General features: G+C 41.5%; 6 protein-coding genes across 7 annotated transcripts in view; 2 read left to right on the top strand and 4 right to left on the bottom strand.

Annotated features, from left to right (window-relative positions):
• The window catches only part of mtg1 (mitochondrial ribosome-associated GTPase 1), a 3,572-nt gene extending 1,316 nt beyond the window's left edge, over positions 1-2,256 (bottom strand). Inside the window, exons 1-8 of one of the 2 annotated variants that reach the window (XM_070977062.1) lie at positions 2,013-2,256; positions 1,792-1,856; positions 1,401-1,505; positions 1,235-1,321; positions 1,061-1,117; positions 464-554; positions 284-345; positions 86-182 (exon numbers count right to left, since the gene is read on the bottom strand). In XM_070977062.1, the coding sequence (XP_070833163.1) occupies positions 86-182; positions 284-345; positions 464-554; positions 1,061-1,117; positions 1,235-1,321; positions 1,401-1,505; positions 1,792-1,856; positions 2,013-2,115 (667 nt within the window). In that variant the 5' untranslated portion in view covers positions 2,116-2,256. Of the gene's footprint in view, positions 1-85; positions 183-283; positions 346-463; positions 555-1,060; positions 1,118-1,234; positions 1,322-1,400; positions 1,506-1,791; positions 1,857-1,971 lie in introns of both variants that reach the window. The other variant, XM_070977063.1, reaches the window with a different exon arrangement.
• Positions 2,257-5,584: 3,328 nt separating this feature from the next.
• paox (polyamine oxidase) lies at positions 5,585-10,437 on the bottom strand. Its single transcript, XM_070977643.1, has 10 exons — positions 10,168-10,437; positions 9,523-9,699; positions 9,012-9,142; positions 8,709-8,896; positions 8,209-8,390; positions 7,901-8,070; positions 7,062-7,147; positions 6,826-6,938; positions 6,572-6,726; positions 5,585-6,468 (listed from the first exon to the last, which is right to left on the bottom strand). The coding sequence occupies exons 1-10, from the start codon at positions 10,319-10,321 to the stop codon at positions 6,316-6,318; spliced, it is 1,509 nt and encodes a 502-aa protein (XP_070833744.1). The 5' UTR covers positions 10,322-10,437; the 3' UTR covers positions 5,585-6,315.
• Positions 10,438-15,268: 4,831 nt separating this feature from the next.
• rassf4a (Ras association domain family member 4a) lies at positions 15,269-34,241 on the bottom strand. The gene is given in 12 exon segments (XM_070977600.1): positions 15,269-15,422; positions 16,177-16,274; positions 16,873-16,994; positions 17,089-17,140; positions 17,221-17,322; positions 17,790-17,959; positions 19,148-19,224; positions 20,205-20,311; positions 27,759-27,834; positions 27,986-28,054; positions 34,154-34,191; positions 34,194-34,241. Coding segments are annotated over 12 exon segments (1,029 nt in total). The 3' UTR covers positions 15,269-15,352.
• On the top strand, positions 28,876-30,321 carry LOC139341405 (C-X-C motif chemokine 11-like). Its single transcript, XM_070977924.1, has 4 exons — positions 28,876-28,947; positions 29,179-29,308; positions 29,426-29,509; positions 30,092-30,321. Exons 1-4 carry the CDS (start codon positions 28,887-28,889, stop codon positions 30,222-30,224), a joined length of 408 nt encoding a protein of 135 aa, XP_070834025.1. The 5' UTR covers positions 28,876-28,886; the 3' UTR covers positions 30,225-30,321.
• Positions 34,242-36,528: 2,287 nt separating the features above from the next.
• tmem72 (transmembrane protein 72) lies at positions 36,529-41,944 on the bottom strand. The gene is made up of 5 exons (XM_070978055.1): positions 41,682-41,944; positions 38,647-38,713; positions 37,732-37,803; positions 37,329-37,468; positions 36,529-37,200 (listed from the first exon to the last, which is right to left on the bottom strand). Exons 1-5 carry the CDS (start codon positions 41,755-41,757, stop codon positions 36,761-36,763), a joined length of 795 nt encoding a protein of 264 aa, XP_070834156.1. The 5' UTR covers positions 41,758-41,944; the 3' UTR covers positions 36,529-36,760.
• Positions 41,945-66,444: 24,500 nt separating this feature from the next.
• The window catches only part of cxcl12a (chemokine (C-X-C motif) ligand 12a (stromal cell-derived factor 1)), a 7,233-nt gene continuing 2,082 nt past the window's right edge, over positions 66,445-71,595 (top strand). The window contains exons 1-4 of the mRNA XM_070978213.1: positions 66,445-66,606; positions 68,132-68,249; positions 69,256-69,339; positions 71,277-71,595. The exon at positions 71,277-71,595 is cut by the window's right edge and continues 2,082 nt beyond it. Coding sequence (XP_070834314.1) covers positions 66,540-66,606; positions 68,132-68,249; positions 69,256-69,339; positions 71,277-71,304 — 297 coding nt within the window. The 5' untranslated portion in view covers positions 66,445-66,539 and the 3' untranslated portion in view covers positions 71,305-71,595. The remainder of the gene's footprint in view (positions 66,607-68,131; positions 68,250-69,255; positions 69,340-71,276) is intronic.

Below are 71,595 nucleotides of genomic sequence, written 5' to 3' on the forward strand. Positions count from 1 at the left end.
CAGAAAAACTTCACATGGAGACAAATGTAGCAGCAATTCCTCAGAATACAGCAAGACAAAGTTTCCACATGGTGTTTCTGCTCACCACATAATGCCAGCTTCATGCCTGTTTCAACACTCTCAATCTTAGGAGGCAAGACGCCTGGTGTGTCCAACAGGTGGATTACGGGTCGTTCACACACCTGAGGACAAAGACAGCTACAAATATACTGGACAGATGCACACACACAATGAACCCATGAAAACACACATACACAGAGACCAATATGTCCTCTAAACCCACCTGAATTTTAGTCAGGACCGCTCTAGTTATTCCAGGCTCCCCACCTACTCGAGACGCACGACCTGACATCGGTGTGAAATGACAATATTTATGACTGGGTGGGGTGGGGGTGGGGGGGTGATCTTGAACTATGACAGTGAATCAATGTCCAACAGCTATCAGCCACTTCATTACACGTACCCTTTTTCAAGTTTGTTCTTCTCAGTGAGTTAATAAGTGATGACTTCCCCACATTGGGCACTCCAATAACCATCAGGCAATAATTTGTGCTCTGAAAGATTTACATGACAAGGTTACAGCATAGCCAGTGTATTAGCATTACATTAAAAGTCTGAATAGTGGGAAAATATGATAAATATAACAGAGGAAATAAATGAATCCATGCAGATTCAGCTGCAATGAGGCTATAAAAAAGAAGCTTTAGAGTCAGACTCATTCTGTGGGAGGGTCAACGTTTAAATAAATATCAGTTAAGGAGAAAATGTTAGTCTTATTTAAGCATTGATACATTGACAATAAACCAAACCTCTGTGAGGGCATTTTTGTTATACTTCTGCTGGTAAGTCTTATATGTTATAGAGCTTATTGCAGATATCTTGGTATTGGTGTATGTTGGGTGATAAATAACAAGAAATTATGTTTGAGGATGTTTAGAAACAGTGAGGACAAAGCTTCTCCAGCACAGCTTAAAAATGTCTACTGGACTGTAATTTTTAGCATTTATTTCTCCAACTAGAAATGATCTAAAATATATGAAACTGCCTGGGGTTAGCCTACCTCATCTCTGTTGAAGCGTGGCTGGCTCTCAATAATTTTCACCACCATTGGCACCAACTGCAGAAAAAAATCAACAACAAAACAAGAATAATTTGCACATTCATACTCATCGTTTCTATTTCATACCAGCTGACGACAAACTTATGTTTAGTACACAGTGAACACGACCTCTACCTTTTTGATGTTGTCGTCTCTCTGCTTCAAGCTGTCAGTGAACAGAACGTTCCTCATGCCGCTCTTTTTCAGCGTCTTCAGGATCCTCTGCAGGGGGAATGAAAAGACATCAGTTTGTGCTGCTGATGACACGTGACTCCGCTACAATAGCAGCAAGACGTCTGACCTCCTTGTTGGACAGATCAGCAAGGTCCATCTTGTTGAGAATTAGCAGATGTGGTCTGACATCTAGGGTCTTCTGAAACAAGGGGTTTCTTCCAGAGAAGGGGATGTGCTTAATGTTAAAGAAAAAATTCAGTCCAGCTCCAGAGGGCATATATGCTACGATGCTGCCTGGCCACAGAGGGTGGTGTAGTGTGCAAGGTGGCAAATGCTTGTTTTGAAAAGTACTATAAAGATATTATTACTATTAACCAGGCATCTTCTGGCACTTTCAGAAGATAATACAATACTATGGTGACATAACCTGGATTAACTGCAATGTTAAATATGTAATTAAATGTGTTAAAATGTACTCTGCTGTCCACTGACATGAATGCAGTAAACACAAAGGATATTCTGGCATCATGGATCTCTACGATACAGTCCACATTCTTCAGGCTGGCTCTCATCTGCCTGAGTCCTGCCAACACACAGTTTAAACCATTGTAATGTCATTTATGTGAACGGTAAGTTACATTACACACGGGACTTCTTGCTTTACACAACGTGTAAACATTAATGTACCACGCACGTACATTTTACACATTCTGGAGAGCACTTTAAGCCTAGCTGTCACCTTTAGCCATGTGTCCGGGGAACCAATGAGCCACTTCCCGTTCACCGAAGTCGAAAACGGTTCTGAACTTGTTGACATTACGGAGAGCCTGGAGCAGTTTCATAGCTACTAAATAAAAACTACATACAATTACGGCTGGCTTTTCTTTGTGTCAGTTAAAGACTTAGTTTGAGCGACTAGCTAAAAAGACATCTCGCTACACTGGATATTTTAATTGTGTGCTACACTGTTTACATGCCGAGTCGAAATTGCAGGTCCAGCATCTTTGTTCCGCTCCAGGACATGAGCGTATAAAACATATTACGTGTTTTTCTGATTCAATAATTTTGGGGATGTTTGTGTCAAGGGGGTCTGACTGGACAACGTTACCTGTCAATTTTAACAACACATTACTCCAAACAATAATTATTTTATGTCCAGTCCAAAGACTCTTTCTATAATCAAGTATGTATCATTATACCATTCAAAGTTCATCATAATGCGAAAACCAATTTTGTGCAAGTGTAAAAGTTAAGGCAGCAAATTGTTGCAAACAGGGGCGGACTGGGACAAAAAAATCGGCTCTGGCATTTTGGACCATACCAGCCCACCACATTTGATAACGCACACCTTTTCAGTCTATTCGGTCTCTTGAATGTGTATACCAACTGTGCAACTCTTTAAAGCCACGTACCTTAAGCCATGCAATGATGAGTTAACAGGAATCAGTCAGAGTGGACACATTAAATACTTCCAAAAAGTCTAATTTATTAACACTACAAAAAAGTAGACTCCACCACTCCATCACAGTAATGGATCATTAAGCAGAATTCATCGTATTGGGTGTACCTATTTGTTTCAGGGAGGAAGAAAAGAGAAAGAGAAAGAATAGAGATGAGAAATGATGGATCAGTTGCTAACTCTTCTAAGAGTAGTACTCAATAAACTGTGAATTAACCCAGTCCAAAAGGTTGAATGTAGCTGAACTCCTGAATGAACTTTGAACTCTGTGTATGTATGTTTGAGAGAGAAAGCAAGAGAGATTTAATTATTGGTCAGTCTTCAAGATAAAAATAGCAGTGTAGAAACTGAAAACTTAAGAGGGATAATGACACATGAATGAGGGAGAGGGAAAGAGAAATAATAGACATGGTTGATTGATCTGATTATCACTGTTTTCCAGACAGTGCTGAATAAAGAAGGCCTGTGAACTTGGGCAAATCCTTAAAAAAAAAAGACATCATCCTTCATGTGTGTGACAGACAGAAAGAGGATGAGAGGATCATCTGTGTCTTTTCCATTACATTAACTGAGAACTTACCAAGGAAAAGGATGCAAGTGAAGGCGTGTGTGTGTGTGTGTGTGTGTGTGTGTGTGTGTGTGTGTGTGTGTGTGTGTGTGTCAGAGAGAGAGAGAGAGAGAGAGAGAGAGAGAGAGAGAGAGAGAGAGAGGTGTTTCATGATATGATTGGGCGAGATGAGTTCCGTCAAGTGTCAATGAATGGGCCACAGACGTGTGGGCCAAGTTGTGTCGAGGGCTGGCGGGTGGTTATAAACAAACTCTTGCGCTTGACTTTTTTTTTTTTTTTTTTTTTTTTTTCCCGAATGCATTATGCCGGCTAGACCAAAGCGAAAGGGGTTGGTGTGATGGGGCCGCTGATCGACGGTCTGGTATTATGGGCTGATCAGACGAATATTTAAAATAAAAAGTGGCAATAAAAATAACACGTCGGCCCACCGGGAAAATGCCCGCTATGCCAGATGGTCAGTCCGTCCCTGGCCTCCACAGCCGGTAACATCTGAAAGGCCCAATCCCGGAATTCCCACAGACCCCTAAGCGCTTCAGCAGACCACCACACAGACACGGTAAAGTTACCAGCAGGAGAATATATAGAGATATTATCTTATCGTGGTTGAATTTTGCGCACGAGGCTACGCGCTGTTGCTTTGTTTGACCTTTGTTTTTTATGTCAGCCGCACAATATGAAAACTACAGTTTCTGAAATTTCCTCAAGGAGGAGCTCATGCCCCTCACGGCTACGTATGGATTGGCTTTGGACTATAACGCAGCAGAGAGGTGGGCGGAATCGATCCATCATTTGGAATTGAGTCTGCGCTTGCACCGGCTTCTTAGGGACAGCGTGAGATACTGCATGCTGCACTGTAGCAGCAGCAGCACACATGAAGAACCGTCCTTTGCAGGAAACCGGGATCTCCGCGTCTACTGGTAAGTTATGATGAGGGCGTCCTGTCAGAAGAAGTGCAGGACGCACTTCCCCGCGCTGCAGTTCCCTGTCCCCAGCAGACAGATCCTGGAGGACTTCAGAAGAAGGTCCCCCTACAGGTATCTGCACTTTGCGCACTTCAGGGTGAGACACTCTGTTTAAGGACACCTTATATCAATACATCATACCCGTATCTTCATCATCACCCCTGACAAATGTTTTTAAAACTAAAATTATTGAAATTCTACACAGAACATACTGTACAGCACTGGTACCGGTCCGTGGGCCATTTGGTACCGGGCCGCACAGAGAGACACACACTTATGATGATAACAGTAATGATAATAACAACAACAACCCGGGCCGGGATCCGACCCGGGATCTGACCCGGGACACAGACACACTAATAATGAGAATATCAACAACCCGGCTGGGATCCGACCCGGGACACACACTGATGATAATAATAATGATGATAACAGCTGGGCCGGGTCAGGTTGAATTAAAGGCATGATCTGGGATCGGGATCTGACCCGACACACACACACACACACACACACACACACACACACACACACACACACACACACACACACACACACACACACACACAAATAATGTTAATAATAATAATAATAATAATAATAATAATAATAATAATAATAATAAGAAGAAGAAGAAGAAGAAGAAGAAGAAGAAGAATATCAACAACCCGGCTGGGATCCGACCTGGGACACACACTGATAATAACAATGATGGTAACAGCTGGGTCCAGTCAGCTTGAATTAAAGGTATGGATCAGTTTTTCAGCATCTGACCCGGGATCCGACCCGGTACCTACCCGGGTCCGAGCCGGAACTTTCCCGGATCGGTCTAGAACTTACCCGGGTCAGTCCCGGCAATGTCCCGGGAAATTTGCGGGTCGGTCCCGGAAAAGTTCCGGGTCGGTCCCGGAAATTTCCCGGGACTTTACCGGGACCGACCCGGAAATTTCCCGGGACATTGCCAGGACCGACCCGGAATTTACCCGGGACCGACCCAGAACTTTTTTTTTTTTTTTTTTGCCTAATGCATCATGCCGGCTAGACCAAAGCGAAAGGGGTTGATGTTTAAGGATGGGATTGGGCCAGCCATATGGCAATCGGGCCGCTGATTGACTGTCTGGTATTATGGGCTGGTCAGACCAATATTTAAAATTAAAAAAAAGTGGCCGACTATCGGCCCGAGTAGGGAAAACGCTCGCTAGGCCAGATGGTCAGTCCGTCCCTGGTTACAAACAATAAAATGATCAGTCAGTTGAATGTTTAAAGAAGTTAAATGGAACATCAAATAGTTTGCCATCAAATCATTCACCAACTGACTTCAAACAGAGCATTTATACAAATGTATTATTTATTAACAATATCTGACAGTTAATCACAATCATTCATGATAAATGATTACATTATCAAAAGGGAACATTGAAAAATATATGCAATTCAATCAGTCTTAAAAAAATGAGACAATGATATTACAAAATAATGATTCATTCTTGTAAGTGATTTGCTATCATGCTGATCTGCACACAGGATTACTACATGTGTTATTTCATCTCAAGGTCACTTCTTAAAGGCAGAATGAGGAGGAACTGTCTGTTGCGGTAAATCCTTACAAAAACATACAGAGAATTTTCATCAGTTAATATTCAAAGATGTATCCTGAATGTACTTCATGAAAGTAAAATAACTGTATCGATCACTTGCATGGATTACCTGTTCCAGTTGACATTACCTGCAAAGTTTATTCACTAACCCTGAAATCAGCAGTCACACTGCACTGAAATTTAAAAGCGGCAGATTAAAATAAACAGCAGGCTTACAAACATCCATCCATCCATCCATCCATCCATCCATCCATCCATCCATCCATTTTCTATGCCGCTTATCCCTTTCGGGGTCACGGGGGGGGGGGGGGGGGGGGGGGGGGCTGGAGCCTATCGCAGCTGTCAATGGGCGGGAGGCGGGGTACACCCTGGACCGGTCACCAGTCGATCGCAGGGCAGGCTCACAAACAGCAGCAAAATTTAGCAGTGCGTCTCATGAATCTATTTTTGTTGTGCTTTTAAAGCTTTGAATTGGGTGGCTCGGATGGACTGACGGAAGAGTAGTGAGAGATGAGTCGGTCAGCTTCCCTCCACCCAGTGAGGAGAGCTCCATGCACAGTGGAGTAGTAGCAGGGGTGAGTAGCCTCTCCAGCAAACAAAACCTGCAGCGGCTGAAACAGACCAAACAGTTTGAACAAAGAGTATTAAACCTGGTTTATTTATGTGCTGGTTAGAGTGTGCACACATTTGTGGTTCATATGAACATGTAGGTACCTGTGCTTGTGATCCCTTTGTGGGCAGGGGCTCCATCATGTTCTCCAGGTCCTGCAATGAACAGCCTTTTCCAGCGTAACTATAGGAGCCACATGTCCAGGGGTCATGAAACCACTGGGAGCGCAGGATTCTCCTCGGTGTGATGGTGGGATTCCCTAAATGCACACAGTTAGTCTACAAATGCTGACAGAGATCATTCTAAGACCATCACGACTGGAGTGGCGGTCCCATGCTTATGAATTATTTAGACTCACCTGTAAACCTGCGGATGAGCTGCGTGACGCTCTGTGTGACCTCCTGTTCAGACAGTGTCTCCATGTACTCCGACTCATGCCCAGCAATCCAGCCACAGAGAAGGTGGCCATACCTGAAGGTCAAACCGCAAACAGGACCGCATTTCAATCATTAAATTTTCCAGTTCATTTCTGATAATACATTATGAACAAACTAGGAGTGCATCAGCATTTGTTTGCCTAATGCAGGAGTCGACCTTTCAGTGGGTTTGACCACAGTGAATCCAAACAACTTCTTTATCCAGGATCTCTGAACATCTGGCACCTGGTCCAACATGGCGTCCTGAATCGTGGCAGAGATGAAAAAGGCGCGTCAATGTTCACACGCATTAGATTCTTTGCTAACTTGTGGCATAAACATCAAACATCTTTGGGATGGATGTGAGAGAGTGGAGAATTAGACTCTGCTGTGGTTAAGGCTAAGACTTCTTAGTGCTTTCAAAGGCAACTGGACTTGCTTGTGGTTCTAGAAGCTCCCCAGGCAGCTTAACAGCCATTCACACCAGAACTCCCATGACTCCCCATTGAGTCACATAATGGGCGGGCGTGTCAACGACCCACCCATCAACACCTATTGTGCCATCTACACCATGACTCATGTGACTCTAATGACTCGCATGATTTTTGTCAGAGCTATGATCCTGCAAGAGGACAAAGAGAAGAACTGAAGAATCCTTTTGGAAGCACTTAGAAATGGTCATGACTTGTGGCCCACCATCATGACAGAGGCTCCTAAGTCCTGCTAAAGGATCCAGCTGTCCCTCAGAGCCTGCAGTCACTGTTAATTGTGTTAATTGTTGATTATATTGATTTTAATGCAGCAGTTTAGCAACCTAGTTACTGAATAATTTATTTGGTATAATAAAGGTTCATCTCTTTTCACAAGCCTTGCTGATTCCTCTTCCTCTGAATGTTTTAATAATTCAAATATTCTTTGCATAGGCTGTATCTACATCTAAACTTCGGTTTATCACAGTGTTTCTGTGTAGCTGAGTGGGTATGCATGTATTTTACAGTAAATGACTGTATGTCTCACCTCATCTTCCCACAGCAGATGGATGACCTCACAGACAGCATCCCACCACGGTGAATCAAACTCCAGAAAGATTTTATTATTTGTCCCAAATCCTAGTCTCTGGACAGAGTGCAGCTTGTGTAGAGGGAGAGGAGGATGGAACAGGGTTGAATGGTGCTTCTTTAGGTATCCTGATGAAGTAGAACAAACCAGAGTAAGTGAGGCTAAGCTCTGCAGTGGATAGCCTGCTTAAGAATGATGACTTCTGGCAAAATACAGATCACATAATATATGAAACTGTGTATGTGATTGAACGCATCTGATTGTACCTAAAGGCACTGTGACGATGACGTGATCAGCAGAGATCTTCTCCCCGGCGTCACACTCGATCATCACAGGGTTTCCTCTCTTCTCTCTGTTGTTCCAGTGGACACAGCGAACGGGCCGACTGTAGGTCACTAAACCACTGGGGAGCTCTGACATCAAGCTTTTGATTAGACCGTCATAGCCGCTGCACGAGGAAGAAAGCATACACATATGTGCTGTCATAATCAGTTAATTCACACACTGAGTAACGGGCTCAAGTACTGCATGTATCTGGTAAACACCAACACTTGCCAACACTTAAGATTTCTTTCTTTTTCTTTATTTTATGTCACTATAAAATAATGCAGTATCCTTTGTTTGCCAGTCCAACACATAACTCCAAGAAACCACATTCACTTATGAAATTAATAATATGTAAATGTAGGAAATAATAATTGAATCAAATGACGATTGAAATAATTGTTAGTTGCTGTATGTATATATGCAGTGTTGGAGTACAAACCCTGGGAATGTACAATCCAATCCAGGTAGACTCTCATAGAGGCCAAAGGCCCCCAGGCCAAGCTCATCCATGCTGTGAGTCCCATTATAACAGCACTCCAACTTCAGCATGTTGCTGATCACACACTGTCGCAGAGATTTAGTGGCTGCGTCGACATCTTTCCACTTCTCTGCTGCTCTTTGTTGCACCTGCACAAGACAACAAGCAACAAATCGAGAACATCTGAGGCATCCCAGCTGGCAGCTGATCTCAGATATTCTGAGCTAAGAGTCAACACACTGCCAGTCAGTGAAAGAAGTGTACCTCTGAGCGGATGAATTCTCCCACACTGGCCCAAGGTTCTCCTCCTTGACTGTGAAAGTCTGCGCCTTCATTCAGCAGCTCATAAAACATCTCCACAGCAGGATAGATGTCCTCAGTGTTCAGCTTCTGACCTGCACACGCCACATAACCACAGAATAGTTGTACTTTGCCATTCCCGGTTTAGATTGAATCTGCATTTGCATTACTGTAGAGCATTGCTACAAAGTACACACCTAAAACATCCCATAGATATTCCAGCTCATTAATATCAAATAGCTTTATGTGTGACTTATGCAGCAGACTGCAGAAAAACCACGGTGGCATAAGACGACAAAGAACACCTGCTTTCCTCTGTGTTACATTAATGCATTTCAGTTCTCGTCTGATTTTGCAGGTGACTGCAAGAGATGAATAATACTAAATAAATATTGCATTTTATTTTACCTGAAAATCCAATAAAAATCACCAATTTATTTTGGAGATATATTAATCTATGCATACAAATACATACCTGAACTTGTTAAGATGCTGGGAACCCAGGGGGGATGTCCTCCGATGTCCATGGTCTGGTTCTCTGGGGTGAGGGCCTCTGGATCCAGGAGGCCATACTGACGGGCCAGGCGAAACACAGGGTTCCCCTCGGACGGTCCATGGATCCAGTTTGCCCCGATCTCGATGATATTATCACCTGCACGTGAAAGAGATTGTGCAGTTGAAGAATAAACAAGGATTATTATATAGTTTCGTTCTTTTATTTTTGCTCCTTCAATTGTGCCATAACCCTTGCATAACCATGTCCTATCAGTCAGTCACATGATTTACAGCAGACATAAGTAGGTCTAGGCTTAGTTAAGAAAAGAAACATTAAGTGAGACAATACTTGGATCTTTAAGACTTGTTTTAATGTGGAACCCCATTTCCCACAGATAATTAAATAATAAGAGATAATAAAAGGCTGTAACTATGACATAGTAGTAAAACATCTTTAAGCTGCTGTCAGAGCTCAGTCTAGCATTGAGACACAAGTAAAACTTCCTGTGCCTGAATGGAAAACGGTCACCTTTGAGACTGTCAAAGAAAATGTTTTACTATGATCTGCTGAAGTCTGAAAAGAGTAGGTGACAGAGAGGAGGTGTTAGTACACAGAGCAGCTCACCAAGTCTGCCTGTTTTTATCCGTCCTCCGCTTCTTGCAGTCGCCTCCAGTATCCGCACATCATGAAATCCAGCGATGACCAGCCTGTGTGCCGCTGCTACACCGGATATCCCGCATCCGACAATCACGATTTTCGCGTCCACACGCAGAGCCATGGCTGCTTCCTCACCGCTGCCCACGCTTTACGACACCTACAGCGGACAACACCGCTAACTCTACTTAACTGTCCTGATCTCCCTCCGGACACATCCGCAGGAGGTCTGGAGCGAGTGACAAATTGCTTTCCGGTGAAGAGTTTCAAAATAAAAGTCATTTAGAGGATCGGATCGGGTGACGGTTAATGGTCGCAGGATGTGATGTTCAGCTCTTTACCTCATGTGGCCTTGGTTATAATAACTTTGCAAGTTCAGGCATGAAACAGTAAATGTCAATCTTAGGTCATTGTTGTGATTGAAAACCACCTCATCAGTGCCCTCATGGATGACAAAGTGCCCTCTGGTGGCCTAATCTGCAGGAAAATCGCTCCAGGCTGCTGTCCCAGTGCAGAAAATGCTCTGTAGTGCCACACTGGCTGCCCTACATGCAAGAAATATGCTCCCTCTATCAGCCTCTTAATGGTTAAATAGTTAATGTGTGTTTGAAGTTATACTTTAAACTTGAGCCATAAAACAATCTCAGTGTTGACTAGGTTTGGAACAGTGTCACCACTGACTTTCTGCTTGCTGCTGGTGGTGCCCTCCTGCCTGACTGCAACATTATATGACCTTGATCTGAACATCCCTCCCAAGACCTCCTATAAGGTTCAAAAATGGTCAGTCATACTGACATCTGTTATGTTGCCTGGGTGTTATCTGGACATCAATGGTACTGCTTTGGAACACCATGTAGTACCCACAGTGTCTATGACGGTACCCTCTAAAGTACTAGTCCCATGGTATCCACCATGGTACTACTATGATACAGAGTTTCCCATACTTTCCAAGCACTTGTTGGCCTTCAGCAACAGATAATGTTTGTTGCTCCACTGGAACCACCAGCAGGGCCGAGGCCATCCGCCATAACAACTGCAGACACACCTGAGAGAGACAAGATTCCCACTGTGAAACAGTAATAAACAGTCGCAGCCACATTCTGCCCTGAGCTAAGTCTAAAAACAGAGCAAAAAAAAAAAAAAAAAAGACACAAAACACCCCCCAAAACATATAAACACATCGACTGAAAGCTTCGTCCTTTTATCTGGTCACAGAGGCAATTCAATTTATTTTGTGCAGCTTCCTCTTGAACCTCAAAAGAATTTATACTCCTCAAAACATGTGAAAATGGTGGACTTGCCCGTTAAAATATATTGGATGAGAGGTATCAACCTGATACATTTAGTTTGAAAAACATGAAATGTTTTTAAGCATCCTAACATATTTCTATACCAAATTTTGAACATACATGTGTGTACATGTGGCATATACTGTGTCGCGGCTTCAAGAGTCCCTAAAACCACCATTTTCCTTATGTGTGGCCCTCAAATCTGTCATACTAACTGCATATACTGCTACAAATGGAGAGAAAGCTCTAATTAGCACAATTATTGAGTAGAAAATAAACAGTTTGGCCAGAAGGTGGCGCCACAGAAAGGGACACCATTGGTGTCCTGGTGGTAATTTCAGCTGGGAATCTTGTATTGTTCTGAAACATCTGAGTTTGAAAGATGTTAATATAATAATTATACACAAATTTAATGTGAATGTATTAAAGACCTCCTATTTTAAATATGACAACGTCAATGTTACAACTGGAGCTGAATGTTAATGATGAACTCAGTGTATAAATGACACTATTGTTTATTATCAGTATCAGTATTGATATTAATAACAATTCTTACTAATATTTTTCTAATCTTATAGTACAATAGTGTGATATTTTAAGGACATCTTAAGAAAAAATACGTCTCACCCCACCTATACACCCATGGATGGATGGATGGTATGTGTGTGTTTTCTCAGCATGTTCCATTTTCCAGTTCAGCTCATTTTTGATTGGATAATTTACCTAGCATTTATGTACATATATGTAATTGTTGTGATGTTTGTCCATACGCCTGCTGAAGGCATATTCAGGTGTGCAGGGATTTTTTTTTTTAACATTAAAATTTTATTTCCATTCCTATTTCTTTCACATCCGTAATGTGATATGAGGTGCTGCATTATGCTGTTCATTCTAACTTTCCAAAGCAGTCTATAATTCTACTTTGAGGAAAAAGGAAAACAATAAATTATTACTTTCAGAGACGGACTGGCCATCTAGCACAGCGAAAAAGAAAAGAAAAAAAAAAAAAGTCAGCGCAAGAGTTTGTTTATAACCACCCACCAGCCCTCGCACACACACACACACACACACACACACACACACACACACACACACACACACACACACACACACACACACACACACACACACACACACACACACACACACACACACAGAGGATGCCTTCACTTGTTTGTTATAGTCCTTTAGGGGATGCCTTCACTTGCATCCTTTTCCTTGGTAAGTTCTCAGTTAATGTAATGGAAAAGACACAGATGATCCTCTCATCCTCTTTCTGTCTGTCACACACATAAAGGATGTCTTTTTTTTTAAGGATTTGCCCAAGTTCACAGGCCTTCTTTATTCAGCACTGTCTGGAAAACAGTGATAATCAGATCAGTCAACCATGTCTATTATTTCTCTTTCCTTCTCCCTCATTCATGTGTCATCATCCCTCTTAAGTTTTCAGTTTCTACACTGCTATTTTTATCTTGAAGACTGACCAATAATTAAATCTCTCTTGCTCTCTCTCTCAAACACAGAGTTCAAAGTTCATTCAGGAGTTCAGCTACATTCAACCTTTTGGACTGGGTTAGTTCACAGTTTATTGAGTACTACTCTTAGAAGAGTTAGCATCTGATCCATCATTTCTCATCTCTATTCTTTCTCTTTCCCTTTTCTTCCTCCCTGAAACAAATAGGTACACCCAATACGATGAATTCTGCTTAAAGATCCATTACTGTGATGGAGTGGTGGAGTCTACTTTTTTGTAGTGTTAGTAAATTAGACTTTTTGGAAGTATTTAATGTGTCCACTCTGACTGATTCCTGTTAACTCATTGCATGGCTTAAGGTACGTGGCTTTAAAGAGTTGCACAGTTGGTATACACATTCAAGAGACTGAATAGACTGAAAAGGTGTGCGTTATCAAATGTGGTGGGCTGGTATGGTCCAAAATGCCAAAGCCGATTTTTTGTCCCAGTCCGCCCCTGATTACTGTCCATTTTCATCGACGATGCCAAAGTCACTATCCCACCACAGTGACTCAAGCACTACGTAATATATATTTTGTTGCATGTTCCAAGTCCTGTAGTCTACACAGAGAGGAGCTTGTGTGCTGGGAGAGGAGGACTGGACAGGGTTGAATGGTGCTTCTTAAGGTATCTGGATAAAAAAAGGTAATTGGGATGGGTGATATGATGATACTGTATACAATCAGAGATTTAGCCCTACCATTTATACTGGGGCAACTCTTTAATTGGGCAATGTTGGAAATCATCAAGCAGGACTGATTCCAGGATCCGTCATGAACCAGACAGAGCACACCTACTGTATCTACATAATGTTATTACCTGGACAGAAAAACAGGTTTGTGTAGCTACAGAGTCCAATTCACCACTAACATTCAACATATTTGTTTTGCTTATCAAACATGCAGCTGCATCATTTTTGTGGTGCACCTTATTTTTAGAGCATCTGCATCCGGATCCAGCTGCATCCCCAAAGCAGGCGCTGCAGTTAAAAATAAACAATTTCACTAGAGCTCAGATGATAACGATGTTTGCTAAAACATGATTCATTTTCAGCTGTACAACAAAGAAAAAATTGCTGTTTCAGTTTGTCCATCCTTTTCAGGGAAAGGCCATTTGTTTTCCCAGAACTCTATTTTCTTGCACTCTGTGAGGCCAGTTTGCTTAAACTGAGGAAGGTGTTTGTTTGTCATACCAGAGGATTTTTATTCGGAAATTGAAATTTTAGCTGGTTTCTACTTTCTGGCAGTGTTCAGAGGGCTTTTAAACATCATTGGTAAATACAATCTAATACTAAACTGTATAAAGAAACCAGGAAATCTCATCTTTTTGTTTCATGGCAGACATATGAAGGTGGTAGTGGGGTGTGTGTGTGTGTGTGTGTGTGTGTGTGTGGGGGTATTATTATTCTTATTCTTATTATCTGATTGATCAAACAACAATAATGGTCAACTGACTGTAGGTCAATGTTTAAAGCCAGGGTCGGTCCACCAATTATTACAACAATCTTGCTGTTTGTGAAACTGTGGGAAAAAGGAACAGCCCTCCTCTCTCAGGATACCCCCATTGTGTAATGTTGATAAGTTCACATACACACTCTCTCTCTCTCACACACACACACACACACACACACACACACACACACACACACACACACACACACACACACACACACACACACACACACACACATATACAAGAAGCTCATGGGAACAAGCTGGCAAAGAGGGTCACTCAGAAGAACAATGCTAATCTTTGCTCCAGTCACCGTGGAAGTACGGGAAATAATAAAGACGACTGTTTTCTTTGTGGGAAGTCTGACCTGGGTATTAGGTTTGGTGTCAGCAGAGATCCAACAGCATTTATAAAGACCACACTAAAACTGATTTATTACAAAAAAAAGGTCCAAGTCAGAGAAAACATTATCAAAACCTTGTATAAACATCCATGTTTGCTGTAAGAATTGTCATACAAAATGTGAATACATTAATTGCAGGGATATCAAAGCAGTGATACACTTCGTTGTAATAACATTAACAGAACAGATCATACAAACTGTTGAGATATGTCATCCTAAAAGCAGAAGCACGCTGGTGTATGATATGGTTCTATTGCAGCCTTTACTTTTCCCCCTTTACCTTTACCTCTACATTCACTACAGCATTTGGAAAAGTTCCCATCGTAAATCAGCAACCATTAGTGCTGCACCCACCCCTTCCTCTCTCTCACACTCACACTCACACACACACACACACACACACACACACACACACACACACACACACACACACACACACACACACACACACACACACACACACACAAGTTACTTTAGAGTACATGGACACAGAAACGTTCATACTCTGTCACTGGTGTGAGCTCTGCCTTCGAGCTGATGTTGAATCATAGACTTCAGAGCACTGTACCTGCACAGGTGAGAAAACACATGATGAAAGGTGTAAAGATTTAAGTCTTACTGCTCAAAAACTAGTCACAGATATGTATCGTGTAACTTTTAGTATGGGGTAAGTAATTTTTGTAAAACAGCTGGGCACTGCCGTTTTTAGTAAGCGTTACTCAAATAGGAGTAAACAGTGAATCTGTAGGGACTATTTTAATCAGGGGAATGATACACATTAGTGAGTATTTACAGCAGCAGCGAGGTGTGGCTCATTAAGTGGGGGTCAATGTCACAGAGCAGTAAGAAAACAAAAGCAATACTTGTTAGCAAGATCAATTCGTTGTTGATTTTGGTCTTTTTGTAGAATTTCATGACAATAAGAACAGTATAAAAAAACACCATGCCTATCCTTTAATGCAAGCAGTTACAACAAGAGTGTCAGAGGCAGATTTTAAAATATTCCTCAGTATGTAAGAAAAAAAAAAAAAAAAAAAAAAAAGAACCAATATGTTTAAACCCACATGCTGCAAGTGAGTGAGTACTGCACAGATACACAGTCAGGATCACAGGGCGGAAATCTCAGTCATATGAGCTGATGATTACACAATCCTGCACACAGTGAATGATGAATGTATCACACAGACACTCTCATCATTCTTCTTTTCACGCTGTAATGCCACACATATTGGCTTCACATAATGAAATAGATGCATCATTAGATAAGGCATTCCATTACTGGTTTTATAACTCTTTGTGGAGCAGAGACACTCCCGACTTACTTTTTGGTTAGTTTGTTTATCTCACGCTCCTCTTCCTCTTTAAGTTTCTCCACAAAGCTGTCTAAAACTGGAATCTCAAACTTTATGTACTGGGCAACCTGGGAACAAAAAGATTCAAACATATCAGCACTAGCGAGCCACACATGTTGTTGACTATATGATACCTGCAACCAAAGTGTAGACACGCAGTTTCCTGAACGGAAACATCAGTGTTCAACATTTCAAACGTCATCTTTTAATGCTTTGAGCAACACAAGCAAAACCCCATCACTACCATTGTGTTGGAGGAAGACATAAAGGTGGATTTCAAAACCTGAACAAATTAAAACAAATCTATGGCTGACACCACGAGAGGTAAATAAGATCTTATTTTTCTGTTATTTGGATGAACTGAGCATCTCTCTTGTATCAAGTTGATACACATGAAAGAGATTAAAATTTTATTCATAGTTTATAGTATAGTTTTATTTATTTTAGTGAGGACACAACATGGTCGGTCATCTTAGCCTATTGTTACATCAGTCTCGAAACAGGATATCTTTCCTCAGCTTGCTAAATTTAACCCAACTGTCTATAACTGTTCCATTGTATCATTGTTTGTCTGCGTTACGGACTACACCAAAAACTAGAACGGGGTCACGTATCGTTGACCAGATGAGAGAATGGAGAGAGCGATGGCAGGAGGTCCGGACTCACATCGTATGTGACCTCCTCTCCCAGGTCGGCCTCCGTGATGAGGATCTTGGAGATTTTCTCACAGGGTCCGTAAAGCACACGAGCTACCAGCGGGTATTCATCGTCCCTCAGCCGGGTCCTTTCTACAGGGCCACAGACAAAGAAAACAACTGACCACAAACACACAAAAACACGACATTTCTACCCACAAAAACACAACAAAAGTGAAGGCCTTACCTCCAGACTCATGCACCATATAAAGGACAAACTCTTCAGATTTATTCTCCACCTTAAAAGACATAAATACAGATTATTTCTGGTTTGAGGTTGAACTGATACTTGATGTGTAACCAGTGGCTTACTGCTTACCCTAAACTTGTGTAGCAGCAGGTTGAGGACTTGTTCCGTCGTCATGGAACTGTTTACTCGTACATTAGTGACGGAGCCATAGGCTGGAGTGAATACAGATGTCTGGGGGCGAGAGAAACAAACATACAGAAATGTACGTCAGAGAGGACACAAACTGCCGGGGATTTCGTTTCATCAACACTTGTGACACTCAGATTGGAGCAGGGACTCTTGGACATGAAAACCTTGGACATTTTGAACAGGAAATCTAAAACAGAAAGGAAATCCCTGCAGCTGGAATCTGTTCAATAACAACACACACACACACACACACACACACACACACACACACACACACACACACACACACACACACACACACACACACTGTGTTGAGGAGAAACTGATGAGGAGCTCATTGTAACTTTGTACTGTGTGGCACATTAATGAAATCAGCTCACAGCAGACTGTTGTGAAACTCAAGTACAGGCACACCCGCACAGGAAACTTCTACGCCTCTGCACCTGGAGATGCGTCAACAACGGGATACATTAATGTGCGTGCTCGTGTGTGTGTTCTGTTCATCGTACCTTGTGGTTGTAAAAGTGTCCGTTGATTGAGAACCTGTGTGTGCGCAAGCGCTGCAAGTCTCTGGCAGTGCGTGTCTTTGACCTCCTCTGAACCTGCATGAAGGAAGCATCGCTCCTGGTCCTCAGCAATTGAGGAGAGTCCTCCTCCTCCTGAACACCCACGTCACCACCTCGAGGATGCATGTAAACAAAAACACACCTCTCTTACCACATGAATCAGATGTTGCCTGTTTGTATACATCATATTGGCCGCTGTGAGCTGCAACGTTTCAGATGGTTTTACAGAAGGATGGATCATGTGTATGTTTGGAGGACACAATGCCAAAACATATTAATAATACTATGAGAAGATAAGTTTCAAGGTTAAGAACAAGTCATTGTCTAGATATTATGACAATCAATTTGTTCAATAAAAGCCCCTCTATACTCTCTAAGCCACAGCCATGTTGGACACATGTCATAACCAGTTGCCAATATTTCGTGCTAATATACCATCCATCCATCCATTATCTATACCGCCTGTCCCTTTCGGGGTTGCGGGGGCCTGGAGCCTATCCCAGCTACAATGGGCGAGAGGCGGGGTACACCCTGAGCCGGTCGCCAGCCGATTGCAGGGCCACATGCAAACAAACATTCACACTCACATTCACACCTACGGACAATTTAGAGTCATCAGTCAACCTAATGAGCATGTTTTTGGTCTGTGGGAGGAAGCCGGAGTACCCGGAGAGAGCCCACGCATGCACGGGAAGAACATGCAACTTGCTGTGAGGCACGCGCACTACCTGCTGCGCCACCGTGCAGCCTGCTAATATACAATGCTGCTAAAATATTTTTTGGAAGGATATGAAATAAAATCAGAAATAAACATTTAGGTTGCCTCTCGAAGAGGATGTTATTTTTTCCTCATTTCATACGTTGTGTCTCAAACGACGTGCCATGTTTTCAACCCAGGCGCCAATGTTAGACCAATCAAAAAAAAAAACAAACAAACAATGACAGCAATGTTAGCGGGGGAATAAATAAAAGGTGCACAAGGATTTCCTCAGTTATTTATCTGTCGTCAAGAACAGCACCAATGAGATGTCAGCAGGTGACAAAACTGCTTCAAAAGGCCAGTGCCCGATGCATGGCTGAGCCACAGATCTTAACCTTGGTTATTTATAGTGCTGGTGATCTGATCTGGGTGCCATCTGATGCTAATCTGAGCTCAACACGTGAGCCGACCTTCACAATGGAATTGCTGAATGAGGCACTTGCGGAACTCTAATCTATTTCACCATGTGTGTAATCTATAGTAATCCAGCAGGTGTGTGTTCGTGTGTGTCAGAGAATGACTGCACGTGTATGTGTCTCACCAGCAGGTCCATTTTCTCTGCCCGGGGAGTTATTGTTGGACTCTGTTAACTGCTTTACCACAGCAGATCTATTGTTTCTGTAGGGAGACAGGAAAACATGTTCACTGTACATTAACATTCCTGACAATCTTTACAGAATACAATTTAAAATGCATCTGGGTGTCTTCCAGAAATAATATTTGGTAGATCTTGACTCAAGGTTTACTTATTAGAGTTTTTTTTCCAAGCTTTGAACCACATCTTGATGAATATTGTGATATGTGGTATACTTCCTACTATTTCCTAAAAAAACTGTCCTTTGGATTTAAAAGTCCATCTCTTTTTTTATTTAAGACACAGCAGAGGAGGTGAGGAACAAATCCTTCTGAAGTAGCCCATTCACTTCCACTACAGTAGCTCCTGCACTCTTAACTAAGGCTGCAACTAATGAGTATTTTCCTTATAGACTCATCTGCCATTGCAATCATCTTTTTGATCAATATGTCAATTGATTTGGCCACAGATGTCCAATATCATTGACCTGCAGAGTCCCTTTTGGGGTCGCGGGGGGGCTGGAGCCTATTTCGGCTGTCAACGGGTGGGAGGCGGGGTACACTCTGGACCGGTCGCCAGCCGATCGCAGGGCAACATATATACACAAACAACCTAGGGGCAATTTAGAGTCACCAATTAACCTAATGAGCATGTTTTTGGTCTGTGGGAGGAAGCCGGAGTACCCAGAGAGAACCCACGCATGCACGGGAAGAACATGCAAACTTCACACAGAAAGGCCCAACCCGGGAATCGAACCGGCGACCATCTTGCTGTGAGGCACGCGCACAGCCCAGAGTCAGAAATTTTAAGTACAAACATTATGTTCTACACAAGTAAAAGGAGTTTTCCCAGTTTCCTTTACTAAATAATACAGGGTGGGGATACTGGAGAACAAAGGGGTGAGCTGTTAGAGTCTGACTCTCTGCTATTGTGAGTGAGTTCCCCGTTGACAATGCTGTAGCTACAAGGCCCACATCTGTTTATTCAGCACATGAAGGCGTGTGTGTCAGTTTGGCTGTTGTACCGGTTCAGACGAAATCTTTCATTGTCATCGTACATCTGAAGTCTGATTGGTCGGCGTAGACCCCAGTAGATGTTCAGCAACCCCTCGAGGATGAGCTCTCCATCCTCCTGCACACACAAACACACACGTTTAACAATAATTATCAGCACTCGTGGTCAGAGGGGATATCCTGCTGGATGGCTGCCACAGCGGCTCAATATCAGGTGTACGTGCAGGCACAGACGCTCGCAGCTTTCACAGGGTGAACCCTCTCATCTTGGAGAAACCCCGTCAGGTTTGACCCACCCTTTTTTTTCCCACTGTACAAGGGTGAAGTCACGTCTGAGAACGACTGCTTTGGGTCACGTACACGCAGGGAATAGAAGGCGGCGTTTTGATTTCACAAAATCGAAACTCTAAATTTAGATTTAGGTCCACCTGCTGTGTGAGTTGTTTAAGATCAAATCAAATCAAATCAACTTTATTTATATGGCACTTTTCATACTTAATAGTAATACAAAGTGCCTCACAGGGGTTAAAAACAACAACATTACAGAACAGTGTGACCCCAAACCTCCCACCCCCCCAAATATACACAGAGATACACAATTACGTACAGTCACGCAAATACATGGACAGACATACATACCCACACACACAAACTTACACACACCCACATACATACACTAACTGTCGCTGAGGAGACAAGATGTTAAACATAAAGATCTGTAGCATGTTAGAATGAAGGGTGACGCCTGCTAAACCAGTTTTAAATTAAATACTTCACCACAGCTGTGACTGTAACCGCAGGCTGTAATTCCTGCTAGCTAGATCATCGCTAATTTAACAGGCCAGAATAAAAATTTCTGCTGCTGAAAAAGTCCATAAATCAATTTTGTGCTGAGTGCTGAGTTTTAGTTTCAGTGGAAATGATTTCATTATGCCCCTGTAGAAGATAACACACTGTATTTAGGATACATATGAGTGTACATACATGTATGTACTATGCATACTGTACCCTATATAGGATCAAATGGGTGATGTTGCACCAGGCTTACACTGAAAATCCTATTAGGATGTTTTATAAATCCATAAATACAAACATTTGGCTTCACTCAGCTACAGGCAAATGGTGAATTATTCATGAAAAATTTGTCTGACAAAGAAATCAAAAATATATTTCAGTTAATCAAAAGGCACCTGAAGAAATGCTATTCCCGTCTCGGATCATGTGACCGCTGAGGACACAGGACAAACAGCTGACACCTCAGACTGCCACAAGAGCCACATGATCTTTAGGTGTTTATACACAGTTTATGGATTTAAACTAATCCCTCATGCTCTAAATGTATGCCTTTCATGCTTCTAAATTGAATTTGTATGGATAACTTGTGGTTGCCATACGTTTTATGCCTCTAATCATTTTGTCATAGTGGTACAGCAGCGGGGTCCAAAGGAGGCTTGCCAGTGAGAAATGTGCAAATTACTGCTAGAATATCAAAACTGGAGATGAATGCAGTCAATTTTTAGCACCATTTTAAGTGGACAACAATCATTTTAATGCTGACATATCAGAGACAGGAGAGGAGAATCAGAAAGTGAGTTTCTGGAGGTGAGACAGATTTCTCCCAGGGCTTCATTGTTTCTGGAATATAAACATTGAGAGCAGCTGCGCCACTGAACCTCGCTGACCTGCCACTCCTGAGTTTCCTGAGCAGGCATGAACACACCCTCTCTCTCTCTCTCTCTCTCTCTCTCTCTCTCTCTCACACACACACACACACACACACACACACACACACACACACACACACACACACACACACACACACAGAGATGTGAGTAAGGTCAGCAGAGCTATTTTTGGAAGGGGCGGTTAATCGCTCTGCCTCAGTTTGCCGCTATAAAGCCTGGATACGCTCTGATCCAGTCATACTCAACTGAGCGGACTACACATCACTCTGTTTCCCTCTGCATGTCAACCCTACGACTCGAGCATCAAAGGTGAGAGTGCTTCTTCTTCTTTTTGTTCTTCGTCATCAGCTATTCTTTATCATAGAGGGTGTATAACAGCGATTTCGGCTTTAAAGGAATTGAAGCAACATTGTGAGCTCTGAAAGAGCTTGCAAAACAGCAGATCCAGATGGACTGTGACAGATTTTAATTAGATTAAAAGCAGAAAGTTGAATTCACGATTTAAAATCAGTCTATTTATTTTCCTCTCCAGAATGAAAAGCAGGCGCCTGCTGCTCTCCCCGCCTCTCTTACCCACCATTACTGAGACGCTCGAGGACTTGCCCGTCCTTCCCTCATCCTCCCAACCTACCCAGAGCTCCCAGTCTCTAGAGGACTACATGATCAGCATCCAAGCCCTTGCCCAAGCTGCCGAGGCCCCGAGCTACGGCCCCGTCAGACTCCAGAGGTCCCCCAGGCTGCGGCACTTCTCAAAGGCTCAGATGAAGCTCTCCGTCTCAGCCTCACTTCCTCGCGGGTCCCCCCGCACACTCAGGACTTCCAGACCTTACAGTCTGAGTCTGAACAGCACCGAGGATTTTTCCCTCAAGGGCCGAGAAAGAGACTGCAGGGGCAAAGACCCCGTAGACTGGCTGTTTGGACAGATAAGGACTTGAACAGAGGTGTTCCTGTTGTGGGAAGCCCTGAAGGCACTTTGATGGAGTATCACATAATCAAACATGGCTGGGAGGACCTGCTCTGCTGATGAAGAAGGCAGTGTGTGATGGGACTTACTATGACGGCTCTGGAGAAAAGTGAAGATCTATTTATTTCTATGCACTGAGGACTCAAGTCTACATGTTTACATTCTTTAATATTCTGCAAAGATGTAAAGGATATAGTTTCTAATAAAATACTAAAACAATGATGCAAACGTTTATTCTGTGTTTCTAAGGTTTCTCCTCAGAAGAGCTCAAGATCATCACATCTCAAATCCAGTTGAAAATGATTATTTCAATAGCTGTTGAATCCTTCATGTCATTCATCAGCAGGAATATCTGCTGCTTCCAGCTTTTCTTTTCAAATGTGAGAATTTGCTGATTTTTCTGTTTTCTTCAGGAAATCTTTTTTTGGTTTTGGACAAAACAAAACATTTGAAGATATCACCTTGGGCTCTGGGAACACGTGAGAAACTGATAATAATCATCACACTACCAGAGTTGTGTCTACAGATGCATTAACAGACTGTGAGGGGTGGTGTCTACAGGCCAGTTACTCAAATACTGTCCTTAAGCATAATATTAAGGTACTTGAGTATTTCCATTTTATGCTTATACTCCAACAGTTTAAATCACTCTCATTTCATTTTAAGATAAGATAAGATAAGATAAGATAAGATAAGATAAGATAAGATAAGATAAGATAAGATAAGATAAGATATCCCTTTATTAGTCCCACGGTGTGGATATTTCTGGTATTACAGCAGCAAAGTGGATAGCAAAAAAATAGAGGGCATCAGTAAAAAAGACATTAAATAGCAAACAAGCAATAAAAACAATTTAAACAAAGAATATTGAAAAATATGAACAATTTAAACAAGGAAAATACAGAAACTAGCAACCTAGTATGGGGAAATGTAAAATATGGGAGTGCTAACAATTTCAGACCATTTGTCACATATAAACTATATTATTAGGCTGTGGCGGAAAGTAACAAAGAATATTTACACAAGCACTGTACTTAAGTACTATTTTGAAGTATTTGTACTTTACTTGCGTATTTCCATGTTCTGCTACTTCATACCTCGACTCCACAACAGTCCAAAGGGAAATACTGTGCTTCTTACTTCCCTGCGTTTATCTGATAACTTTAGTTACAACTTATTTTGCAGATTCAGATTAATAATACAAATAAATCAAAAGTAAATTATGGTGTATCATTATCGGTTAAGATAGGACTTTACTGATCCCAAACTACCCTGCAGTACATAAAGTAGTTCAAATTAGATCCACTTTACCAGCTGCAACATTAAAATGATGCTTACACAATAATGCATCAATAACTATAATCAAGTAAAATAACATAGATTATTCTGAAATGGGATATTATGCATAAGGAGGATAAGGATACTTTCGGTACTTCTCAACAACCCCCCCAACATCAACAGTGTATAAAGTTGTCTGCTTTGATATACCACAAATGCTGCTAACATATCAAAGCATCAGTGATAATGATATAACATGTAATAACATAACATTCACAGTGGACATTTCAATGTGTACCTAATAATAACCTGAATAATTCTTCTATTACTACCTGAACCAACCAAACCACTGTTTTTAAAAAAAAAACAAAACAGCACCACACAAAAAGAAAAAAGCCCAGCACCACACTGCCATCTAGAGGTAGTCAATGGTGCCACAGTGGTAGAAAAGAAGCACTGGATACAACCACTAGAGGGAGCTGCATGCACACAGAGGTAGATTGATATTTGAAGTCATTACAGGGGACAAGCACAGGCAAACACCTTAAACCTCTGTTGTGTTTTACTGAGCCCATTGTTTCCTGACTGAACCTGTTTGACTATTATCTGCTATTATCTGAGCAGGTTATTTAGTTGCAGGGGTGCTTCAAAAAATGGCACCCCTTTAATCAGACCACTATGGCTACAGTCCAGTTAGCACAAGTCTTTCTCAGCGAGGCTGCTGATCTGCAGTCTGCGCAGTGAGCGGAGAAAAAACCTCCAGGAATCAGCATCATCTACATTATTACAGCTTACATAGCTGCACTCGAAGCAGGCACGCATGTTAGTGCTTGCTTTCTCCTCAAACATTCTGGGTCAGTTTACCATGGATGGCGCTGCACCTCCGAGCCAAACCACCTGACGCTTCCACTCAAAACATGACTAACACATGTCACCTGACTGCATCTGCAGTGCAAAGACATGATGTAGTCATAAAACAACACCTGTAAGTCCTCGGAGCCTCTCCATTTGCCTCTTCACACCTTATCGAACAATCAAAACAAATTCTCAGGCGTGTCAGGAGTTTATGACCTTTGTCACTGCTGAGTAATTCTTTGTCCCTCACATCCACAAAACATCTAATGGGTCTTGAGTTACCTCTGGCCTCACTCCATCAGTTCTAGCAATGTCACTAAATCATGTCGAGGGTAAATTATTAAAGCAAGAAAATAAGAGAATTTTACATAAAAAGAGCTCTTCACCCATTTCAGCCTGACCACGTGTCATATTGTGACACATGTACAATACACCACCACAGCTGTCACCATGTTAGCACGATGTATTTTGTAGTAAGAATACGGTAATAGGAAAGTTCTTTTGGTAGCTGATCTGATGCTTTCTATCCTAAGCAGATGATGAAAATGCCGAGTTGTCACAGAATGGTCGATGTTCAAATTTCAGTATTTCTGAGCGCTTTAAAGATGTCTCATCCATGTTGGTTTGAGGCTGAAAGCCCCAGAGCGGCTACTAAACGGACTTGACGATGAGCTTGTTTTGTCTGCTGCTGCATCCAAGGTCAAGAATGGACCTTCAACCTCAACAACAGTTTATGTTGCTTTAAATTGTGACTTGAGTGTATTTTTGAGTAAAGACAATGCTTTTAGGACTTTTGCTAAAACTTGTCATTCTTGCCACTGCTCAGCCTGCACCTTCATCACCGTGTGAGGTGGAGAAGGACTGAACGGGAGGAGATGGTTCAAACAAGATGGTAAAAAAACAAAAGGTGATGTACTCTATGTATCTGTTATTATTTAGTATAAGACACCTGAGATGAGACTTAACATCATTTTTACAGTACAAATTGAAGGGTGATAAAAGAATTTTCTTTTTTTTCCTCAAACAGATTTCTTACTCATTAGCATCAAATTTCAGTTCATCACATTGTGTTGGTGCAGCTTTGCAGCTGCAATAACAAAAAAGATCTTTTTTGCAGCATTTCAGTCACACTAGACTGAGCCAACAATGCTGTCTTTGCACAATGCATACAGAAATAGTTTGCCCAATATCACCACATTTAGCACAGTATGATTTAGGATTGAGTGAAGTGCCCTAGCCCACTGTTCCCATCAAATGTTCCTGCGTATGTAATTATAGTGGATAGTATGCTAATTTATGGAGCACCATGTACATTTTTGAGGAGGAGTATTTTAGCTACTTTTTATGTAATATATGCAGAATTTGTTCAATTGTGGCAAAATGTGCTACTGATACTATGATACTGTTATATTGCTAATATTTGATTATGAACAAAGTCATATGTTGTTCTTGACAAACTACAAGTTAACAGTGAAGCCTGATACACTTCATAAGAAGTGACCTTCTATGAATGAGTCATTGCCACTTGAAAGTGAGTCATTGACCTGCTCTGGCTGAGACCCTTAAGTCCTTATTTGTCTGTGTCCCACATTTCTCATCAAGCTGGAAAGCCTGAGCGATAACACAGAGAGCAACATGTAATGCAGAATCACCCATTTTCACAGCAGCAGCAGCCTCTTTTCACTGCTTTCACACCTGGGAAATATTTATGCTGTTCTACAAGTCTGGACTGAATCTATTTAACTATGAGTGAAGCAACATGTTTTTGTTGAATTGCGTTTGCAGCTAACTTAAAGGAGGGCCACTGCTAAAATTCCACATAAAAGCTCTGGATGACCAATGACAAGTGACAGTGGTGTAATGCAATGTGCTGAGTCATTCTCTATAATGAGCGAATATAATGAGCAGAGTTCCACTTCCCATCAAAAAAGACAACAACAAAAATGGCCCTCTTGAAGAGGTTCAGCTATTGCATCTTTATTTTTGGCTAATATTACGTCAATATTGTGATATCATTAGTCCCTCTATTATATATGTGTATATTGCATGTACTCATATTATGTCTGTGACTGTGGGGGATTTTCCCAAAGCAGAGGATGTAGTGGGTCTGGCTGTTGGGACAAAAAGAGGGACAGCTCATGACCACCCTGCCCTACACACACACACACACACACACACACACACACACACACACACACACACACACACACACACACACACACACACATCTCTCTCACTCTCAAAAAACCTGCTGGTGAACACAAAGGGGAACTCCCGACCATAAAACCCATAGAATGATTATCAAACAAATAACCAAGCTCCTGCAAGCAGCTTTACAGACACACCACAACAGCAAAACGTTTACTGTGGAAATACTTTGCTGAGTGGTTAGTGTATATGACGAAAATCTAAGACCCCTCCCTCCCACCTTCCATTTCCATTTTCATTCTGAGGGAAAAGGGGGCTTTTTGTGGTCTGTCAGCCGTTTGGCATGTTGGAAATGAACCCAGGAGTCACAGCTCTGTGCTCAGAGCAGCAGCCACATTGGAAGCTTATTTGGTCTCACGTTTTTGTCCTCATTACACGCCTGAGAATCAAAGTGCTGGTTTAACTGGTTCCAGTTTTGGTATGTGTGCGACCCATTTCACAAGTATATCTTGCAATCCAGCATGCCCACACCCACTGGCGAGCAAGTGTCAATAACTCTCCCTCTTTATCTTTTGTTATTTCCACCAGCACCGTCTCCTGTCGGGTGACATGTCTGCGGCTGAGACTTGTCTTACCTCACGAGTCCTCAGCTGGAAGTTTTTCCCTTCGTGGTAACAGTTGTATGTCCTCAGCAGAGACAAGATGTCAGACCTGATTATGAACACAGGACCACAAATGGTAGATTAGCGCTCATAGCTCTCACACACTGAAAGCAATGCTGAAATCTAACACATGTAATCACCATTGTGATTTACTTCATTGTGCATAATTACTGTGCAGTGAGTGAACTAAAAGGACTTACTTTGGTATAAGTTTCTCTTCGCTGAGCTTCACGTAGGTCTGGTGCTCACCCATTCTGACTAGAGCCCAGCTGTGGCAGAAAAACATGAGAGAAACGTTGAAAATGGCAGTAATATTGTATTATCTCTATAACACTGTTCATACCAAACCAATGGCTCAGTTGACATGAATAATCATGATGTGCTTTTACAGATAACCTAATTATTCCCAGGGAGAAAATTCCTTTGACCACAAACAGATGATGGCCAACCACATAGAAATATGTAACAAACACAATGATTCAGAAACATCAAATATGCACATTGTGCTGTCATATTTAATTACTGATAGAATTTGAGGACTGGGAGGATGTTTTGGACTAATGGCTTCACTTAAAAGCAGGGGCAAGGAATTTGGAGAAATCACGTGGTGTTGCTGACACAGAGCCAACAGACTGATAGAAGAAACATGTTGTGGCAATGCTGGACAAAGCCCGGAAAACACCCCTGTGTCTTCTGTATCATTCAAGGATACCTCCAGCTACTGTGACAAGCATCTTGTAAACAATTAGCGTCACAATAATGATTAGAAATACTTTTTCTGAAGAAACGACCAGTTGCAACAACACTGTCCTTTTTAGTGCAATAAATTCAATGGAAAAAAGCAAAATACTAAAAATAATTGGGATAGCTATTAATCACTGTGTCCTTCTGGGTGTCAGGTCTTTTCTGACTAAACCAGAGGAATGATGTCCCTGATCCCTGCATCCTGATCCCTGTGTCTTGCGATTTCAGAGGGAAAGTGCCATGGGGAATTTCCTGCTTTGGAAAGCCCAGCTCTGACTGAGCGGGGGGAGGAGCGAGAGTATAAAACAGCAGCATGTGGCTCAGGGGCTCAGTGTCAATGCTCAGCCTGTCTCCAGTATGAAGCTTTATCTTCGCTCAGTCTGCCAGCTCGCCTTCCTCTGCTGTGTCCTGATCACAGGTAAGAATCTACAGATTCATCCTTGCTTTATATGTGTGTGTGTGTGTGTGTGTGTGTGTGTGTGTGTGTGTGTGTGTGTTTTTCTTTCATAAATTCTGGATTCAGTAAAAGTGTTGCTTTATTTTGACCAAAGCTTTCTGAGTACGTGAACTTGCAGTAACTTAATCTCTGCTCATGTTGCTCTGTATTGAATTAACCTGTAATCCTGTTACTGTGTCTGTGTCTGTGCAGTGAGAGAGTCAGGCAGCACGTTTGTGCCGGGGAGATGTTTGTGTCCACAGACGCAACCGGGAGTCAGAGGGCAGCTGAAAGAGCTGCAGGTCTACTCAAAAAGCCCCAGCTGTGACAAAGTCACAGTAATGTGAGTACAAGATCCTGCAGACACAGACACAATCATGCGCACACACACACACACACACACACACACACACACACAGAAGTGTGTGACTAAATGTGTCGGTTTACATGTTTTTTTCAGAGTGACACTGCGGAGTAACAACGAACCAGTGTGTCTGAATCCAGAGGCACCGATGGGCAAACAGCTGATCCGCTGCTGGAACAGGTGAGAGCATTGATTGGTTGCCTCTGTGAGGGTTTCGTGTGCCTGAGGGATACGAGAGCTTTGTCAACCCCGAGTATGATGAAAAAAAAGAAACTGCAATAACCTTTGCACATGACAACAGCAATATGCAATATTCTTATTACATGACAGGTCGCAGAATATTTAAGATGAGCGTCCTGACTGGTTCTAGAGGGGTTCCACCTGTCTTAATATTTCCTGTAAATCACAGCCAACAGTATCATATTTGCTGCCAAGCCAGTTCTTGTCTCAACAAAGCACCTAGTTGAGCAGTTTTTCTTCCTTCACATGTTTTGCTACTTGTCGGTTACTGCCTCTCAGAAAGTGGTAATCAACTACTTTTGTATTCAAATCCATATTTTTCATGTTTTCCTTTCTCAGTGTGTATGATGGGTTCTTCCAGAAGAGCTACTCATGCCACAGATATATTGTACCCAAATATTTGACCATCCTGAAATGGACTATGGCCAAGTTCATTGTAATCAGCAAGTTATCTGATTCTACAAGAGTATCAATTCACAGGCCAACGGGCTAAATTTCTGTACTCCTGCGTGTGTTTTCTAGAGCTCATAAGTTGGGTCGTGATGTGAAGCTGTGCCTGAGGAGGAGGAGGCGAGGGAGAGGAGGTCAGCGCCAGCGGTCTCGACAGAGGAGCCGGGGCCTGAGCAGGAGAGCCTCATCCTCAAACTCCCAATAGTCGCCCGGCCTGACAATTGACAGGAAGCTACTGCATGGAGAGAAGTGTGTAAATGCTGATTCTTGCCACACTGTGGAGTCCAGGCCACCCAGCATGCTATCACTTTTCTTTCTATAAACGTCACACAGCTCAGACAACAAGCTCCCCGAAATTGTTGTCTGGGCTGTAAATCAAACTCTCTTTGTAGGCCAGCAGCAGGGGGCCGTGCAAGTGACTGATGTGATGTTGAAAACTAAGCCCTGGAGGCTTGTTATACTGTAAATGTTAACACTTAGAGCTTACAAATGCTGTTAAATGGTCAATGTATTATTCATGTGTAGTTCTGTGTATGCAGCTGGAGAAGATAACGAAAGAGCTTGAGTTGGTTATTTATTTTTATATAAATGTAGGCATTTTTCAGACAATGTTTTTTAAATAAATGTATCAGAACAATTGTGTGAATCTTTATTCTTAAAATTCTTTAGAACTGAATGATGGGAATAACTTCCTTGACAGGATATGTGAGGTCACTTGACCCACAGCTTCAGCTTTAGTTAATAAATGACAGGATGTTAGTCATCAAGCGGCAGTCACAAAGCAAACATGTCTCACTCGAAACATGTGCACAAACAGCTCAAAGCTATATCATGAGAGAACTGTGTGCTGTATTATAATGTGAATGTACAAATTAATCTTCCCCTGGCACAAATCCAGAGTGACCACTGGATGTAGGAGCATATGCTGGAGGTGTATTGGAAAACACAATACTGTTAATTGTGCAAATCACAGGAACAATTGCTATAAAACCTTTATGGACATGCTGGTGTTGCACAACTGAGACGTCTGATCAGGTGATCGGGGCGTGGACTGTTGAAAGTGACTATTTTATGATGGCTTGTAAACGAGCGTTACACCAGCTCTGAGATTTCCTGTAAAGCATGTGACAGGATAGATCCCAATGGAGCCGCGAGAGAGCAAACACACACACACACACACACACACACACACACACACACACACACACACATACATCCACGCAATACTTTTGCTTACTCTTGCCATGCACTCACATCAATCTGGTAACGGAAGGCGACTAAACAAGCATGTGCTGACCTGTTTGTTTTCCACCTGAACACCTACTGTGGACTCTTGCAACACTGCCATGAGGACCCCTACCACTCTCAATGATGGACAGCCCTTGGTGGTAATATGGAAAGTGAAAGTAATCTGCTGAACAAGGCTCCCTTTGTCACAGGCTGGACTGGGACTTTTAAGGGACTTTCCATATCTTGTATGCTATCGATGAATAAAAACAAAGCAGCTGGATGCCTGTGTAGCTGAATGTCATTCCTTGGTGACAAGGTTACACAGGATACTGGATGACTATGAATATTTAGCAATCTACAGGAGCTGTCTCGTTATGACAGCATGTGACCAACAGATACAGACACTTAAGTGACAGCTATAGTTACTTTGCAGATTGAGATGCTAACACACCAAATGCAGACCGATGCTGCATTGACCTATAATTAAGTACACGTTCAACAGATCAGTAATTAAACAGTCACGTAATCTCAACCAAATACTTCATTAAAATGCAGCATGATGCATCAGCAGTAATAATAATAATAACAATAATAATAATTTGCACCAAACACTGATAATTTTAATTTACACTTTTTACTGAAGTACATTTTGATATATATTTTTACACTGCAGTATTGCTACTTTTACCTAAGTAAAGGATCTGAATACTTCCATCAGTGTGGAACTCTATTTAAAATGTATATAACAGTTCTTCATTATTACAAACTACTGCTTTTACCAACAAAATATCCTAAATCTTAATAGTAGCTATCAGGTACTGCGTTTTCTTTTTTCCCCAATGCAAACAACCACATGATTGAAAGTCGGGAATCATCAATATGCAGTGATTGCTTATTGATTGTAATGCATTCAAAGGTAATATATTGTGTTTGTAGTATCTTAAATAAAAGATAAATGGACACAAGGAACATCATTTTGAGTATTTATATTTACATTACAAGTCTGAGCTTTGGTCTGACTACTGTGAGGTTTTCTGTTGACAGAACTGAGAAAATTAGCAGTTATTAAAACCTACTTCAAGAGCCAGCAGATTGTAAGAAGAGAGGGAAATTAAATCTCTTACTAAAAATTTCAAGAGTATCTTTTCTGCCTTTTCTGACTACAGCTTACTGTTTCAAACAAAGTGATACTTCAGGTATACATTTGAACAGTGGATTGTGCTGCCACCTAGTGCATTACGCACATCTGTAAAGCGCATCGCTCCGCTCAGTGATGGAAGAGACACAGTTCACTTTGACATGGATTATGATCTCTGACACCACCTGCAGGAGCAGAGCCTGCAGGGCAGTGGATGGGTTTTACTCACTCTGAGGATCTGATTTGAGCTATTGGTCGGGACTGTCAGTACACTCTGAGATGATCCATTTAGTTGCAGTACATTATTTTGTCACATGATAAAGAAGTGAGGTTAATCAGTTTAAATAGTGTGTGTGACTTAAATAAATACGTATGTAGTTCGTCTTTCATACACTCCGTTTTCATCTATTGACCTGACCCATTCCTAACAAATTCACAAGGGTGAAAATTAAATTCACCAAACCTTGTTAGTTGTTACTCTCACAAGCAAATTAGGCAGAGCTTTCCGAAGAATAACCTCTGCTGCACAGGAAGTGATTCTTCTGCATTTCCTGCAGCTGAGACAGAAGTTCCTTAAGAAAAAAAAAAAAAATGCTTGCATGAGCAGTGATGGCCACCACAAAAACCAGGAAACAGACTGTCCAGCAGTGACCACACCACCGTCTGACTGGGAAGTGATCTCTGGGAGGTGAGGTGCAAATTCAGCTAAACAATGAACACTGAGCACAAAAGATGGAGACAAGAGTGTTTTAGATTTCTGCCACACTGCTGCTGCTCTTATTATCTTCATACAGACGAAGATTCAAATCCAAACTTCTCTGGTGACCTTGTTCATTATATACATGAAAATCCCCAACACCCTTTATGTTAAATACTGAGGCAACAGCAGCACCCATCAGCCTTTCAGTGACTTCTGCCCACCCCCACTTTCATCCAAGGAAACTGATGACAAAGTGGGTGCATAATGGGATGGTCAGTCTATCTCTCCTACATATTCATGCATAATAATGGCTGTATAAATATTCCATAACTTAAAGGATTTCAGTCTGTCACCATTATTATGAATTATTCAGCCACTGCACATGGCTGCACAGGGGATAGACCAAAGGCTTTAAGCTGTGCAAAGAAGATAGTGGTCATTCTGGTGGGTGATGCTCAGATTTAGGTGAATTTACATAATCTGTCTCTTCTCTCCTCTTGAGACTAAATTACGCGTTACCTCGGAGTGTAAACTCCCTCGGTGGACAAAGAAGCCTCATTGCAGGTCTGTTAATTGGTTTGATCATCGCGAGATGCGTATCCAATTATCGCACCAGCTCTGGCAGCTGCGCCCGAAGACAATCCATTCCCATGCGTAAAAACGTCCAAGAGATCTCCAAATTACGCACACGATATCCATTTTGCCAAAAATATATTTTTCACAAACATCTAAATTTAAACACAAACCGGAGACAGACATTTATCGGCAAATTAGTTTCTGGAGAATCATGTCTTTCAGCTATAACTGTAATGATTACACAGATTAAGGAGTACACCACATTAAATCGGACAAAAAAGGAAAGTTTCATAGCGATCACCACTGGCTAAATGCAAGAAACTGAATTTACAGCGTTAGTAACCTGCATTCAACTTCAGAACACCTCCTTTCGTCCGGACATAATGTCATTTTCAGGGTTTAACCGCATGCTTGCAACAGTAAACTTCCTTACTTCCTGATCTTTTCGTCTAAAAATATCCAGCAGAGAATTTGATCAGGTGGGTCTTACCATAGCAGAGTGTGTCCTCCGTCTTCTTCCGTGTATCCGTATATGCACCGGCGATGTATCCCGCGTACCGTTCCTTATCAGTCTTCATGCCTCCTCGGACGTGCGGTATTCAGAGCTGGAAAATTAAATTGACAAGACGATAATCCAATAGAAGACCGTAATGATGCGCTTCAGCCAATCAGAGTTTAGCGTGGGCGGGGCGGAGAGATGAGGGTAGCATACCTCTCTCCTCATCAAGGTGCTTCTGGGCTTTGCCTCAGTTTCATCAGTCACAGCAGATTCTTAAATTCACTGCTCAATGAATGGAAAAAAAAAAAAAATCAGCTCAGATAATAATCAGGTTAAACTTGATTTTACTAGTTTTGTTAGTTTGACCTATTATCTACAAGAAAATTCAGGTTAGAGGTGTGTTTGATGCAAAATCCACATGTAGGACATCCACCTCTAATGACAATTTGCCATTATCGACAAGCGGTGGAGGATTTGATTGACCCTTCTCAGCTAATTCTGTAAATTGCTGGTTGAAGTTGTATTTTAGTGTTTACTTCTAGTGGTATTATCCTGGACCATGCTTGAATTGTATCACTATCCCCTTTTGTGTTACATTCGTGGAGTTTTATTTCATCTTCTCTTTGTGCCTTTTTTGTTTTGTGAGTAAATTTGAAAATCAAATTTGCTTAGCACAGCCACCACTAAAGCACTTATCTTTTTTTTTTTTTTCTTTTCTTTCAGCTCAGCAGTAAAGGAAGGTCTCTGTGACGTGTTAAGATTTATTTCACCCATCCTGTTTTTGAGCCTGGATCTGCCATCTAGGAAACTATTGTAGGGTGGAAACACAAACTGTAGGAAGTCCCCCCCAGCCCCCCCTCTGTCTGAATAGGATTTATGATATACCAAGCACAGAGGAAGTAAGTTGTTCCAGCAGCTGAATAACTTCCCCCACAGAGAACAGCTCATTCTGAAGGATGTGGGTCCGACAAAGTTGGTGGAACATTTGTGGAAGTGGACTGGAAATACTGACGTTCATTTCCTCTGTTGTCAGGTCACTGTGCTGCTAATTGAGCAGAGACTGTTATGAAGCTGATAATACAGCCCCGGTTATGGGCCAATGAGTGGCCTCAGCAAACTCTGGACAAAGACTCTCTGTTCTCTCATTAAAACACCAGAACGTCTCATCACTCCTGACTGGAATCACATGTCAAAGCTTTGATATTGTGCAAAGAAACATGTTTACATGATTCACAGAATTTATGACGCCACGTAGCTGCAAGGGATGTTAATGGTGTCAAATATGGAAAATAACCCAGTTGTTTAACCTACGGGCTATTTATTTGTTAAGTGTGTTTTCACGTGTCTGGCCCCAGTTCGCAGTGAGGCGCTTTCTGATGAATGAGCCTTTCTGCTTTTATCGATTCTCTACTCAGCTTTGATGCTGTGGAGAGATTGCCTCTTAAGGCTACATGCAGTTTTATATCTGCAGTTCAGTGAACAAAGGACTGAGGAATACAGTGTGTGTACAGTGTGTGTGTGTTTTGACAGAACAAAACAGTATTGATTTATAACCTGAACAAAAGACAAATGTCTGTATGGAGAATTGTATCCTTTGTAGCATGATAAACCTAAAGACAAACAAATGAAATGTTAATACAGGCTTTTTTAATGCAAGCTTTTGTTTCATAAATATGCTAATTTCAGGGTGATTTATAGAGCTCAGATCTGATGCACACATCCTATTAATATTATCAGTGCACAGCGTACGACATATTATCAAAGCATGGATAACACTTGCAATTATGCCTGGTATGTTGGCACATAAGGTATATTCTGGTGAAACATAAGCCTATGGTTGTGCTCTGCTGGGTGATCTGATGCTTTTCTCATCACCATAATAACATGAGCGCTCCTCCCAGAGCTCCGTCTCCATGGTCACCGCTCACACAAGACAAACACACAATGAGGAGACTTGAATCTGACTAACACACGCACCTGCACAAGCTCTAACGCCTATTACCCTCAGTCACATTCATGCGTGTTTTCTCTGAGGTTGAATGACTGAAACGGTTGATCTAATTTATTGCCTCATGAATAATGCATGCTGCAGTAACTGGATTGGATTGCTTGTTGTTAATGTTTGTTCTTCAATCAATGCAGGCTTTCCCAAAACAGGCTATCAGATTAAAAGCCAGCGACGTGCACATGTAGGCACAAATGGTTTAATTTCTTTGGATTTATACAGTTCAAGATCAAATTATTTTTATTGCACTCAAAAGATTGAATAGTAGATTTCACATGCAAAAAAAACCTTGTACAAATAGATCTTTCTCAAGCAAAAAATATACAAATCAGTAGAACATTTAATAAAAAAGAATCTAATATTCTTCATATTTAAGTTGTGCAAATACATAAAATACACAATGCCTTATTATTGAATGCTCAAAAATGCTCAAAAGTCTTATTTTGGCTGGTCAGACATTTCATAATGTTTTTTTCATCTAAAAGTCCACCAGTGTAGCACCAGCTAGTTGCACTCAGCCAGTATGAACACAATGCACGCGCTTTCCTTTGTGTTATCTCAGGAAGGAGCTCAGTCTGAGCTCAGAGGGATGTTCAGTCTGTAATCATAGGTGCGGTGTCTGAGGTGGTGTCTGGCTCTGGCTCACTGTAGCAGTCCATCTCCTCCATCTCTCTCTCCACTGGCTCCTCCCTACCTCTGAAGCTTCTCAGCCTCCTCTCTTTCCACCTCCTCCTCTCCCTGTCTGCGTCTTTCGGTGCTGCCGTCTGCTCCAGCTGCAGCATGGCCTGAACGCTCTCTCCACTCTCTCCCGACCCGAGGCAGCGGTCTCTGGTTGTGAGAGCCAGTCCCACCCCTCTCCTTCCTGTCCCTGTGTGGAGGAATGAGAAACTGCTGTCCGAGGCTGCTCCCTCTGCCACACACACAGTGGTCGGGCCTTGGTCGCTGTGGCTCTCCTGCGTCCTTTTGGGAGACTTGATGTTTGTTTTCTTGCTGAGTATGAAGTTGAAAAAGGCTGTCACCAGAAGCATTGTCCCTGCAATCACAACATATTTTTGATGTCTACAAGCTTCTTTTTTTTTTTTTTTACAGGAAACCTTTTGACATGTCAAAGTAGGAAAAGCGCAGGTGTAAATAATTATATTGAGAATGAAGTAATTTTACCTGGGATAATTGCATGCCACACCAACACAGGGTGCAAGAAGCAGACCACTGACATTATGGAATAATAGAGGAACTTATGGAAGCCTCCAACACGAGCCATCTTGCCCCAAATCAGAAAGAGCTGCCAGTCTGGAGGACAGCTACACAGAAAGATAGGAAGAAGAGAAAGACTGAGGTTCAATTTAGAACCAATTCTACGAATGTCTTTATATCTGCTCAGACAAAAAAAGTCACATTTTTACAATTTTAGATCCTTTTGACCATAAAGACTGCTAAATATGTGAATTCTGACATGGCAGACTTCATGACATTCACAGCGGTTAAAAGTTACCACAGAGAATTATGTGGTTTTCCCTCTTCCTCGATAAGGTACAGATGTTGCAGATGAGTGTTGTGTACTCACGGCAGGCACATGAACAGAAGAGTATCCAAGAAATAGGCCAGCTCAAACATCATGATGCCAACAGATGACACTCTGGGAGGAGAAAAAGTTAAGAGCCAGATGTAGCTGATGCAGTCTCGCTGATAAAATCAGTAAACTATGTAAGCTGGATCTTAATATGTCAGTTCTTGTATATTTTATCTAGGGCTGTGGGTGAAGAGGAGCTTCTTTAAATTGTGCAAAATGTGGGTAGCAAGGGCAGGCTTCAAGTGCTCCTGGTTAAACACAATAAAAAGAAGGGATTTCGCCTTTATATGATGCAAAAGATTTAACGTTAAGGGGTTTTGTGCTGAAGTATATGCCCCCTTCTCTTTTTTGTGTTTACATAGCCATCTGATCCAGTGAGCCAGAAAAATGCCCCCAGACCAACTATCACCGTACACTGCCTTTTCTCTAAAGAGTTATCGCTGAGTTGTGTGCTTCTGTTTGTGTGTGCAGCGTTCATCTGCTTCTGTGTGTACTGACAAAATAAACAGTCATGCATTTCTGGCGTCCTCTGGGAGATGTTTTCAGGCGGCTCTGTGGGAGTTTGGCTGTGAGCCACAGAGATAATAAGAATTAGCACTGAAGGACTGGTCTCCTTTCTGCCCTCTGCACCTCACTTCATCCCTATGGGTCCTTCCCAACGTCTCCCTGCAAGTGTGTGTGGGCACTGTATATACAGTGTATGAGTGATTATGAAGCAGCCAAGGTATTGTAATTGTTTTTTAAAAGCCCTCCGGCCACACATTCTTTACCATATTAAAACCCAGGCGGTCCATTTGTAACTCAGGAATGCCACCATTCTAGTCTCAAGTAGGCCAGAGTCACGAGTGCTTTGTAGGTTTAAATTCATACAGAATACTATTCAGTCAACTATAACACCCAAGCACTTACAGTAGGTAGATGCCGAGGCTGTTGAATTCTCCATGGTGTAGGGTCTCCACTCCCACAGCACACAACACTGAAGAAGAGACAGGAAGAGAAATTTCTTTTTCTTATTCTGGGAGTTACTGGGGAGCAGATTCTGTCCACCAGATGTCAGACTTACTTCATGATTTTCTTGTTACTTGGGGTCTAAACTTGAGTGATTAAATGTCACCTCTCAAGCTTGAGTAAATACTGTTCATTTTTCCAGTGTGATACAGTTTTGTGCTGTGCTGCTTATACAGTTCTTTTACAGCCTTGTTCTCCATGTTGCTTTCAATGTATTCTTGCAGCCATATTTACATACATAGTGGTGATGTTTGTGGGTTTTTTTCTCCCCTCATGGAGACATAAAGATTGACCTGGGTTGACTTAGAGTGCCATCTTTTGAATTTATTGTTTACTCTCCAGAGGGTCGTACTGAATTGGTGACAGGTGTTATATATATATAGATGTGTAAAGAACACTTTAAATGGGTAATTGTTCTATTTGTTTCTGCCATGGTCACATCATTTGGTAATAGCTCACTCATGCTTGCAATTATCATATTACTGCTGGCAGGTTGGGTGATCTTATGTCAGTGGGCACGTAAAACATCACATCTTCTGCCAGAGCAGCATCATGGTATTTTAAAAAGCCTCACCACCTGTTTGTGAAGTATTGAGTAAAGAGTTGTAGTATTTTGGTTCTTTCTTGCATCTTGGCCTTTTCATACATGATACAGAACAGCGTGTAGTCTGTTTTTCTATTTTTTTTCTGTGCAGATGAAAGCACATATTTATTGTAAAAATGGATGCTGGGCCGCAACTGGAAGTTCTTCAGCAAGATTTTGAAATTGATAATAATTTAATTTGATTAATTTATACTTCTGCAACTTTCCTAATGTTTTAAATGAACAGCTTATGATTTAGGGAAAGGCACTTATTTGTTTTCTTCTTCAGGCATACATTTGTGAGTTAGTTTAGCTTATTGTCCTTTTGGACATTCTCTTTGTGCCTGTGGCAACTGTCAGACTAATACAACCACAACAGAAAAGACATTACAATTAAAGACAGACATTTAACAACAAAGTGCTCCACAACAACATTACCAACAATCAAGAATTAACCACAATGATGACATGAGAAAGTTGGTACTACTCTCATGTCAGTATGGTAACTGGGCATAGCTTAGCACAAAGTCTGGAAACAGGGAGAAAACAAGGTTATGACCTCAGCAGTGCTAGCACCTCTAAACCTCACAAACTCGCATATTATATCTCGTCATATTTTGTCATTACCCCGTCATCAATAAGTTGTGGTTATCTGTCAGATTTTTTTTTTAGGCAGAGTAATTTCCTGGCATCTTGTCATCATAGCGAGGTTGCCAGATATCCAGTGGATGCTTCTGGAAGTTACTGGTCCTCACCAAGACATATCCCCGTTCATAACCCACCGTAAAACCACAACTTGTTATTTTTATGCTTGTTTTTTCTGAGGACTAAACAAGCGCGATATGGTACAACTTGCCAGGCCGAGGTTTTGGTCGGCTGGTAGGTTTGTTGCCTTTGCAGAGATCCAGACTTCCTTCTGTTTCTAGTTTTCATACTAAGCTAAGATAACCGGCTGGTGGCTGATTATTCATCGGATAGAAATGCATCAATCCTCTCATGTGACTCTTGAAGAAACCCAAACTATTCCTTTACTGTTAAGATTCCCAAACCTGAGTGCGGACACATTTGAACATATGGAATGATGTGGAATTAGATGACAGCAAAGTGTTAAAAACTAAAAGGAAAATCCTGTTATGTTAACCAATCTTTTCCCTGTGAGGTACAAAAGAGGTAAGCATTGGTTGAGTGCCGATCGCCACTAAACACATGGAAGCAATTTCTCTGCTTACCAGAAACTCAGAGATAGAATCTGCACCAGAGGGAAATCAGGGGAATGTTTTCTGGTAGTTTATAGAGTGTGAGAGGAATTAACGCTGCATATAGACCAGCTGGATATTAACATATATGTGCTCCCTGCATACATGTCTGTTCATAGAACACACACAGAGGCAGACAGGCCAACGCAGACATGAAGACATGTGAACCTGCAGACAGAGACAGAGGCACACTTGAACACACACACACACACACACACACACACACACACACACACACACACACACACACACACACACACACACACACACACACACACACACACACATAGAACCAATGCATTGAAAGCTCATGTAGGTGTGAATGCATAGCAGCTTGTGATCGCATAAGCCCAGTACCCCAGCTGGATACAGAGACTTGGTTTTGGTGTGATGCAAGGCACATGTCTCTCAGTAAATGCTCAGTGTCTGCAGCTGTTTGATTTTAGTGGAGGGGGTCCCATATTTTTTGAAGGAGGCAGCAACCAGAGAGCTATTTCCCCCGTGATGATTTAATGTGGCTTACAGTGCTGCGTGCAATCTGTCCCTGTGTGCCTCAGGAAAACAGCAGAGGGGGGACACGAACTGCAAGATTATGTATGATCAAGTATGTTTTTATATGCTCTATATATCAGCTTAGAGATGGTTTGACGTTGCTGGAGGTCAAGAATACAGTTGGCTAACATCATCATCTGACCCGCTAACATTTTTAATTTATGAAATCCTTAAAAACCCCAGCTGGACAACCTCCCTCCACAGGAGAGCGTAAAACATGTTCCACAAAAAGGTGAGACTTTCAGGGTAGATAGAGTCAGATATCTGCTTTAAACAACAGGTTGCACACTTCATCACAGATAAAATGTACAACTACTTTTACTACTACTCTTACCAATAATTAGATGTTGAATTTTGAGTCCTTACTTATATTTAAGGGTAGTATGTAAGCTCTGACTGCAGAACTTATCAGAGAGATGATCTGGAGTCTGTAGGCATCCAAAAAAATAAATCAAGCCCACATTGAAACAATAAGAGATGCAGTATAATGACTCTGAATTTAATCCTGTTATGTTTTTCTGTACGTGTTTATATTTATATCTTACCTGTTGCTGTAGAAACACCAAGGATTCTGCATGCGCACTCCACTACAATCCACCAAACACTCTCAGAGTTTCCCATGACCTCAAATACTTTTCCTCTTTGCTGTTTGAAAATGTGGCCTTCACGCTTCTCTACTATCTGAAATAGCTGGTGGTTACTTCACTCAGAATTCTAGATGCACAGATGACTGTTCGCTATGGATGGTTGTAAGAAGAAACTGGGTAATCCATGAGAGCCATGATGTAGAGCCTCTTTGACTGGACAAGTTTACTTCAGAAAGGTTTGTGACTCAGTGCCCCTGTTGCTCCATTAACTACTAATCAGCCTCTCTCTCTCTCTCTCAAACACACACACACACACACACACACACACACACACACACACACACACACACACACACACACACACACACACACACACACACACATACAATAGCGATGCTGGTTTAGCATTCCACCCTGTACGTCAAGGTGAAACTGTTCAGTTCTGGGTCATTTCAGAACCGTACCACATTTGTCATTAGAGCTGGTTAAAAATTAGCTGCGGAGAATTAATGTAAAACTAACTTACACACACGCACGCTTATTCAGAATTAGCAGTATTTTGACCTACCAAAGAATTTCTTTTCCCCCTCCCTTCTTGTTTTCCTGTGTAATTTTGTCTGGTTTTGAGGAGTTTGGGTGAGTCTTTGTAACCAAACCACCAGAAACACTTTTTCAATTCAAGGCCACAGTCATACAGGCAGCTTCCAGTGAGGCATCCATTTATTAGAGCACTGTGGCTGCAGCTTGCGTCCCCAAACAAAAAGTAATGTTTCCATGCTGAGAAACATCCTAAAAAAGTTCTGTTTAGTGTGCAGCTTTCTTTAATGCAGCACTGATTCTTTGTAGCAATACAGTGGGATATATGGGATAAAATGCCAGCGGAGACCCTTTGACACACATCCACATGCATAAAAGCAAGCCCACATAATCGGTTGATGCAGGTTTGGCTGAGGTGTAAGCTTGTTCAGGCACAGCAGAGTCCTATTGGAACGAGCAGTCAGAGTCACAGAGCTCACACACACACACACACACACACACACACACACACACACACACACACACACACACACACACACACACACACACACCCTGACTCCTTGTAGGGGCCAAAGTAAGCTACATAAATCTCCTTAAATCTCTAACAAAGACGCTTTTGTTTACTGGTACTGCTTGTTTCCGGCTTATCACCCAGGTTATTTGTGGCATTTATGGTATAGCGTATAAATGAGTGTGTGTGGGCAGTGCCGCAGAAACTGCAAATGTTAGTTGTGTAGTGACAAATGTAATACTGTAATTTCAGTGGTACTACTTTCCTGGGATATGATGTTTTGTACAGATATTCATGGCTCTAGAGGATGAGGCCTGTTGGCTTCTTATACCCTAAGCTAAGTGCCTCTTATTAACTGAAGCATACACAGTCACACTCTGATTAGGTACCATGCAGGACACTGGCCTAATCACCAGGAGCAATTGGGGTTCAGTGTCTTGCTCAAGGATGCGCCGACATGTGGAACGGAGGAGAAACAAACTGTGTAGATAATGAAGAACTTACTCAGCCTCCTGAGCCACAGATCCCGGTACACATACATACACTGTAACATACTGTAAAAATAAATGCCAGGAACAAACATAACTGTTTGGCCCCCCACTTTGTGCGATTTAACTGATAAAAGAGAAAAGAAGTCTGAAGAAATGTCACATGAATGTTTAGACTGCAGTGCATTATTACACATGAAGCAGCCATTCATGAGCTAGGAATGTGTGCTGTGCATGTTAACGGAGCCTTGCCACCGTGGCCTCAGAGGGCTGTGTGTTTATGTTTATTTGACATGCTTGGCCCTCATGATGACATGAAAAACTGCCTTATAAAAACACAATTTATGGTAATAAGTCACTGTGTATTGTGAGCGGATTGCCGCTGACATGCACTGCACGTTGTGAGTTTTATGGCACTTGTCTGGATATGCCAGAGGGCGGAGTAGTTTAAGTAATTGTGACTGATTGCCATCTGGTGAGACTGTAAATCTAATGTTACAGTAAAAATATACTCTCATGTTTTCATTTGCTCGGTGCAGCTTTGCATTCACATCCACATCTCAACGCTCAGCTTCACCCAGCTTAACCCTTACCCTCTTACCCCCGTCCCAAACTTTCACTCACATGCTCACATGTTCTCTCACCCTGTAATCATCCCCATATTACGCCTCCTCATCACAGCTTCACACCATTCCCCCACTCACACTGCTGTGCCCATGGGCATGGGACTAGAGATTAGCCATGCCTCTCTCTCAACTTTCTCCCTCCCTTCCTCCCCATCCAGCCTCTCTCAGTCCGGCGTGGGTGTCTGGTGCCTGTCAGAACCAGTGAAAACAGCTCTAATCTTAATTACACCAGCAGCTTTATTACCCTGCTCCATTGCTTTGCTCAGGCAATCTCCCCATAATCACTTTCTGCAGGCTGTTTTATCTAAAGGCCGAGGGAGGGCTGTGAAATACCTGAGAGACTGAATTAATTTTAGCAGAATACTTGAATATTTCTTAGAATATGAAGGTATAAACCTAACTGTGACACACTGTGACTATAACACCTGGCTGCAGTCAAAGTGCATACCTGCCTTTGTGGATCTTAATTACTTGATTTACAAATACATAGAGCCACCTAGTGGTTGAGAGGTGCTGGTACAGTTCAGCCCTGATGTGACTTCATGGTCATAATCCGTCTGATTCCGAAGTGAATGAGATACTTACATGCTGACACTGATCAGGGCAAAAGTGTCGTTTCTAAACTCCTTTTTCGATCGAACATAAGGTCAGGAGCGTCAGCCAGAGAGATGAAGCACAGACACGGGAGGGAGCAGGAAAAATACGTGGTTGTGAAATAAATATAAATTATGGAGAAGGTTTTGGGAAAAAAGAGGCTGAGTAATATCTGTCTGTTTCAGGTCTTATAGTCAGCACAGATTATATACATCATTATGAAGGGGAGATATGTATTTCACAGTTGTCAGACCTCCAACAGTCTAAGGAAGAATTACAGTGTTTGTGGGGCTTTGAATGATATCAAATCAGGTTTATGTGCTCAGATCAGATTTCTGCTGTGTTTTCCAGTGTCAGAAAGATCTGGTGCGGGACTGAGGCGTGTAGTCAAACATTTTTGAGCTCCCAATTTGAACACTATTTAAATTTCCAGTAATGGATTTCTGGGCCACTTGGGGGCAACAGCAACAAACAGTAAACACAGCACTGATTTTTGTAAGTTAACTGAAGAGATGACACGTTTGTGACATCAGATTGGTGGAGCAGCTTGTGACCATTTCTGTAACTTTGTGAAACTGCGATTGACCAGAAGTGTGGAGGTGAGAAAGAAGCAAGGGGAGACTATCCGACATTGTGCACCCTTATTCCTCCATCTAAGAGATACTGCACTCCTTGTGATTGCCAGCTTTTCAGTCCACCTTGTGGAGTGTAGCTGTTTGGGACAGAGATTTACGATGAGGTCTAACAACACGTTGAAATAATCATTATAATGGTGCATAACCTGGCCCTTGCACATCCAGCAGACATGGAGCAACATTAGCATTCCTTTCAAGTCATCTTTGTGCCACCAGATGAATGTACAGTAAGTCCAATATTCACTCTCCTCTCAGCTCTCTTTTGTTCACCACCATCTCCTGAGAAAAACATCTGTCTCTTTGGCTGTTAAATGCTCCACTATGTTCGCCAGCTAGTTGCTAACTGCATCACCACCTGTTTGGTGCTGAGCAGGTAGTGTACAGTGAATTTATCAGAGCTTTTTGCTGAAAACAGCTGCCTGTTGCAGCTGAAAATGAGGCTGATTAAAGTGGTGAGAGGAAACCAAAACAATGAGCTAAAAGGCACTAAAACGCCCTGTAAAGTTGAGGGTATCTGGTTCAGTCGTGCAATGATTTTCTGTTGGTTCATCACTACAACAGTCCCCTCTCACATACATGTAATTAATACTATAAAACTGCTAATTCTGTGTAGAAATTTTGATTATAGCCACTTATCAATGCTAATGTTTTGAGTGTTCTCAGACTACATGTGTGGAGAGGGTGATCAGCATCATATATGGTAAGGCATTAGCAAGCATTCACATGTGCTTAATTTTGATTGGCAGAGCGTGACTTGGCTGAGAGGTGTGAGAAGTCTTGATTCCCGTTCACACAGGATGCAAATGAGCTGGCTGAGGACAACATGGAAATGTCCAGTTAGCATCCATCAACTCACATAACAGTATATGTGTATATGTGTGCATACACTACCACTGTGAGAGCTAATCTTTGGCTTCACTTGTGAATTTGAGATCAGCTTCGCTAATGTGTTGTCGAATAAAGAATTATCCCACAGTTTCTCTTCCAAAGCTAATGTTAAACTGTCATCTCTTCTCTGCTTCAGGTTTTGATTTGAGTGATGCTAAATCAGGACGTTTACATCTTCTGCAATAAGCGACAGTGACTTTCATCTGTTCTGTGTGTTCAGCACATACCACTGAGGTCACTGGCTGTTTTTGTGGTGATTGCACTGGTTGACTGATCGCTGTCCTTTCACTTTTAATAACAGCATATCATGATGAGTAAAAACGAAGTTTCCTCATTTTCCCACCATCCTGTGGCTCATAACCTGTCTCTTCCTGAATGTAAAACTTTTTATTCTGTTGTCTGTCCTACTTGTCTTCTTACCAGCTCACAGTTAGGCCTAATGAATGGAAACTGCTTCACTTTTTACATCCTGACAAGTGCCATCAGATGAGCTGTTCAGATGAGTGAAGAATTTCTTTTCGGCCAATGTAAGGATGTCAAAAGATGCCCTGTCTCACAAGGATGATGTTTTCATACCAGCTGTACTATCTTAAGCACAGGGCTGCATTGTCCTTATACACTCAATGGTTTCAGAGTGCACTGTGAAGTGAGAGGGCAATCCCTCTTGAGTGTTCGCATAAACACACACACATGTGAGCACACAATTAGATTCACACACTGATAGTGAACAGAGAAGGGAACTGTAAGCAATTCAAAGTTTGGCCTTGGTACTGAGGGGTTCTGATATTTTTTTCCTTTTCATTTTTCTTTCTGTATGAAACAACATTTCTGTCCCATGAGTAGTTATTCTGTGGTTAGAGTGCAAAGTCTTTAAAGATGGAATATTTGCCCTGTAACCAAGAGGTTGCAGCACAAACCCAGGCCCTGCTGTTCCCTCTAGACTGATGGCAGCCTCCCATATGCCGGTTGGCCCATGTTGGCTCCTTCATGCCGTCTTCAGCAATTCAAATCTGACAAAAAGGAAGTGGGTCTAAAATGCTTTAAGAATATGAATAAAAGATTCAACAAAACCCTCAGTATCCTTCCTTCAAAACATATAGCTGTGCACCATCATCAGCCCCCTGATAATATCCGAGATGGTGCAGAATTTCATTGTAAACAGAAAAAATGTTTCATAACATAGTTCAGAATCCTTTTTATGGCGTCCAAACCTTGGTCGTGAAAATCTGCTCTTCATTTCTTCCTTGTTGCAATTCAGGAGTTGAGGAAAAGCTTTCACGGTAATCTGGCCTGGCTGTAAAGATTTTCTGTCGGGGTCCTCAGAGACAGAAGTCCTGCTTTAAAGGTTTCAGAAGAGAAAAGCGAAGAGGAGCTGAAGGCTACAACCCTGAATACACCACTGAGTGCAATAGACTATACGAGCATGACAGTGAATATGTGAGGTTTTTCCTTCCTGAGGAAATGCTGTTGTATATCATGTAAGGTGATAGACAAAGCTAATCTACAGGTGTCAGGTGATCCCCCCATCACAGAACACATCGCGGGTCTGCTTGGAATTAAGTGGAAAAACCTGTTGATGTATTGTCCATTTGGGAGCAGTAAAATGCAGTCATGGTCCACATATATCACAACCAAATAAGGTAAATTTGGTGAAACAATTCAGGACAAGGTTACATACTATACACACTATAAAAAGACAAATGAGGAAGAGCACAAAAAAATGAGGAAGTCACCTTGTCCCTCCTTTTTTCTTTTCTTTAAGGGCCTATTTAGAGTTCAGACTTTAGTTTAAGGTTAAGGTTAGACATAAAAAAGGGATTTTTGTGGTTTAGGGAATGAGTTATTACCAAAGTTCCTCACAGAAATAGTATAGATTTTTAGGGTGTAGACCAAATAATATTAGAACCTCAGTGAGAGGGAAAACTCGCAGTAACTTAATCACATTTATAAAAACTACAAAATAATGGCTCTTATTGGGGTGCAATCAACAACATTTCTCAGATATAAAGTCCAAGTTGCAGGTGTGTTGGCAAAGGAAGGAAATCTTGAAAATCATAACAAAATGCAAAATTGTTTCAGCAAAAAAGGAAAAACAGCCACAACTTAAACTTAACCAGCAGGGATTCAGTGGAGCTATACACACAGTGTAAACATAGCTGACTGACACGCAAACCATCAACTGCTATTATAATGATGTACTTATGTAAGTTTGTCTAAACTCTGTGTGTGTCAAGGCCACAAACCAGGAATGAATTTAACAACCTCAGAGGTCCAAACAGATGGTCATCAGCTTTGTGTTTCTATATTTGTGGGCCACTGGAACCAGCAGAGAGGGAGCGTAGCTCCTGTTTGACAGACCTTCATGGATTCGGATGGATGCTTGTTTGGAAAGTAAGGCATTCCAGAAAATAAAATGACTTTGATTGGAATCATTTGGTCTGTGTCTACTGTAGGTGTGTTTTTTTGTCCTCCAGGCAGTAAAAAAAACACCCTGGACCATGTACAGTCTTTTCCAAAAACACAATCCCTCTTCATGTGGCTGCCTTTTACAATGGCCAGCTCTGCCTGATGACAGCTAATAAACTGGATGATTAAGTTCAAGATCCAGGGTAAGAGAGTAGAATCATGTCTTATTATGTTATGCCTACTGCCTTCATACTGAATTTCAAAAGAGAAGCCATCATCCTCTCAATGCTTTACATATGGCTGTGTTTTATGAGTGGTCAGGGTGAGGGCCATCCTTCAGCCTGGTTAAATGTTTCCATGCAGCAGGGGTTTGCTCACAGCAGCTGGTTGCCCAATTCTACCAACAAGAGGAGGTCGTGATCAAGGACAGACCACTTCAGCTGATACATCGCAAGCTGTGCGCACATGCTTCGTGAAGCATATGAGATGAATGGATTTCATGGAAATAGGTTGTGTTTTTGAGGAATATAATTAACGTCCAAAGGGCAAAACTGGGTGTTTTTGTTCAATTTGTGAGGCAGCGAGAGCTGAGTCAAACATTATAATGAGACAGATTTGTTAACTTTATTATTAGATCGGTTAAAAAAACAAAAAAAAACAAAAAACTAAATAAACATCATGTAGCCAGTGGGCTGCAGTTCAGCCGAATCCTCTAAGGGTGCTCTGAATGTTGGCCAACACTTAAATTCCCAAAACATGAATTTAAATTACTTCATAAAAAGTAATTATCTGCAGTGTTATGAGAACAGACAGATTTGATGACAGAAGTTAAGAAATGGTTTACTCTGGCATCCGCAAACTTATTGGCCTAATGAGGGGAGAGCAAAGGTTTTCTTTGGTAAGAATCTGACTTTGACTTTATGGTAATAATACCTATAGCACACCCTGAGTGTTGTACACCTGTCACATACATAAATCACATTGGACTCATGAATGAACACACAGGATGAATGCTCGGTAATTACCTTGTTTCCATAGTTGGATGTGCTAACAAGCTATGAGTGGCAACAGATGAATTCTTAAAGTGAAAGAACATTATGCTTTATGATCTAAATAACAAGAAGTAGGTGGATATAATGTGTCTTCTATGTATAATCTATCCACAGACTGCTTTTCCTTTCAAGGGCCCAATTCCACAAAAACAAATAAAAAATACATTGAAGCTTCTTAAGATGTTTCGTGTTTCTTGCTGAGGCCACTGAGTTGAAACAACATCGAAGAGAGAAGTAAAGGAAGCGGTGCATAAAGAGAAAGGAGTAAGTGGACCTTTGAGACAAGATGGATGAGACCGTGACCACTGTCAGAGTGATGTGTGCTCCTCTGGTGCTGGATAGACGTGCTGCCTGCATGCTGGTCTCCTGCCACTCCTGCCTAACCTTTTGCTGCTCCTCTGTGAACCTGTGACCCTGATTGACCACATAGAAGTGCTCCATCAGCAGGGTCATGGCCACACTTTAACCCTCCCTGCTGCTCCAGCTTCAGTGTTGTATGACATGCATGGTAGTGAAAGAACGTCCTTAACAGTCAACGGCCTCCTTGCAATCCTGACATTATAGGTCACCCTCGCTTGGGCTGATTGGCAACAAGAGTTCATGGAAAGGGTCAATGGTTTAAACAGACAGATGATTCGAATATTGGACACTCTAATGTAAAAGTGCAGAAGTGGGAGGACATGATGCGAAGTGAAAAATAGAAGAAAAGTGGAATAGGAAAAGATCAATTTAAGTGATTGGTGGAAGGTTAACAGCGAGGTCAGTGCGATTTCATAAAGCTGAGTGCCAGGAAAATGTGAAGAGGGAGAGCTCCCACTTCTAGGGTTTTCAGGGAAGTGGTGAAAATGAGGTGCGAGATCCCAAGAGTCCCTTTTCAGCCCTGGTCATTTGTCTAAATGGAGAAACTCAGCACAGTAATAAGTCATACATGAAATGTGTGTGTAGACTTAACAAGACACAGCAACAAAACACAAGAGTTTAACATGTCCTCCATGCAAATGGTTACATAAATATGAAGGAGCACGATTTTGTTACAGTGATAACATGAGTGGTAATGATTATAATTGGGTCAGTTCCCAGGGATTGAAACATGGTAGATGTTATACACTGGGGGTGGATGACATTACCTGAAAGCAAAAGTAGTTTCATTTGGAAAGAAAAATTGAATTACTTGTTCTGCTATTACATGAACTTGTGGCGCAACTCCAGACAACAATATCTTCAGCGCTGAAATGCTTCTGATTAGAGCAGCTCTGGTTTTCTTCCAAACAAAGAGTTGCGATTTCCCCCGACAAGCATTGCTGTAATTGCAAATTTCATCAGCTCTGGAATCCACCTGCACTGATAAAAACCCTCTTCATTCCCAGAAATCGAAAGGACGTTTTACAACCTGCATGAACACCTGATGACTTTATAGTTTGTCCTCTTCCCAACCTGCTCTCTGCAGGGTCAGGGTCAGAGGGTGGTGTGTGATTCAGCAGTGCTGTTAACCCCTGCTTCTGCTCCAGTCAGCCTGACTCAAAGCTAAGAGCAATAAATGTGCCAAAAGGCTAACAGGTATATAAAGCCTGAGATTCTAATTACAGCCCATGTTTCAGCTGCCTTCAGAAGTACAGGGAGATGTGACCCGAGGCCACGACAGGGTGTTTAACAAAATGAAACATGGATTGGTTAAATCCTTTATTGCTACAGCATCTCAGTATTTGCTGCACTAGTGAGTAATAGGAGAGTAAAATCATATCTCAGATAAAAATACTGCACTGGCCAGCGGTGGAAAACAAATACATTTGCTCATGTACTTATGTACCATTTATAGGTTCTTGAGTATTTTACTGCTATTCTATACTTCTTCTCCACTGCATTTCAAAGGGAAGTATTGTACTTTTTACTCCACTACATCAATTACACCATTATATTTACTGGTTACTTACATATTAACACTGTATACCAGTAAAAATAATGCAAGGGCACATTAATATTACACTGACTTGACTGACTTAATTATTGTTTTTACGTAAGTAAATGATTTGAATACTTCGTCCACCACTGCATCCAGCTGTGTGTCAGGATGTGACAAAAAAAGGAGCTAGTATTTCATTCTGTGTAAAAATAATGAAACCACACTCTGGGTTTGTAGCATACCATTTAACTCTTCAATATAAACACCACACGTTTCCTTGACATGCTCAGGAGAATACTTCCCATCACCTCAGGGGAATCCAGCACGCTTCATTCAATCTCCACATACCACACTCTGGGAAAGAAATTTGTCGATTAGCTGGCCAGTGATGCCTGACGCTGCACCTTGTCCAAATTTCACGGTCACTTTTTTCATGGAGGTTGCACTACGATATATCCTTACAGTCCTGACCTTTAGCACTGTGGCCTCCGGCGACCGCACACACTCTGTGAACGAGCGATCCGAACATGATGTGGGATTACAGCAGGAGGTTTGCTGTCGACAGACATAAGCCTTCACATCTTGAGGCAGCTTCTTCACTCTTCTTTGTATCACTCCTGATGCATTTAAAATGGCACTACATGTATAAGCACGTAAGCACAGCATAATATAGACATCGCAGTTCATTGTAGGTAGACTTGGAAGAGGAAAGAGAACAAAGCAAATCAAAGGTTTCCCTTGTTTCATATTAACATCTATACACATGCACACAGCCAGGTACACACATATAGACACACACAGAGCCCCTCCCCTCGTCATACACTCACCAACATGTGCCAGACCTGATGCAGAGGTCATAGTTTCTCTTGTAAAAACACATGCTAACTGCTTTATGCGTCACACCATTTGTCACATGTGGAGAAAAAACTCAAAGGCAATGATTACAACAAACTGCTTTTTAGATGTTACATTTTTTTGCACTAAGAGAAAATCCGCCTCTGTTATCTGCATCGTAACACAAACAAACTGTGCAAGCTCGGCAGAAACTGATTGACCAAGCTCGCTCTTTTACGTCACCATCATAAACAGTGGTAGCCTTTGTTAATGGTGAGTGTTCATATTTTCTTTTGAAAAAATAAAAAAATTGGTTCATAATAGTTGCAATGGATTTTGGGCAAAAATAGATGTTTATCTTTTCTTGAACTTACGTCATACTTCATGTACTAACTACAGCTGTTGACCGATAAGTCAAAGGCACTGAACTGCACGAGTGCGTATCAAAAACACCTATTTGATTTCAAACCGGTTTGCACCCGGTTTCTTCAAATTCTGAGCAAGCTGAGCAGCTTGTTTTCTTTCTCAGTCTGCACGCTCGATGTAGACCATCACCCACTCTTGACAAAGACCAAACACACAGAGGCACACAATTCTCTTTTATACGAGAAAAAGAGCAGATTTGCTTCACAAATTGAGTCTGTGTTTGAGACATTTCCCTGAGGACCCCATGAAACAAGCTGGACCACAGTCTAAACAAATACCAGACAGATAAACCTGCAGCGAACATCTCACTGAAACAAAAACACACACGCACAAGCTATACACACAATACAGAATGAATAACAGAACTAGATTATTAATCAGTTATTAGCTGTCTAATTAATTGTAGAATTAATTAAAACACACTAAATGATGTATAGGCGTCATTAAGAACAAAAAACACAGTAACTCGTTCTTTAGCTCTTGAATTAAAAGGCTGAATTCAAGATGTCTTTCATTTATCAAAACAATATTGCATTTGTTTTTATTCTTAACTCAGGAGACATTTCATTTCTAAACAGCGAATCAGTGCATGGAGGTAAATAATATTATCACTGATGTTATAGCATTAATCTCTGAGTGGAGCTTTTCTTCAGCACTTTTTGGATTTTTTTAACTGTCTATATAAGTTTTCAGACCACACGTGGCTACGCTCATTTCCAGAAATGCTACACCTAAAGGATCAAGGTGACACGAGCCTTTGCTGCAAACTTACACTGGCGGCACATAATTCAACGAGGAGACTCCTATGTTTCTTTCAGGAAGCTCATCATAAATCAGACATCATGGGATGAGGTTTCGCCTTGATGGGAAACCCATTTAACCACCATCCAGCCTGAGCGTGATCTCAGTAGCCCCAAACTGCTGCACGTGTGTGAAAGCTGACAGTGTTTGTCCTAAAGGACACATTGGATTACGGCTGGATAAAATGGCCTTGGGCTGTCTTTACAAGTCATAACTGCTTAAGTGGAGCGCTTACCAGTGTATGTATTTGGGGGGCATGATGGGGGGGCGGGGGGGTCGGGGGGGGGTGGGCAGGAAACCAGCCTAATCCATCAGGATCAGTCCATTAAGCCCCAGACAGATTCAATTAAAGGAAAAAATAATTACCTCTGCCACAATATCAAAAATAGCAAAAAACCCAACACTGCCTTAGACACTTAACCACTTGCAGCTTGATGCACAGACAAATATTTGAGCATTAGAAAATAAACTGACGTTCGGTCGCTGCTTTTTCATCCTACACTTCCCTCCTGAAATCCATGCGGTAGGGCCCTGCATGGTGATTGTGATTTCATGGATGAAAATGTAAAGCAAGTCTCCTCAACAGAAAACAAATGCTGCTTTCTGCGCTTGTTGGGCGTTGAAAATATCTTCCTCAACCTGAACTGAAGTAGAATGTTAATAGGTTTCAAATTAACATTGTTTAGTTGTCCAAATACTTCTAAATCCTTCCACGCAGCCCTGGCCAGCTGAGCAAATATGAGCGATTTACCCACAGGGAATATAAACTTTCATGTCATACAAGAGCCCTGTGGCAGACAGCAACACATGCCAAGGCAGATAGAGTTCAAACCTTAGAAATAAAATATGTAGAGGGGACACCTAACATATCGAGACAATGGAAACTGCCAAGTAGAACCTCCACCAGAGACATAGAACCAGCAGAAGACGACTCTCTAATCTGTTTTCCAGAGGTAGTTCTCATGCCTTCACATATAATCAGAGTAACATTTATTGGACTGAGATGAGAGAGATGTAGCTTTTATGTTATCAAAATTTTTAATGTCATGATAACGACATTTTTTACTGTCTGTCCTGAGGATTGCATGAGGATTGCTTTTTTACTGTGTCATTGTAAAGCTTTAATGGAGCAACTCTACATTTAGCTGAAGACGTTTATTGCAGAGAGTTAGATAAATAGATACCATTCTCATGCCTGTCAGATGGCTGTTAGCTTAGCTTTACATAAATGCAAGAAACAATAATCCAGGGGTTTACTGCACCGGGTCAAGAAATAGTCTGGCACATATCCCCTCATAAATTGTGGTTTTTACAAACAGTTAAACAAACAAGATATAATATGGTAATTAATGAGGTGTTCAAAAGTGCTGGTGTAAGCAGATTTTGTTGCCTTTGGACAGAGCCAGTCTTCATACTAAGGTGGTATCTATCTTCTTGTCTGACCCTGGAGGTCTAAGAATGACAATAAGCAAGTTTCCCAAATGTTCATTTTTAAACTTTAACGCATAAAACAGTCATAATTCAAGTCTGAGTAATGTACACAATCATCATGTACTTTAGCGTAGCCCATAATTGCCCCATCTCTTGCTCTGTTTTAAAGATCCAGCAGATAGTATAGTCAAGAAACTGTTCAGCCATGCAGCCACGGCTCCTCTGTATCCTCTCATTTCCAGTCACACAGAGAGTCGCAGAGTCAGCCTTGCTCCACAACACAAAATCAGTTCCTTTTATCTCCTTTTAACCCTTTTATAGCTACTAGAAGTGTTAAAATGTGGCTCAAAGAAAGCTGTTCCTATCCTCTCTTTTCCTCTTGTTATCAGCTTTTATAAGGTTCAAGATAGCACCTTAAGGCTCAGACGCTTCCTAGAAGCCCCCTGTGGGTCCTGAGTTCTGGTCATGCAGATTGACAGCAGGCAGCCAATAGAGGGTCACCTGGCGCAGCCCTGCGCAGGCACGGGAACAAGACATCTCTTATCAAAATCACAGCGCGACACAGACCTGCTAACCAACCTCACCTGATAACAGTGATTCAGAACAAGCAGAGGGAGAGAAGGGGGTATAAAGCTGAGTTGCAAGGAACAGTAAAATATGGAAAGGAAGAGATGCATCAAAGGGGGAGATTAACATAGAAGGTTTTATCTGGGTACTAAATTCTTATCCACAATTTCAGAAATTACCAGGTGTTAATGACACAACACAAGCTAAATCCTGTGTCACCACAGCTTGTCCAGTGAAACAAACAATATTCAACCCTTATTCCTGCCTGGTTAAATACGGTGTATGTAGGCCTGCTGTGAAGGGATGTCTGGAAGGCAGACGGTTTTAATTTGTGTATGTTCACCACAGGGTTCCTTGTTGTAAACCCTCAACATCATCACCGGCCCAAACTATTACAGCCCTGTTAAGATTTACACAAAAACCCTATTAGAATGACGTCCATGTTGCTCATATTTTGTGTGTGCGTGATGCACGTAAATCCAGGATATATGTGTGTTCTCTACCATTGTCACATAATAAATGCAGAAATGGCTGTGGTCTGTTTGACTAATAGTAAGTGTTATGACTAAAAACAAACAAAGAGAACGAGCTTTCTGAAAGAGCTGGAGGGAAAAGCAGAGGTTTGCTGCACTGATTGGTCTCTGTACATTTATTCTGCATGTCCTCTTTAATGGGATTCAAGTGAAAGCCACAGTAGCTGAATAGCTGCCACACAGACCCACAGACAAACATACAGCTCCAGTCAAAGCCAGCTCAGATTTCAACGGCCAGCCAACATCTGAACAGCGGATTATCACAGCTTCTTGACCATTATACACCTCTTGAATAGTCTTGATTCCCCGTTAATGGCATCCATACAATTGTAAAGCGAGGAAGTGAAAGAAATGGTTGCAAAAGAAGAAAAGAGACAACCTTATTTCACATTCACCTCCCGAAACCTTTTCACTGCACACACAGCTCTCAGACACAAAGCTGCTTTTGTCCGAGGTTAACAGAGTCCTGTTAGGGTCCAGCGGTAGGACTACTGGGAAACTCCATGCCTTCACCCCCAAACACACACACACACACACACACACACACACACACACACACACACACACACACACACACACACACACACACACACACTACAAAGAAATGTCTGGATTACTGTAAAGATAGGTCTCATTACAAATAACCACTGTATTGTAACTCACTATAACATAAACACATTTTCCTTTACTTCCTCACTACACTGTTGAACTATAAGCCATATCTACATTCACAATGTAAAAAAGTGCTAATGTGTTAAAGCTTTTGTGTCCACACTAGCTTCTCCACATAGTTTTCTAAACATTTGCTGTCCACACACACTTAAATGCATGTGGTAAATGCTCAAGTCCCCTCCTTTTTCCTCTTCTTTTAGTTCATATGTGGTTGGAAAATGGTGGGATGTAGCATTATTACTAACAAATGGTAAGACCATGGCTAAACGGATTGGACGTAAGAACAGATACTTTAAACTTTGCCAGGGAAAAGCTCTGTTCTCTCTCTTCTCTGTCTGCACAAGTATAAAATACTGATTGATTAAATAGTACCTGTGCCTCAAGGCTAACAATAACTTTGGCAAAGCTACACTGAGACTCTTGATCAAATCATTCCATATTTGCGTAGCTGTCATACTACAGAAGCAGAAAAAGATGTCAGTGAGAATAACTCTTTACAGAGACACCCTGAAGCAGAAGAAACTTGGCTTCATGTGTAGATAGACGGCCCAAACAGCAAAAAAAAATATGTATCTACATTAATATTGTCATGGTCTAAAACTAATTCTCATTTGAACCCCAAATCGAAAATCATAACTCTGAGTTACACTGAAATAAAATCCTCATTTCATTTTCACGGTCTTCATCAGACAGCAACTACAACAACACACAGACACGAACACATAGAAAGTGTGTGTACCTTTTTTCAGATGGGAATTTTTGTGAATTTCATTGCCACGAGCTAACTTTCCCTCAGTTCTGTGTGGTTAAAAGGACATGACGGGATTGTGAAGTCATTGTCGCAGGAGAACAGTGTAGAGAAGATGGATGAGGAAAAAAAAGGAGGTAAACTTGTGAAAGAGCTGCTAACCCCTGTAAACCCTTACACTGGTACTGTTTCTCCCCACCCCTGTGAAAAAAAGACCATCACTGTAGTTTGGCAAAGAGAGCAGAACACCAAAGACATTGAAAGTGGTCCGTTGTGGGTTTGGAAAGTCACAAGCAGAAATCTGACTATTTTTCATCCGTCATTTTGTTCTCTGAAGTACAAGATGAACAGATCTCATTTCACCACCAGAAAGAGAACCAATTTATTTCTGTTCTCATTCAAGAGGGGTGCAGGGTCCTCAAAGTGCGCTTTAAATCCTGTAGCTAGTCGTGCTACAACAGAAACAAATTAACTCCCAATAAAAATTTAATGGTTTCTGTTGCACTTCATCACAGTGTTTGGCAATACCTGTTTATACGAGCAGAACACAGAGTCCTTGGTGTGTCAGCCAGGGCACGCATGCTGAGAATGTGTGTGTGTGTGACATGTTAGCAGTTGACCTTTAAAGCATAAAAATGTTGGTCAGGCTTGCTCAAGTGGTCAGACCACATGTGGAGAAAGTTGAAAAGAGCACTTGATGTGGCTACTTCAAAGACCACCCATAATTGGACTTCATGTACACACCACATTGGTCTGAATATAAGATGACCCTGATTATTAGACAATCCCCCTTTTCTAACCCCGTTTTAGCACACAGAGAAGTTGTTTCTCTTATAAAAGTAAAACATGAAATGCTTCCATGAAAGCATATTGCATAAATCCTGCATTTGCATAGCCTGTCCGTAAGTCACGAGTCACAATTTGAGCTCCTCATCGTGACATTCAGTAACACTGGACGCCTTGCTGCTGGACAGATGATTTGGTCCCCGCTGGTCAGATCATGCAGAAAAGACTTTGCGAGATGCTGCTGACTCGTAACTCAGCAGGAATTCATTTCCATCATCGCAGCAAAAGACGTTGCATGAGCCATCAGAGGGCAAACTTATGACTTCAAAAGGCTGACTAACTTGAACTGACACACTACGTAAATATCCTTGAAGAAACTCGTTCACCGAGCAACATTATGGCTAGAAACACCATAGTGCATCATTCTCTGGTGGAGCTGGTGCACCGATGCCCTTTCAAAAAAGAAAACAGATGCTTTGAATATGCAATTTTCCAGTGCTCAAATAATTTAAAAAATGTATTCAAACCTACTTCCAGAAAATGATGTTGTCTCATGTTTGGGCCAATATAAAATGTTCAAAGCTATAATGCTTCTGTTGACCATTAACGTTCTGTAAACTACCCAGCTAAGATCTGTGCCTTATCTCTAGCTGCTGTTTGGCTTTGCACATATTTTAAAATATGATAAAAATAAATGATCCAGTCAGACTGCATTGCAGCCTGGAGTTAATAAAAAGATCCTACAACCATCAAAGCTTTGAGCTAAATGCTAACATCAGCACACTACTGTATGCAAACATACTAATGTTAGTATCGTTCGTTAGTATCGTCATTGTTTGGTGTGTTAGCATGATAACCTTAGCTAATTAGCACTAAACACGATGAGGGATGATGGAAATGTCATTAGTTTGGCAGATAAAACTAAAGTACTGAACAAATTTGCAATACAATAAACTCCAAAGTAATTTCAGTTCATCCTCTGGGGAGCAATGCCTGTACCAAATTTAATGGCATTCAATCCAATAATTGTTAAAATATTTCAGTCTGGACTAAAGCAACATTTCCACTTATATGCTGCGCAGCTAGCATAGCAAAAAAAAAAAAAAAAAGTAGCACCATCTGGATGTTTCCGCACAGGAAAACTCACAACTGAGCGCTGAGCAGAGAAAATAAAGACTTCTCTGCTCTTTTGCCTCATTGATGAAGATGCACGTTTTATAGCGGGTGAGGCCCTTGCACCAGTAAAGGGCGTAAATCCCAGAGTGGAAACACCAATCAGATCAGAGGCTATTGTTGAATTATAGTAACCTTAGTTTGAGGGAAGGATGTGCAGAGTGGGACAGGTCTCTGATTCACGTTGCATACTCTCACCTCCCAGAAAGAATCAGTCCTGGCTCTCTGCTCCATCTCCACGCTGTGTGGACTTAATGAGGAACAGAGCGTGGTTACAGTCACTAATCAAAGCCAGCTCTGGAAACAGACCTTTAGCTGGCTGCTCATTTCTCTCCCTCGCCTCTTGTTACTTTGTCTTTCCTCTATATCATCTGTACCTCTCCTCTCCTCTTCTGTCGTCCGCCCTCACCTGTCAGCGACTCTGCTTCCTGTTTCTCCCTCTGCTGCCAGACTTTTCCTTCACGTCCCCTATTTGTTTGTCATCCGCTCAGAGAACATTGGTTACGTACATATATTGCTGATAGAGAGCCTACTGGAGGCCTCAGGGATCACACGGTCCATTAAGAATAGAGAAGCAGAGGCAAATAACTCCAGGCCAGCCAACCACCATGTCAACAAATGTCACACATTCACAATTCCACAACTCCACAAGGTCCATACAGAGAATACTGTGTTTTTCCCACATGAAATCCAATTGTGTCTTTATGTGTTTGTAAGCACATGTGATTGTGTGTCAGTGCGCATGCAAGTCGATCTGTACACATAATCCACCTCGTGTTCATTTATGCCTTCATGAAAAATCACCCTGTTTCCCAGCTGGGGAATTACTTCAAAGGCGCCATGCAGGATGAATAGCATGTAACAATATCTTGTATTTGTCCATGTGAAAGAAGACAAGATACTCTGTCTTCGCTTCACTCCTGGTGCCGTTTCCTCACTCTGATTAATAGGCCTTTGATTGCAGCCACAGACCTGTACCCGAGCACACAGAGCCGCATGGCTGCCTACTATTATAGCCTGCTAAGTCACAAAGAGAGCGCATTAAAGTGACAGTTAAGTTAAGCTGCTCTGTCATTCTGATTGACAGCTGTAGGTTTAACTCTCTCTTTAAATGCTCTTTAGGTGTTTTATGTAATGACCTGGGCATGGAAACACAGTAAAGAGACAGCAGCTGTGGGGTTACAGCTCAGTGGAGGACTGAGAATAGAAAGACCTGGGGGGTTGTCCTAAAAGTGGTGTGGCAAAGGGAAAAGGAGAAAGATGTGGATAGACTGTTGGAAAGTGCTTTCTTTACAATTACGCCATGATTCCACGATAATTGATCAGTCTAGGAAACATGATATGTTTAGTGCACTTAGTAAACTCATGCACCAGAGACCGGATGCTGAAATGATTGCTCCACATTAAGGTTTCGTATTTTCAGGGTCGACAATGTGCAGGTTTGGCTGGATTTTCAAAACACAAAATGCAAACTTGTGTTTTCTTTTTTCAGCAAATATAATTTTTGCCCGCCCTCTCATTAGCCTTTGATGATTTTCTGATATGAATTCCAAAATGTAAACACATCTCTCTGGGAGTCGGAGGATGAGGATAGCTGGAAATGTCATACGGTCACAGTAAAATAACAATATTGCTAAATTTTTATGGTCTGGGACAGTTTGTTGAATTACTGAATATTTATTAGTAGAAATAAGAGCCTAGATGTCTTTTGATGATCATGAAGAAAGTGGAGGTTAGAGAACTGATACCTAATAGATTCACCTTCAAGTGCAGAATGATTAATGTGGTATAGTTCTTTCTGATGCTGCAATTACTAGAAAGCACCTTCTGATGTCTCTCCCCAAAAAAAACAACTAATGTTGAATTAATTTTAAATTAATAGTATTTCTATCAGGGGTTGTGGTTTAGTTGGCTTTAACCCCACCTCAGAAACACTACATGGTGATTTATGTCTCAGTCACTTTCAGCTGTTTCTGGTGCTCCTTCACCTGTTTAAGCATCTCTCACAGCACTCAGAAACATTACTGGGCCACATACCAGCTCGATGACGGACAGGATCAATATAGTGGATAACACTTGTGCTGTTTGACACACAGGAATGAATGACTAATGAAATATTAACAGGCTCCATGTGTCTTTTTATCACACAAATGGATCGGGTTTAAGGACGAGCCAAAAACATCGACTGTGCGAGGATGCTTTGACTAATGTAAGAGCCAGAGAGGCTCAAAGAAATAGGAAAAAGAAGAGGGGGATACATTGAGAAAGGGGATTGTGTGTCAGTGCCTTTGTCAAGGATTACACATGTGGTTGGGACGAGAGCATGAGGCATATTGTTTGTGTTGTGGTTTTCAGTTTCAGTGACAAAATAAACTGCAGGAGCTTTTGCTTGTGAGAAAGAGTGTGTTTGCATATGTGTATCTGTCCTGGTATTTAGTGTGTGTTTATGCACAGTTGCAAAATAGTAATCCACACATGTGGGGAAACATGTACAGTATATATATATATATATATATATATATACAGGTTCATGGGTGGCTGCTTCCAGCTTATACAGAATTCAGAAACTATAATAAAGGAGCAGAACTGAACTAATCAGTTTTACATATCCAGGACATTTTATACTCCAATCTTCAATTTAACGATTTATCTTCAGTGAATGCTGCGAGGGTGAATCACAGTTCTCTGTGACCCACTGAAAAAACCTACTCTGCAGGGTTTTCAGGAAATAATCAAGATGATATACCGCAATAGCATTCCTTCGATTTACTAAACCCATAACTGCATGACAACAGTATATCATCAGTCTCAACTTCAAAAAGCTCATTCAGCAGTGTTACCATGAACCTTAATGCATCTCTCGGTTCCTCTGGGCAACATCACAGAAGCAGCTGAAGGGTTTTTGTTCCCGTGGCTGGACAGCACCAGGTGTCAAAATCTATGGATCAACTTTACCAGCTAGCTCAACACCAGCTGTAGTTCATGTGGCTCAATCTGGCATAAACTCACAGCTGAAACCGTAAAAACTAGCTCAACTGACTTTAAACTGACTTAATGGTTTAATGTAAAGTGTATAGTTCATATTTTTGCAAAACCGGGGAAAACACGTTTATTTATACATCATATCTCAAAAAGTATCTGGGTAGTATATGACTCCAGCTCAAACTTCTTGCCTGCAGTAACAATAATATGTTTTTGTGCATAGCAAGTACAAAAAAACAGGATCATGGGTCATGAGCAATCTGTTGCAAAAATGAAAAATTTGAGAAAAATGTGAGACCGATAAGACGTGTGCCAGAAGGATTTTACATGTTTCACAAACCCTTTTGAAGGACAAGATGAAAGCTGATTACGTCTTGTTTGAAAGTAGAAAATAGAGAGCCTTAATTAGAAAGGACATGGAGGGAAATCTGGAGAAATTTCCTGCTAGTCAAAAAGCCACTAATATGGGCCCAGAAACAATAAGAAAATGATGCATTGTTTTTGACCTGGAAGCTTCATCAGTAGAGTTAAAATGAGGCAGAAAATCTCTTTCTGTTGTTGCTATATTTGGAGGATCTTGAAACCGACAAGCGATTATAAAGCCATTGTTTCTCCTTTGATTCACGATCTATGTCTAAAGACTTTGCTGACAGGCCATTGAGGTGGTCCATATGGCGGTGTGAAGGCGCAGGGCTCGTGACTCTCTGGAGGATGTAGAGGAAACTAGACAAAGGCTCGGCCAGCAGGCCCTCAGCCTCACAGAGCCTCAATGGAGCAGCAGCAGATCCCCCACTGGGACCAGTTGCCTGTACGTTTTCAAACCAAAGTCTGATCTATGGAAATTGGCTACTCCAACATAATACGTTCAGCCATGCATACTCCTGGCTCCTGGGTCACATGGTCTCTCTTTAAAGGTGAATAGTGGTAAAGGAATGTTTAACAATCTATTGACATGTGGCAGATTCATGTTTTTACTCGCTCATCAGCGACACTATACAGATTTATTTACTGTTAGTGAATTTTAAAATATTAAGACACTATGCAAAAGCAGATATGTAAAAGTGTTGTTACGATGAGACAGCTTAATGTGTTTAGATTTAAAATTCAGATGTTATATCAGCGTCTTGCTCTTAGAAGATTTGATATTATGCATTTGTTATTGCAAATGTGAGAAAGAAATAGATAAAAGTGCATACTAGAAACACATAGAATTGAAAAAATAACATATATGGTGCTTTGGACTGCATGTGAACATAACACTAGAAGACAGGATACACAAAGTATGTTATGATATTTCCTTTTGTACAACCAGTTTACATAAGAATCACATTTTACTTTCTGTCTCTTTCTTCTTTATCCACTATTTTCTTCCTCTATTCGCTTTGTTAACACAAATGTATTTAGATATAATTAAGCAAACTGAGATTGAAAAACGTGATAAGCGCTGTAAACGTTCTTGAGGTTTTGAAAGTCTTTAAAAAGAAAACCTTAAGGACATCTGCTATGCTTTCAGGGCTTCAGAGAAAAACCTGCCATGTGATTTACACCTGTAGCTAAAAAAAAAGCCATGTTCTCTGAGAGTACAGTAAGAAATGAGTCTTACAGAGAGAAGGAAATGGACCCCTGGAGTGAGACCCCTGCAAAACAGACAGATGGGCAACAGACTGTCATGATCTGACCTAAAAGCACCCAAAAATGTGAGTGGGTGTCAATACTTTCTTTCACTTTCTGTATTGAAGACGAAAATCTTAATAAGCCATAAACAATTCCCCGTGAGAAAACTGTTTTATTGCGGGAAGATGCAGGCTGTGAACTTGTTGATGCAGGAACGAATGAAACAATTGGACAAGAAGATGTGCTGCCAAATCTGCTTATGTAACCACTCTACGACAGTCCATTCACCTCAGCACCAAGTAAATCTCGCTGATTGTGGCAGAAATGTTGAAATACTTGGATGTTCTCCAAGTTCTCTCCCATGACACAGATCGGCCCCCATTTACAACTTTCATTTGTGTGTGTGTGTGTGTGTGTGTGTGTGTGTGGGTGGGTGCATGTTCAAGACAAATGACTTCCATTTGTGTTTGTGCTTGCGCAAACCGCACTGCACACGTTTGTTGTTTGTGCAGGCTCACACAGGTTTGGGAAGGAACAGAGACGTGCATGTAAAGTGTGTGTTGTATTGACATGTCAGTGTCCTGTGCGACAGCAAGCAGGTCGATGAGCTGTTGTGATCGGGGGGCCCTTTGATCTGAAAGCCTCTGAAGTCACCTTTCACTCCAAACTGAGAGAACCTTACTCAAATAGTTTGACTCTCATACTGGGCTCTTTTCCTCTCTGCTTGTTCTGTCTTTCCTACTTTTCCACAAGCGCGCTTAAAGTTAGCCATTGTGGTCTGTGAGAGAAGTCAATATGTGTGCATTGAGCTGTCAGCTGATGCGTCTCCGTGTGCCCCCTCTTGTCTGTCTGGTCTCCATGGCATCATCTATAAAGACTGTCTCAGATCCAAAGCACAGACAGGGGGGACGCACAGAGCAGCATGTCTCAGTCACACATGTAGATTCACATATAGGTAACTATAGGTTGTGAAAGCACTTCATAATCAACATCTTGAATTTACATCAATACTCAATCCTTGAGGCCGATCAAGGGCATATTACTTACATAAAGGAGGATTTGTACTTTGCACATGATACTGACTGAATGCAGTAAATCATCAGTGTAAAACACTGCAGTTCTCCTTGAACTACCCTTTTTTTCTATTCCTCACTTATTTCCGTGATAAAGTGTGCTGTCAGCAGGTGGTTTGCTTTCCCACAGATGTGTGATGAGAGGATATGTCTCCAATAAATGGATAAATAAAGAATGGAAAATACAAAACTAGCCACTTATGCATGTTATTCATGTTGCTCTGTGATTCACAGAAAAAGCAGCAAAACACATCCTCAGTCTGTATAAATATAAGCTTTTGTTATCCGCAGAGCAAAGGATTTCCGAATATATTTATATTGTGGAATTGCATTTCGTTCAGTTGTGTGTGTTCGGCTTAAACAAGTCCGTAAAGGTATTTGGGGTGTTACAGCATTAGAGTAAGTCACTGTGTGATCAGTGCAAAAGACAAGGCTCATTTATGTTTTCATCTCAGTTCTCTAAACTTCTGACATGCACACACACCGAAAGCACCCATTTATTCATAACACACACATACACACACATATAAACTGCAGTGTTTTCTCTGGAAGATGAAAGCCAAATGTCTGGAAACAGACTTCACATCTGCATCACGTTAAATACGCTAATAATACCGCCTAACGCAGGAGCGAGGACATGCATGTACACACACAGATTTGAAATTTTCTGCAGGCTGTAAGGCACTTGTTTACGCGTTCACTTAAACTGAGAAGATTTAACTCCTTTCCAAACACAAGCTGAGAGGTGTGTGTCATGTTTTTCTATATCCCTCTTGTCTATTTATCAGAGCATCAACTAACAGAACACTTAAGGCTCAAGTGAGTCCTCTCTTGTTACACTTCTAGCTTTTAATTAATTTGGGCCAATGAAGTTTCTGAGAAGACAAACCAGGACTAAAACAAACACGTGTGCAAACATGTCTCCTGTTTCTTTTCATAGCCTCAGCAACAGCATGAAGACCATGTTGAGCAGAAAAATATATGCCAGAGTTTGCCTAGTGGCCAAATTATATGTGTTTAACTGAAGGACTTAAATATTTTTTCGAAGCAAATAAACAAAATAAAACAACAATGATTTCCTGAGAAGTTTGTTGGTCATGCAATAAAAATATGCACTGCTACTAAATGATGGCACAGAAAATGGCTTTTTAAATGTTTTGGATGCCTGAGTCAGTTTCACCTGGGATGGCATCACATGAAACAGGATTTTGTGTGTTTTACAAAATAAAAGTATATGAACCAAACATTGTTAAATATCATTTTGCTGACATATCGCGAAGAACGCACTTTTTAAAAAAAAAACGTTAATAGTGTATTTTCTATTGGGTTGTAATTTGACACAGTATATTAACTGATAGATATCCGTTTCGGCAAAGCGTGACTTTTATTTTTCTATTCATCCATGACCGGAAGTGACATCTGTTTTTCTGAGTGAATTGACACTGGTGCGTAATTTAACACTCCGCCACAGTCCCGTCTGTCACAGCTCCTCTGGACTTTACTCTGAGCAGGATCAAGTCTCACCGGCATTAACGCAGAATGGACGTGAAGCTGCTGGCGGTCGTGGCTGCGCTCACGATGGCGATATATGCGCCCCCATCACAAGGTATGGAATTATCTGCTGGGTTCATGTGTGTTGTTGGTTGAGGTTCACTTACTTTTTATTTATTTGTTTATTTGTTTATTTTTATTAAGTTGTCGGCGATAAAGCGACATTTTTCTGCCAGTTATAGGTAGCTAAATCATTACTTGTCAGTATCATACGGACTAAATGCATTAGTCCCAAATAATCTTTAAATACGGCCACAGCTGCTGTCCTTTAGGAGCTACTTGAATATAGAATTAACCCAAATAGACTTTTACAATTGTTATGTTAATTATGATATTTTGAAGTGACAGTAAGTAAATTTAGTGGCAAATCTGCCCCAAAAATCTGCAATTTCATTCAGACGCCAAAGTTCCGATTATGTAATATTAAAATACATATGTTGCCAAAATGTGAATTAAACGTTGTACCGCTTCATTTTAATTAAAATATTGCTTTAATCCCATAAAGTGTTATTTTAACGGAAGCATTAACTCATTTTTGAGTGGTAAAAACCTTTCTCCGTCATGCGTAAAGCACCAGCGGGCTGCACATGTGGCTCCAGCACTAAGAAATTCCCAGTCGGATCGGCGACCAACGTGTGTATTTGTTCTACTCTTTGTTTTCATTTAATTACTGGCAAATGAGGCAGCTATAAGACAAAGCCGCAGCTAGTCTACATGGCGACATCAGTCACCCAACTCGAAGGTGTTGTCGCCTTTATCATGTTAATAACGGGAGATAATTAGCATAGAGTTTAATCTATAGCGGCACTTCTCACCATCTGTTTGTGCGACCTGCAGTTTCCTTCAAAAACAGGGACTGACAAGACTAAAGACTGTACTGTTTAGTCCTTGTCATTAATACTCCAGGCTATAATTACTCTGAGAGCACTTTCACCCAACGGATACCACGAGTGGTTCACGGAAAAAAGGGAAAACATCTAGGCTTATTTATTTGTCCTTATTAATCAACTCTGGGTACAAACCTGAAAACTGAGGTTGTAATGGAAAGTATGCACATCTATCATGAAGTCCAGGGACCACACAGGCCACAGCTGGGTATCACTGAAGGAGTTTAGCGTCGGTGGGTCTGATATAAGTGTCCCCTACCTCTGTGTGTGTTCTGTGGCTCCAGCAGAAACATCTTTTAAGCTTAAATATGACATTTTGTTTTAACGTTGGTCGGCGTTGGCTCCATTCCTGCATGTCCGTGCTAAAAATAACTGAGATAAATAATGAACTGATAAAAAGTCTTATGCAAGTCCAACAAGTCTATGCTGCATGGGCTGTTAGCATGTATGGGCAAATTCCTGTAGACTTTTACGGGCTCTGCATCCGTGCTTCAACTTGTTGCTTTGTCAAAGGGAATGCTTTATATGAATTTATTTGTTCTGTTTTTCAGTGCATTTGATTATTGTAGTAATCTTCCATCTTACTCAATTTCCACATGAGATCATGACCTTCATCTAATCCGTTTCATCGCTTTCTGGGAAACAGGCTTTGCTGTAACTGTGTTTCTGATACTTATCTCTTCTTCCTCTCAGCAAAGCCCATCAGCTTGGTGGAGAGATGCTACTGTCGTTCAACAGTCAACAGCCTCCCGCGGGGCTACATCCGAGAGCTCAGGTTCATCCACACGCCCAACTGCCCATTCCAAGTGATGTGAGTATTGTTTTTACTGCCAGCTTTGCTGAGTGGCTCACACACAAACACATAGAATTGCGTGTTTTCCACCCTGGCCTTAAAACATCAGACAGGTTTCCTCCTTGTTGGACATTTCTCACCATCAATCTCAGAGAGGTGACAGGCCAGAGAAAGGAGTTGTGCATGCATGTGTACACACACGCCCCTCTGTCACTCGCTTCCACACACATGCACAGAAAGCAAGTCATTTTTTACCACAGGCCCACTGACGCATCCACAGGAAGTGCTCCATTTCAGTATGAGTGAATGTGAATGGAAGGTGGAAATTGGACACAGTTTTATTTGCAACAGGAAAGCAATAATTGTGGCTTTTGTAATTGGGTTTGCTTCTCATTTGCTTGTCACGCAGTGTTTCCTCCTCATACTGTGCTTACAGCCTTTAGGTCTGATCTAATCCGCTGTTACGGCTCATGTGGAGTGATTTTACAGATGAAAGTGCACTGCAACATGCATGTTGGTTACAATAGAGGGGAAAACTTCAGGATCAGTTAAATGCTAAGAGTAAGAAAATGAATTGGCAGGTCTGACAAATGCGCATGTGTGCCAAAGGAGGCATGATCACTCACATAGACATATGATCCAGTCTTGACCCATTCTGTAAATAACCACAGGGTTATGCTGGATTTAGAAAGGAGCCCCCATGCTGAGGGATTGATTCCTCAACCTCCGTATGCTTGTTTGTCTTTATTGCACATTAATTAGATACTTCAAACTTAAGGGATATGATCTTTGAGAATGCACATAGCTCATTCGCTCTATGAATATCTGTAGCAGCATCACATGTAAGGTGAAGGTGATTGATCACCACTGTGAAGGAGCTCTGTGTGTGTCAAACTGACAAGGCGGTGTTAAATCAGTCTCTTTGATAACAATGTGTCAAGACACCTAATGACATGCATTTTGCATAACTCACCCTTTCATCTTCAACTGAGGCATAATTGCCATTCTCTCTCTTTTCGATCAGCGCCAAGCTGAAGACAAACAAAGAGGTGTGTGTGAACCCAGAGATCCGGTGGCTGCAGCAGTACCTGAAGAACGCTATCAACAAGTGAGTTGCAGCTAATCAGACTGATTTTGGTTATGGATTGTGTGCTTGCTCTCAATGTATGGTTCTACTGCCTGCTGTCATCCTGGAGCAGATAAGTTGTCTGGATCACTGTTAAATCACTTCCACTCTATAGAAATTCAAAGTAAGGCACGCAAGAGCACAAATGCACATTTGGACATCTATCAATGGACCATTGTGAAAGTGACAACTCTTAATTGCCCAATTTAAAATGGAGCTCAAGACTTGAGACGTGCTAGTACATGACCAAGTGGGAGTAGAGAATGATCCCATTTTCACACAAAAACTGTATTTAATCTGCTCTTACTAGTGCTGTTATGGGTTCGTCCGCGGACATCACTGTTTATACACGACACAAGCTTAATAAAACATTGACTTAAATCTCACTTGAATAAATATTGCATATTTGCTAAACAAACTTTTTAACACAATACTCTTAAAACAGTGTAACTTCACAGGGATAGCTTTCTCTTCTGGTCACTCAGTGTAACATGAGTGCAACAACGTGCATTTTTCAATCATGTTAAAGTTTGTCTGAAGGCTAAAAGTCACTGCCAATATCAACTGTCTCCTTCCTGCCCTGGGGACACTTTTCTGGAAATAATGTTGGCACCATGAAGTTTATTGAAAGGATCAAGTTGCCATCCTGAACTCTATGCAGTCGTATACTTCCAAGGCACCCCCGTAGCGTTCAGATGAAACAAACGCTGCACTGCGGTGTGAGACAGACAAAGATGCAGAAAGTGGATCTTCACATGAGAAATATCAATGCACTCCTGCAGTCACTGGTCCAATGACGATTTTGGTATCAGCCCTGCGCTCCAGCTCCTGACACTCAATACACACTGACTGACCCGCACACAGCCCCGCAGTCAGACTGTCTGTCTCGAGGATGGTTGCAGAGCCCTTGACTTGCTGAGGTGTGAGCAGTCCGCTGCATAACAAAACAGCTCATGCAGAGAGTAGGCAGTGCTCATTTACAATGGATCAGATCTAATGTGTTTCCAATTACACATACAGTCAAAGGGGCGGAGGGACTCACTTACAATGTGTGTAAAGGCACACGGTTGTAACTCATGCATTATGCTGCTCTTTATTCTGGTAAACAAGACCATGATTACCTTTTTCATCAGTTGAAAATGGCTCAGATTTTACATAGTGTTCAATGTCAACAATTAGACTGCCCACCCATGTTCAAGTGTTTATACATGGTTAGTGTGGTGTGTGTGTGTGTGTGTGTGTGTGTGTGTGTGTGTGTGTGTGTGTGTGTGTGTGTGTGTGTGTGTCACCCTGCATATACAGTTCGTGTTCTGCAAAATTGCATATTCAGATATATGATTTATCAAAGCAAGTTTTTTCAATTAAGTGAAGTGAAAAGTTTACAAAAGCTGGAAAGATAAACTCAACCTGTCAACAAGCAATTGATTAAAAACTTTGGCGATAGAAAAGACCAACCGACGAATGTGATAAGTGGAGATTCACTGACCACTTAAAACTAAATGCAGGATAAATTCAGCTTTAACAGGCTAAAATGTTGAGGTCTTGATTTCAGGTAAACAAACGTTTTGGTCCCGTAAACTTGAGGCAGCTGTTTCCGTTTGAGAATGGTAGAGTTGAATATTTTCTGAACTTTGGCACTTTCCTGGCGTCCAATCGTGGCTGGACAAATACTCATTAATTTTCAGGATGGTGTTTACTAGTTACATTTTCATAGCTGATTGTTTATTGAAATGGATGTGGTACCAAGTCTGTTTAGAGTGTCACTCAGCCAGTTATCATCTATTGGCTCTTGTTGGTTTTGACAAAATTGGAAGGCAGCAACCAACTGTGCAAATACTCAGTGCCAAACATGCTATATGATTTTGTTTCATCCATTTTGTTCTTAAAAAGCTCAAATGAAATTTGCTTTCCCCCCCCAGGATGAAGAAATCCAAACAGGGCAACTGAAAGCTCCTGCAGAGATCCCCCTGAGCCACCACAGCCATGTAACCTGTGATATGAGATCATCTGGTATGTTGTACAGCACTTATCCCGGCTGCCACGCGGCGGCCTAATGCATGGAATAAACCTACAACTCTTCACCATGAACACCAGCCCTGTCGCCGTCTTCACCGTCTTCACCGTCTTCACCGTCTTCACCGTCTTCACCGTCACCACTCTGTAGAGATCGTAGATGTTATTAGTGCGAAGTGCAATTATATCTGTGAGTGTATGTTTTTCTAACTATAATATGTATAT

Source organism: Chaetodon trifascialis, chromosome 13, assembly GCF_039877785.1.
Source record: "Chaetodon trifascialis isolate fChaTrf1 chromosome 13, fChaTrf1.hap1, whole genome shotgun sequence".
Lineage (NCBI taxonomy): Eukaryota > Metazoa > Chordata > Actinopteri > Chaetodontiformes > Chaetodontidae > Chaetodon > Chaetodon trifascialis.

Bases quoted from the DNA above. Each gene is read 5' to 3' on its own strand.
- paox (XM_070977643.1), bottom strand. From the start codon at position 10,321: ATGGCTCTGCGTGTGGACGCGAAAATCGTGATTGTCGGATGCGGGATA. The intron at 9,700-10,167 runs GTGAGCTGCTCT...TTTCACGTGCAG, and splicing joins GATAAAAACAGGCAGACTTG to GTGATAATATCATCGAGATC. The intron at 7,148-7,900 runs GTGAGACATACA...GCCACGATTCAG, and splicing joins ATCTGCTGTGGGAAGATGAG to GACGCCATGTTGGACCAGGT.
- LOC139341405 (XM_070977924.1), top strand. From the start codon at position 28,887: ATGAAGCTTTATCTTCGCTCAGTCTGCCAGCTCGCCTTCCTCTGCTGT. The intron at 29,309-29,425 runs GTGAGTACAAGA...TGTTTTTTTCAG, and splicing joins TGTGACAAAGTCACAGTAAT to AGTGACACTGCGGAGTAACA. The intron at 29,510-30,091 runs GTGAGAGCATTG...TGTGTTTTCTAG, and splicing joins CTGATCCGCTGCTGGAACAG to AGCTCATAAGTTGGGTCGTG.
- tmem72 (XM_070978055.1), bottom strand. From the start codon at position 41,757: ATGGGAAACTCTGAGAGTGTTTGGTGGATTGTAGTGGAGTGCGCATGC. The intron at 37,804-38,646 runs GTAAGTGCTTGG...TTCTCCTCCCAG, and splicing joins AGCCTCGGCATCTACCTACT to AGTGTCATCTGTTGGCATCA. The intron at 37,469-37,731 runs GTGAGTACACAA...CTTTCTGTGTAG, and splicing joins CTTCTGTTCATGTGCCTGCC to CTGTCCTCCAGACTGGCAGC.